The sequence below is a fragment of the Corylus avellana genome, chromosome 11 (assembly GCF_965113065.1).
Source record: "Corylus avellana chromosome 11, dhCorAvel1.hap1.2, whole genome shotgun sequence".
Lineage (NCBI taxonomy): Eukaryota > Viridiplantae > Streptophyta > Magnoliopsida > Fagales > Betulaceae > Corylus > Corylus avellana.
In genome coordinates, this window is record NC_142500.1 from 8525731 (window position 1) to 8597819 (window position 72089).

Genomic DNA, 72089 nt, shown 5'->3' on the forward strand with positions numbered 1-72089 from the left:
TATTATACTGACGTGGCAAAACGATACGTTTCGACCAATTTAACGGCAATTAAAAAAATTTGATGGTATGGATTTTTGTGGCATTTCGATTGACCCAGGAATAAATTATCGAAAAAAAAAACTTAGGGACAAAATTTTTTTGGCGTGATTACCCAAAGTGTTTTGATATAACTTCCCTATTTTTTATTATAAAAAAATAAAAAAAATTATAAAGATTCAGGCTTGGGCATTTTTTCAAATTTCGTTAAATCGTGGCAACTCCTGAATCTTTACAATTTTTTTTAAGGGGGTATTTTGGTCATTTCGATACCCATCTCTTAGGATTTAGCGAAAAATCTAACCGAGGGTGACATTGAAAAAAAATTGAAAGTTCGATATATAAATTGAGAGTTTTTGAACTTCAGAGGGTAATTGAAAAAATAATAAAAGCTTAAGAGATTAATTAAAGTTTTTCCAATATATATATATAAACCTAAAAAAAAAAATGAAGGAGTTGTTGAGCCACCCCTTCGGCCAAACGGAGGTGGCCGAACAACCCCTAGAGCCCATCCATTGAATTAGTGATTCTGTAACATAAGAGGGAGGTGACTAAACAACCCCTAGAGCCAATCCATTGAATTAGCGATTCTGTAACATAAGAGGAATGCATGAACAACGTGTCCATTGAAGACGAATGGGACATGGCAAAATCAGTGAAACCTCTCTTATGTGCAAATGTTAAGCCGCTGGCACAGAGGGGCAAGCGATGATAACTCTGGAAGAGGAACATCACCCTCCAAGAATTGTACAACTTGGTGCATGCTTGGCCTAGCTGCAGGGTCCGGATGAGAGCAGAGAAACCCCAAATTTCAAAACTAAATCTAGTTCCTCTACTACATAATCAATACCCAACCAAGCAAAATGGCCATGGGTGGTTTGGCCAGCCCCAGCTGACAAGAGGGAGTGGTCCAACTACCTCTTATTTTTTCTTCTTTTATATATATATAAACCTGTTCGGATGTTTTTTTTAACTCCATATTTTCAAACCTTGAAAAAACTAATTGTCAAAACCTGAAACTACTTGGACTAATTTAACATTTATCCCTAAATTTCTTATGCCCAAGGATTCAAACAAAGTAAAAGATAAAAGAAAACAAAAAGAGAGGAACTAGTTCAAAATACATATAATTCGTAGAAAAGTAAACTCATCCAAGGATTCAAAGAAAAATTAAAAAAGACAGGTAAAAATGAAAGGGCAGTGGATATTTGAGGTTTGGTGTTGCTTGTATTTCCATTTCTTGGTGTGGCTTCCTTCTCATAAAATTTGGACTTTAGTGTACTTTTTAACCCGAAAATAGACCCATTGGCTGTGCGTTCAGCCTCTCTCTCTCTCTCTCTCGAGACACATTTTTTCACCACCACGACGCCTCGAGGCAGCGAAAGAGGAACGGACCCCAAAGAAGAAAAAAAGAAAAGAAAAGAATAACAGGGAAAAGAGAACAATTCAAAAACTCGAAAAGAAGAAAGGACTCGGAGGATCTCCGCCCATCTCCACCGTCCGGCTCCGATCCTCCCACCTCATGCCCCACCCTATCCTATCAGATCCTCCAATCTAATCCTAATCTCCATTTCCAATTTCCCAAACTTTCCCGATATGAACGACTTTCAGGGCCTCTTTGCCGCCGATTTGGGCTTCAAACCGCAGGGCAAATCTGCCCCAATGGCGGCCTCCAATTCGTCCTCTTCCTCTAATCTGGGATCATCGCGCCCTCGCTCCTCCAATTCCTTTGACGATCACGATTCACTGTTTTCCTCCACGGGCCCACACCCCAAATCCCAAGATTTCGGAGCCGGATTCGGCGATCTCTTCGTTTCGGGGCGGAACCCGGCCAAATCGGAGAGCACCGCGACGACGTCGTTCGATTTCGATACCTTTCGCGATTCAGGTGCGGGGAAGGCTTCTGCGCCTCCGGTCTACGACAAGCCCCTGTACGACGACGACATTTTTGACGGCGTCCCGGGGCTGAAGAGCTCGTCGACGAGGGCTAAGTACGACGACGTTTTCGTGTCTTCTTCGTCTCCGCCGGAGGGGAGTGATGCGTTTGACGATCTTCTTGGGGGGTTTGGAAAGGCGGAGCGTGAGTCAAAGGGTTCGGGCGAAAAGGGATCGGAGAGAGAGGAGAAGGGTGTGCCGGATTTGGACGATTTGTTACCCGGTTTTGGTGCTTCTAGTGCCCCTAGTCAAAGGTAATTTTGCCTAATTATGTTTAGTAAACCTGAATTTTAAACAGTCTAGGTATTAGAATTTTGAGTTTGATTCATAATCCATTTAGCTCTTTGTGGATGAGTTGTGCTAAATTTGGTTTTGATGTTTAGTTGGATTCACATTTTGTGGTAGCGATAATTTTGGTTTGTACCTTGTTAGCTGAGTTTATTGCATAACACGTTTGCTGAACTTGAATTTTGAACACGAAGTTTCTCCAAAAAAGAGAGCTTCCTAACTCTACGGTACTTTCCAATCCTCTTATTCCATACTCCATAGGATCTCTCGCATGATCCTGTACAAGACAGGAGATGCTGAACTCGAATTTTGAGCTATTTAGGTAATGACTAAGCATGAAATTTGTTTTTTTTGATTAATACCTGCTTAACCGTTTGTGGTTGTTAAAATGAAGGTTTTATTAATTTTTAGATTGATGTTTTGTTAATTATATAAGTTTATTTCATAACTGAATTTGGTGCATTTCGATTTTGAACAAAATGCCATTTAATACTTTGTGGTTAAAGTGCTTGTTATATTGCTTATGGTGTACAATTGGATTGACCTTTTGTACTGATGGATAATTGAGTCCAGACTCGAGTCCTCGTGGAGTGAGGTTAGATTGTAAGTAGTATCTGGTTTGGATTCGGATTTGTGGGTCAATGTCGGATTTGATTTTATTTGGCGGGATGGGAAAATCGGGAAAACACATTTTTAAGTAGTAAGAAAAAGAAATAAGGTGGGGGCTTTTTTTTTTGTTTTTTGAACAGACAACATTTTTATTGATGAAACATCAATCAAACAGGGGCAAATTGCTCACTAGTTACAATACCATAGATACGGTTTGGAATTTGATCAACCCAAACTCTATTTGTTACACACAGAATAACCTCTTTAGCTTAATAGTGAGTGGTTGAGTTCAAATCCCTCTTAACATGTTCAATCCTCCAAGATCTCAGTTGGCGCAATTCTTCATAATCCCATCACCTATGTGGCCAATTTTGCTCCGATTTTTACCTGCCCCTTTAACCACATTTACACTCTGTAGATCATCCCCCTCCAAAATTCTATCATAAAAGCCCATCTCCCTGCTGAAATCTGTTGCATGCCAAGCTGCCAAAGCTTTTGCTACACCAAGATCGACGAATATATTCCTTGTAGTACTATGTGCAGCCAAAACAACTCCCTCATTATCTTGCATTACAATACCAATCCCAATACGCCCATGAGTCTTCTCTACAACTACATCCCGATTAACTTTATTCATACCAATGGGGGGTTTCTTCCAAAGTGTTGGAGATTCTTCATGGATAGGACTCCTTGTATCCAGCTCTTGTATGTTAATCCTCCTAAAATCATCCAGAGACTTACTTCGTTCTCAGAAAGCTTGATTAGGATGAGTGAACTTACCTCCATGCACCACAATGTTCCTACGAAACCAAATTTTGCGTGTCACCACCGTCATAAGCTCAAGATCTCTTATATCACATCACCCCATCAAATTTTCAATCACATTAACAAAGGTTAGCCCCTTGTCAGTACATTTTTGGAGCCTTTTTTGGGACCACAACCACAGACATCTTGTGCTGATGGGCAACTCCATAGAATGTGTATTTCACTGTCTCTTCCTCTCTCTCACAGATAGGGTAGTGGCTATCAGGAACTATATCTCGTCGTAGTAAATTCATTTTCTTTTTTTTTGATAAGTAATAATGATATATAAAAAGAGCGCAGAGGGGCGCAACCCACATACACGGGAAGTACAAACAGAGAGCGCCTAGGAGGGAGAGAAATGAAAAAGAAAATCAGAGAAACTAATCACTAAAGGAGCTAGCCAAGCGGCCTCTACTAGTGTGGTCTCTCGCGTTTGCCTGTGCTGCCGTATTACTGCCTCTCCATCCCTGTCCGTTGCCTGGCCTTCTGCTAGGAGAAGTCGCTCTTTGCCACGACCCATATTGGTTCTTAGCTCCCTCTCCAAGGCTCCTCCGCCCTCGACTCTGCAAACAACCCGTCACTCCATGTCGAATGATACCACATTGGAAGCAGAAGTTTGGGGTCTTCTCATATTGAAATGCAATCCAAACCAATTTATCCTTGATTTTCAGCATTCATCCCCTAGCAAGAGGTTTTGACACATCTAATTTTATTTTGACCCTCAAGAATTCCCCCCAACCCACTCAATCATCAGTCACATCTACTTCTTTAACAAATCCAAACTGAAGATCCAATTTTGAAGCTAGCATCGGTGCTCATACAAGCCAAAGGAAGATTGTACATTCGAACCCAAAAAGCAGCCCTTTCGAACTCAATCTGTTTAAGCGGGGTGAGACCGTTAAAATCTTCCATCAAAAAAAGATGCCCATAAAAAATCTAGGGTCTACCCTCTAAAACCCTTGATTTGTCTAGTTCATATTCAAAGTAGATAATGCAAAGATTTTCACCCAAAACCCCAAGGGGTTGGCTCAATAGTTGTACAGTTTGGGACTTTGAGTATGCTCCTCAAGGTCTTAGGTTCGAAACCCACCGAGTGTAAACTACTTCTTTGGACCATTGGACTGGGGGTTCACCCTTGAATTAACAGAGGTGCACTTGTGGAAAACTCCTTGCCATGGGCCTGTGCACCCCCGGGATTAGTCGGAACGAAGTTCCGGATACCTGGTGCCAAATAAGAAAAAAAGATTTTCACCCAACACCTTGAAAGTGGTCGTGCCAATAGTTTCCATCCCCTTCTCAAATTATATTTGATGACTTCGTTGCTCACTACCCTATTCGTGATGAGCTTCTCCACGAGACACAGTTTCCCTATTGCCACTATAGCGGCCAGTGCATCTTCCTCAATCTCAACTCCCACACTTTCCTCCTCAAATAAAGAGAATTTCCCCCATAATTTCGTGAGGTCCTCTGCCATATTCCCCATATAGTTTTTTTTTTTGATAAGTAAATTGTATATATAAAAAAAAAAGGTGCAAAACGCCTCTAAGTACACAAGAAAGTATACATAGGTAGCCCAATTTAAACCCAAAAAACAAAACCCCAAAGAAACCCAACCCAATTAGTATCCACAACCAAACGATAAACCAAAGAAAGAACCCAAAAAACCCAAAGACTGAAGCCTACAAACCCACCACTGGCCCTTAAAAAATACCAAGCCCCTAATGCACCTCTGGAGGAAAGGAAAATGCATTTTTGGTCCCAACACAACCCCAACGACGATGGCACTGCTTCGGAGAAAGTCTCTCTCTAGCCTCATAGTTGATGGAGAATTCTAAATTCTTGAGTTCTCGCTTCCCTTTTACCTTAGAGGTAAAGGGCTCTCTCTCCTCTTCAATATTCGAAAAGAGGTTCAAAAGACTTTTCTCATCACCTCCTTCACCATTAGACAGTCCCACATTGGAGGCGAAATTCACTGCATCTACAACCACCTCCGAATAGTTCCCCACCCCCTTCTTGGAAGGTTCCACTACAATCTCGGCGAACAGCTCCTTGTTCTTTTGCAACTGCTTAGCAAGCTTCTCCTTCACCCTCCGGGTATACCCTATTTGAGATTTGGAAACGGAGGAATAAATCGGAGCTCCACTCTCCGACATTCGAGGAAAAGGTTCGCTTATTCTCAAACCCAGCTCAGCCGCATGCTTTTCTAAAATAGCATAGGTCTGTGAATCTTCGACTACAACCTTAGAGCCCTTTACCGACGAAGAAGCCTCCTTCATCCCAGGCAGAGAGGAAGAAGAAACATTTCTAGACCCTAAAAACCCCCGACGTAGCAACCCTTTCGCCGGAGCAATCTTAACAGGTTCAACCTTCTTCGTCGGAACAGCACCAGCTTCCACCGGCGGAGCAGAGACCACCACCGAAGACAGAGGAGAGACAGGGGTACTCACCAGAGTCAACAACCAGTTCTGGGTTTTTTCCGGCAACAGAGCAGCCTTCGTCGGAGATATAGGGACTGTCGCTGTTTTGTGAGACACAGACCCCGACACACAACCTTGTTGAGTTAACTCCGGATGCACCTCCGCCAACGACAGCCGCACCATCGCAAGCTCGGAATCATCGCTGCAAACCCCGGCGAGACCACTGGCGACCGGCGCAAATGCCTCAGATTCTCACGCCTCCCTACGATCGGCCGGAAAACAAAATCTCTCGGTGAGGCAGACCCGCACTGTTGAGACTTCGACAAACACTTAACATGACGCTTCATACCCTTGCGCCAACATGACTTGAAATACCCAGCGTGTTTGGGCTTATGGAAAGACCCAAACTCGAGGCCTTCTAAGCTTTTTAAGAAAGCAGAGAAAACCCATCGATTTTTCCTAAAAGGTAATACACCCAGCCCAACTAATAGTCCTTTAACTAACCCAGCTAGGACCCGGCCCAAAACAGAACGTAAAAGACCTAGCATCATCTCATACTTCTTCTTCTTCTTCGTATGATCAGCCGCTGGGATGGAACCTACCACAGGATTAGCAGGATCCGGCGACTCCAACTCCAAACAATCCACCATCACCAGCGACTCATACTCACCGTACCCGGGCTCAAAATATTCCTTCACCGGGAAAAGATCAATGAGTTGCGAAGATCTAACCCTCCTCCCAACGGAAGACTCCTCAAAACCAGACGCCAGTCGAAGAACCTCCGCAAAAGAGCGCCCAGGGTGACATCCAAAGATGGAATCTCCCAAACCAAGCTTGAGCTGCGTCCCCAGAACAGGGAGCCCAGGGGCTGGTGGACCCAACATCCTCCGCAACTCATTTGCAAACCGACGCATTTCCCTTCACACCACGGCCCGCAGGTAGCCAAATGATTCCTTTACGACCTCCCTCAGCAAAGACGGCCACCTCCAGGAAACTACCTGCCTTATTAACACCCCCATGCACCATCAAAGCCTTATCGCCCTCGCAATATGACTTGGCAATATCAACCTTCAACAGAGATTGACTCGCCTCCTCGACCGTATCCACCAACCATGAAGCACAAGGTTGACTCACGAAAATTACCCCTACGAACCCTTTTCTCTTTTCCTCCAATCGAAAATCAGGACACCCTTCCTTCGCTGACAGGCAAAAGGATTTTGCTTCTATGGAGAAGCGCCTTTCCATTGCGGCTCACCAGAGCCTAGCGCACAGCGCCTAACAGCGCTGCCGCTAGGGCAGAAAACTATCTTACTAACCTAAAAAATGTAGAGGGAGAGAGAGAGAGCAGAGAGAGAGAGAGAGCCACTCAATTTCCTCCACCTTAAATGTGCACTATATTCCCCATATAATGCACATTTAAGATGCATGAATAAGTAAAACAGAAAAAAAGGAAAATCCTTCACAGCCTCATACAGGCTAGAAGATTCTCCTCCTCTAGGTTTCAGCCGCAAACCCTAGAGAGAAGATCCTTTTCTGGTACTGGCTAGGCGGTGGCTTTTATTTTACTGAAGTTGAGGTAAATAAATAGGAGATAAATGGGTTGGAAATCATGAAAGTTACTGCATATGTCTATAAATTTGGGCTTCTAGGTAAGTATATTTCTGTGTTTGTGGGGGTGCTACATGTTTATACCTTATGACTTCGGAGGAAATTTTATTTCTTAAGATGATTCAACATAGGGAAATGCTAGGGCTATCAAGTCTTTTACCAATAGATGAGTACCAAAATGATGTGGAGCTTATTTATTTGTGAGGATCAAAATAATTAATCAAGAGAAATGCTATAGGTACTAATGAATAAGCTTCACATCATTTTGGTACCCATCTCTTGGTAAAAAAATTAGTACTCATAGCATTTCTCTTAAGCAATCTTTGTGTAATTACTAAAGCTATGCAAAGATATGAATGCATTTAATGCGCAAAATACCATGCAAAGAAATGCAAAGATATGAACGCATTTTGTTTCGTCTTCCATGTTGACAATGAATTTATCAAAATGACCTCTTGTATAAGAAACTATTGAACACTTTGTGAAGGAAGTGACAGGCTACAGCTTTCAGGTGTAGAATAAATTCCAGTATACTGATATTGGGCATAAACATGTCTTTTCTTTGGCATAAAAGAGCAAGTGTCTTTTATGTGTCTTGTGTGTATCATTCCATGGAATTATTTATGAGATGAATTTGCACATTTACTGGCCTTCTCTTTGGCATTAATGTGCCAGTTGTGTCCCATATCTGTATTCCTGCCAATATTATTAATGAGAAAGGCTGATTGTGTAAAAATGGGATATATGCAGTTTCATTTGTCATTTTTTTTCCAAGGGGTTGGCTTAAGTGGTAAGGGCCTTGATCTTTGTGGCATTTTCATCAGGTTTAAGGTTCAAATCCCTTTAGGTGCAAACAATTCTTTGGGGCCAATCCGTGGGTAAAGTTGGAGTATTATCCGATCTGTGTGGAGGGGCTTTACACAGGTCTGAGGCTCACCTGATAGGGGTGGGTATACGAAGAGACCCTACCTTGAAGGGGTTCCTTGTCATAAAAAAAAAAAAAAAAAAAAAGTATTTAAAAAACAAAGGAATAAAAATTTGTTGAATTGATGGCGTTATACTACTTTTGCGCTATGGTTTTCTTTAGTCTGTTCATCTTGTGTGACGCCATGCCAATATTCATCTATATATTCACTCTGATGTACCAGTATCAATTGATTGATGAATCACCCGTGTTTTTTTCTTTTTTCACAGGCCAACTTCAGAGGCCAGTTGGTCCTCAGCACCAACTATCAATACAGCTAAATCGACTTCCAACGTGATGGAAGACCCCTTCAAAATTTTAGAATCAACTTCGCGTCATGTGGGTTCATCTCCTGAGCAATATTCTGATCCATTGGAAGATATTGGTAAGCTCAGCAGTTCGCGAAGCACAAAAAATGAGGGTTCGCTTCCAGCTAATGGTGGAGTATACGATGATATGGATCCCTTTGATGGCCTTGGGAAATCTGTACCAGCATTTTCATCAGAGAGGAATAGCAGGGGAAAGAACAAGAGCCCTTTAAGGACAGATGTGAACACAAGTTGGAATAGGAGTTCTGCTAGTAAAGAATCAATTGAGAAGACTTCAATTAGAAGTACTGAAATCCACTCACAGAAGAAGTTGCCTGTTGAAATTGATCAGGAGTCTCACCAGAACCCATTCAACATGCCAACATTTTCAACTGATTCCCATAAATCTTTTGGTCAAACAGCTTCTCCCCCTTCCTATATGAATGCTAGTTCTCAGGAGGCAAATGTTCAGGTAGATATGTCTCCTAGATCAGAAGAAAAATCGGATTCATCTGATGATGTATGGCTGACTGTATCAGAGATTCCTCTTTTCACACAACCCACAAGTGCACCACCACCTTCAAGACCCCCTCCTCCAAGACCGGTACAGGTTTCAAATTCAAAGGGCGGGTTAGTTTCCCCTGCTTACACAAATTCAAGAAAGAAGGTGAATGAGTATACTTTCCCAAATTCTGCTCAACACTTTCAGGGTCCTCAGTCAGCTCCTGCTGCAGCGAGGGACTCAGTGGCATCTCCCTTTGATGAATTGGAAGATTTTGCCATGGGTAGGAGTCAAAATAATGTTGATGAAAGTTCAAATGGTCTTTCTAGTGAAGAATTGGGAATGAACTCAGCCGCTGCTGCCATGAAGGAGGCTATGGATAGAGCTGAGGCTAAATTCAGACATGCAAAGGAAGTAAGGGAGAGAGAGAACACAAAAGCTGCTAGAAGTAGAGATGCTGTGCAGCCAGAAAAAGATGAGAGACCTATTCTAGATGAGAGAGCACTAAGAGAAAAACAAGAAAGGTTAGACCGTGAACGATTGCAGAGGGAAAGGGAAGATGAGAAGGAACAAAAAAGACTTGAGAAAGAGAGGGAGAGAGCTAGGGAACTTGAGAGGGAAAGGGAGGAGAAGGAGAAAGAACAAAGGAGAATTGAGAAGGAAAGGGAGAGAGCGAGGGAGATTGAGAGGGAAAGGGAAAAGGCCAGACATGCTGTGGAAAGGGCTACTAGGGAAGCCCGTGAAAGAGCAGCTGCTGATGCTCGCACAAGAGCTGAAAAGGCAGCTGTTGAGAAGGCAAATGCTGAAGCTCGGGATCGTGCTGGAAGGGCTGCTGTCCAGAGGGCCCAAGCTGAAGCTCGTGAAAGGGCAGCAGCAGATGCGAAGGAAAGAGCAGAAAAGGCTGCTACAGAAGCCAGGGAAAGGTCAAATGCGGTAGCAAGGGCTGAAGCTGATGCACGAGCAAGAGCAGAACGAGCTGCTGTAGAAAGGGTTGCTGCAGAGGCTCGGGAAAGGGCTGCGGCTGAGGCTCGGGAAAGGGCAGCATCCGCTAGAATGAATCAGCAAAAGAATGAAAGTGATCTCGAATCTTTCTTTAGCGCTGGTCGAGCTAGCAGTGCACCAAGGCCTAGGGCTAACCCTTCGGTGAGGACCTGAGGTTGAAACATATGGTTACTCTGTACTGCAATTTTGGGTTGTTGATTTTCTGATTGTATGTTTCAGGACCCGCTGTTTGATACCCAATTTCAGAACAGGCAAGAGCCTGAAGTAGCAAGGAAATCTGCTTCGACTTCTTCAAACATTAAGAAAGCTAATTCAACAACAAATATTGTGGACGATCTTTCTTCAATTTTTGGAGGTAGTTTGAGTGCAGCTTTTAGTAATAACACACTAATATTCTTTTCTAGTCCTCTATCTCATGTTGCTACTGGATGATACTATTATTGATATTTATCTTTTGGGGGGGGAAAGCTGCTCCATCATCTGGAGATTTCCAGGAAATTGATGGGGAAAGTGAAGAAAGACGAAGGGCAAGGTTGGAACGCCACCAGAGGGCCCAGGAGCGTGCGGTATGTGATCTGTTTCTATTCATAATTTATACTCTGTTCCCTCGAGTGAAGAATGAGGTTAAAGTACATATTCCACTTGGATTGGTGTGTTTATGATCAGTGCAATTTCTCTGAAGTTTTTGTTATTGACTTTTCTTGTTAGGCCAAAGCATTGGCTGAGAAGAATCAGAGGGACCTTCAAACTCAGAGAGATCAAGCAGAGAGACATGTAAGTACCTGTAGTTTCCATCAATGTTCCATTGCTCAAGTAGAACTGTGTTAACTGACTGGCTAGATTCATTTGTTCTTGGGATGGAAAAATAAACCAATGTCCATTCACCTGCCCTAGATTTCTGGGACAGGTAATACCCATTTAAGAATGGGTATATAGATGGGTTATTACTCATCATGGCTGGAAGTTACATGGGTAATAAATGGGTACCTATTATTTTTAAAAGAGTTGCTTTACCCATCTGTATCAATTCTTTGCTCACTCTTAAATGTCAACCCACTCTTTTCTGAGTTGAATTCATGAATTTAGGAGAAAAAAAGACATAAAACATAATTCTCCTAATCTTAAGATTTCTGGGCAGCCAAACAGAAAATAAAAGATAAAGTAAAGTCTCAGCCATGAGAGTGAGGTGGAAAATTTTAAAATTGATTTTTTTTTTTTTTCACCTAGACCCATTGACCTTTTCATTTCTTGAAAACCCAAAGCAACAGGAAACATCAGAGCAACAATCTATGCTTTGGTTGGTTGCTTAAGAAAATTTAGGGTAAAAATAGAGATTGTTACTATACCACTCCAGTTGGGCCGAGACAATCAGATCTTGCTCACCCTGTTGCGTTTTCTCTTACTCCAAAAGAAAAGGATCCCTTTCTTCTGCCATTAGAAAAGCTCCTCAAGCAGAGATTACACTAGTACTTCTCTGTGATAAAAATAAAAAGAGAAGCCTGAAACGCAATACAAAAACAGAGAGCTGTATGTTTTTTTGTCATGTGAAAAAGGCTTTTGAATTCTAGCTTTCTCTTTCTTTCCTTTTGTGAAAGAGAAAGGGGGAGATGGAGTGAAAACGAAAAAGCAATCAGTGACGGGGATTCCACTGCGGAGGGATATGTACCACGATACAATAACAAATAATTCCTTTTTTTTTTTTTTTTTTTTCAAAGCTAGAAAAAAACTAATAATGAATCTTTGAAATTATATGTTTGCAAGTAAATATGTATGTATGTACATGTATATGTATATATGGGTATTATTCTATAGAACAACCTTTTTATAAATAGCACACCGTAATATTATATATCCATAACAATTCTTCTTCAGATAGCTAACAACATTGAATATTCGAATTAAATAATACAATATAAAGAGAATATTCACTGGGGAGGGAAAAAATGGACGAAACTGGAAATTTTTTTGATAAGTAAGCACAATTCATTAAAAAGTGCAAATACACAGGAAGTATACAAGAAAAACCCTTAGATAGTGGAGGAAAAAAGATTAAAAGAAGAAAAAAAAATGGAAGCTAGAAATGCTTAACTTCATAGAAACTGTCCAGTAATAGAATCTTAAAGAAAAAATCCATAAGTTTCTCAACAATCCAATCACGGTCTTGAAAGGTCCGATCATTTCTCTCCTAGAGACTCCACATAAGGCAAGACATAATCGTCTTCCATATAATACTGTTCTGACTTCCACCAAAAAACCCTTTCCAGCAAGCAAAAAGATCTACCACTTGACGAGGCATAGCCAACGGCAACCCTGCAAGGGTGAAGATGGTATTCCATAGGGCATCAATCATTTCACAATGTAGTAAAAAACTGAAATTTTAGGAAAAAGATCTTTTAGATCTCCCTTTTTTTATTATTATTATTTTTTTAATTTTGTTTACTTTTGTGTTTGTTGCAAGTCCCTAATATCTTGAAGATATTAATACTGTTACTCTCTAGATCATATATGTCTTATTTATAACTTATTATATAATTTTATATATTTATATATATTATGCTATCTTTCCTTAGCAGGTTGTCTTGATTTGTGAATATATTTTTTTTTTTTGATAGGTAAATTTGTATATATCAAAAACCCAAACAGGGCGCAACACGATTACACAGAGAGTATAAAAGAGAGCGGCTAAACACCCAATAAAAACCCTAAGCTCCCAAGGAGCACCCACAAGGAACCCAAAAAGACCCAAAAAGACCCTTACTGTTCTTGATTTGTGAATATATTGCATAAGTTGCATAAGTCTTAAGCTAAAACGAAAATAAAAAGCCTATTTCAAAAACTAGTCCATGATGACCCTTAATGGATTTGCCTATATAAGTGGCAGCTAAAGTTGGTAAAAAAGAGAGCTTGAATACTGCTTGTCAATGATCCAAGTAACAAAATAGGTATAGGAACTACTCTGGGTACTTAAAAAACAAAAGGAGCAACTACTAATTCATCAACTAATTTTTTGATAAGTAATAATCAAGTTTTATTAAAAGCGTAAGGCGCCCCTACGTACATTGGAAGTATTTCAAGCGGAAACACCTAACTAGAAAAAGAAAAAGAAAGAGAAGATTCCGAAGCTCACCCACAAAAGAACCCCAACAGGCCACCCAAAATCCCTCAAGAACAAACACCCAACAGACCCACCCAAATTCCCTAAAAAGAAACACTCAGAGAAGCCCAAAGGCCCTCAGAACCCACACGAATCGTTACAACACAATAATCTTGCCCTTCCCTCCCCAAGATGACGCGCTAACAATGCCGTGATTAATGGAGCTTTCTAAATTTAACAGCTCTCTCTTGCCCTTAGTCGTAGGCTGCGCGACCTTTGTTTCCCAAAGGAAATTTGCTTTCACCTCATTCAGCAATGCCAACTTCCGATCGTCCTCTTCATTGCCATCTAGCCCCCGATCAGGAGGATTGGGGGACAGCTTCATCAATTAATACATTTCCGAAAAGCCAAAAAATAAAGTGATAATATAAATGGGTTAATGGTCGGATAGAGCGGCATATGATTGGGAGTTGGAATTCTTTTCTTCGTTTTTCAATTAGTTGTAATCCATTAATTTGAAACAGGACGGTGCAAAACAAGCTTTGTTGGAACTTCTCAGTGTTGTTTAATGTTAGACCATTCTATAATGACTTAAGGATCTTTTGTCGGCTATCGAAAAGGATCGGTATATTGAAGACGGGGTTTCTGTTTCAAAAACCAAGGGAAAGAGGGAGCTCAAGAATTTGGAATGCTCCATTAATTTTGATGCTAGAGGCAGTGGCTCTAGTCGGGCTTTAGGTAGCACTATTTTGTGGGTTAGGGTTTCTTTGGGGAGCTAGAGGCAGTGGTTCTAGTCGGTTTATAGGGTTTCTTTGGGTTTGAAGTTTCTCTTATGGGGGACTCTTGTGGGTTAACTTTGGTTTTCTTGTGTACTTTTTTTTTTTTTGATAAGTAATGTTGATATAAAACTAAAGCGCAGAGGGGTGCAACCCAATTACACAGGAAGTATAAAGAGAGAGCGCCTAAGAGGGAGAAAAATGAAAAAGAAAGTCAGAAAAACTAATTACTAATGTAGCTAACCAAGCGGCTGTCCAAGTAAAGGGAAAAATGAATAAGTTCCTCTAAAGTCCTAGTGGAATTTTCAAAGCATCTAGCATTCTTTTTGCTCCATAAACACCACATAAGACAAAGATGAATCATCTTCCACACAACCACACTTCGAGAACGCCTTCCTGTCTACCAGCAGTCAAACAAGCCCCTTACCCTGCAAGGCATAACCCAAAGCAACCCGAACCGACTAAAAGTAGTATGCCAAAGAGCACTTGCAATCTCGTAGTGAAGAAGAAGATGATCGACTGACTCTCCGTTCTTCTTACACATACAACACGATTCCATTACCACAATGTTCCTCTTACGCAAATTATCGTGAGTCAGAATTTTACCGAGGGTCGCAATCCACCCGAAAAAAGCCACTCGCAATGGCACCTTAGTACGCCAGATACTCTTCCAAGGAAACACTTCATGGTCGAAGTTGGACAAAGCCTTATAGAACGATTTCACCTCGAACTTACCTTTATTGGATGAGGACCAGCGAATACGATCCACAATACCAAGGGAGATCTTACAAGAGTACAACCGATCAAAGAAAGAAAGGACCATATCCATCTCCCAATCCTGGACGGGCCGCACAAAAATGACATTTCACTCGACAACCCCATTCCTCCAAGTAAAGTTATTCTTCACCAAAGCTTCTTTGTATCTAGCAATACTGAACAGGGAAAGGAAGGCAAGCTTCAAAGATTGTTCCCCACACCAAATATCATGCCAGAAACGAACTTTCGAACCCACTCCCACCTCAAACCGAATAGCTTTGGCAAAAAAGTTCCAACCTTGTTGGCTATGCTTCCATAAATCCACACCATGAGAACCCGAAACCTCCTTTGTACAGAACCCACCATCCTGATCTTCATACTTGGCTTTAATAATCTTGTACCAAATAACCTCACTCTCATTCGCATATCTCCAATGCCATTTTCCCAAGAGAGCTTGGTTAAACTTATGCATCTTCCGAATGCCAAGACCACTGGAACGCAAGGGACAGCAGGCTTGATTCCAGCTTACAAAATGCTACTTAGGCTCATCTCCCATCCCTCCCCACAAGAAATCTCTTTGGACTTTCTCAAGTCTTTTTGCTACACAGGAATAGGAAGCAGAGATAAAAAGTAAGTCGGAAGATTAGACAAAAAAAAATTTCTTAAGGGTGTCTTATGCTTTTTTTATAAATTTTTATTACTCATCAAAAAAAAGTCTTAATCCACCATCACAAAAATCCCTCCCCTTGGAGGTGTATACGGCATAGCAAGGCCCCTTTGAGAGTGGCCTTCTATGCTTGGTTGGCCGCTTTAGGTAAGGTCCTCACTTTGGACAAATTAAGAAAGCGAAAAATCATTGTTGTAGATGGTGTTGCATGTGTAAAAAGAGTGGGGAAACCGTTGATCATCTTGTACTCCATTGCGAGATAGCTAGTGTCTTATGGTACTCTATTTTTGGGTTATTCGGTTTAGTGTAGGTCGTGCCTCATTGGATGAGAGATCTCCTTGATTGTTGGAGAAGGCTGTTTGGTAATTCTTGAAGCTATGTGGAAGATGATTCTGCTCTGTTTGATGTGGTGCATTTGGAGACTTGAAGATAGTGAGAGGATGGGGCTAGAGCTAATGGCCTTTTTCCATACCCTTTTTCAGTGATTGATTTCATATTTCTAGTTTTGATGACCTTTTTTATTTTTTATTTTTATCTCTTTTATTTTTTTCTGGTTAGATGCTTCTCTTGTATAATTCCTTTGTACTTGGGTGCATCCTTTGGTTGAATTCCATTTACTTTAAAAAAAAATGGTTGGATAGGGATCCACCCTAAATAAATTTTTATTTTATTTTATAAGTAATCAAAATATCATTAAAAGCGCAGAACACAATCCAGGTACACATGAATTATACAAGAGAAAAGCCTAGGATTTTGATTAGAGATTTCCTTGTGATGGTCTGTGACGGGGCCTCCCTACAACTCATGAATTAAGAATTCTTGCAACAACAAGGTCTACTCGAGATGAATTAGGAGTTAATGAAACCTTTCACAGGAATTAAAACTACTCACCAAAAGAGCTAAAAACGTAGCTGTTCAAGTATAAAGAGAATAAAAAAGGACTTGAGCTCTTCTAACGTCATCTCTTGGTCCTCGAAGTTTTGATCGTTTCTTTCCTTCCAGCGGCACCACAAAAGGCAATAGGGCATCTTCCATACAACAACACTTTGAGAGTGACCACCTATTACCAACAGGCAAACAAATCAACAACCCGACTAGGCATAACTTAGGACAACCCAAAGCGATTGAAGAAGGCATAATGTAGAAGAAGATGATCTACATACTCCCCATCCTTCTTGCACATGTTGCATCTATTGACCACAATGACATGCCACTTCCTCAGACTGTCCGTGGTAAGGATCTTTCTTAGGGCCATACCAAGTGAAAGAGGCCACTTTCAACGCGAAAAAGCCAATCTTCCTAGGAAGAGGGATAGCATCATTACATGCAAGGACCCTGTAAAATGAGCTGACATCGAACTTCCCTTTGTGTGAAGGGGCCTACCTTGTCTTCCCCTTCCCATTTTGCTCTATAGGAATACAACAAAGTAAAGAATGAAGCTTAGACATTCACCTACGCTTGCATTGCTCTGAAGAGAACCACTAGATAGGTCAAAGTGAAATGCAATAGAAGTATCCTTCACACAAGCAATGCTATATAAATATAGGAAAGCTTCCTTACGGGCCATTTCTCTACACCACATATTATCCCAGAATCTGATTTTAGAGCTATCTCCCAACTCAAATATGGTATGAGTAGAAAACATCCTTTCACCCCTCCTAATATTCTTCCAAAGCCCTACTCCATGCGGCTTATGGGGATCAATAGAACACCACCCACCCCAAGCATTGCTAAATTTTTGATAACAACTCTCCACTATTCCTCTCTCTCATGCACATAGCACCACAACCATTTCCTTAAAAAAGCACGATTGAACATCCTCAAGTTCTGAATCTCTAACCCTCCCTAAAAAATTGGAGAGAAAATCTTGGACCAACTCACCGGTTGATATTTGAACTTTTTACCTATCCCACTTCATAAGAAATCTTGATGGAGCTTCTCTATGCAATTTGCCAGACCAACAGGATGGGGGAAAAGAGATAAGAAGTACTTGGGTAAGTTGGAAAGAGTGATCTTTATTAGGGTGACCCTTCCATCCTTAGACAAATACATTCTTTTCCAACTAGCCAACTAACGCTCAATCTTTTCAACCACACCATTTCAAGTAGGCTTCGTCTTGGTCTATGCAATTTGCCAGACCAGTAGGAAGGGGGAAAAGGGAAAAGTGACAAGAAGTACTTAGGTAAGTTGGAAAGAGTGCTCTTTATCAGGGTGACCCTTTCACCCTTAGACAAATACATCATTTTCCAACTAGCCAACTGACGCTCAATCTTTTCAACCACACCAATCCAAGTAGGCTTGGTCTTGTAAGAGGCCCCCAGCAGAAGAACAAGATACTTCAAAGGCAAAGAGGAAACCCCATAACCCAAGATGCCAGCCAGCCTGTGTACATTATCCACAATACCCACAAGAACTAATTTTGACTTAGCTAGGTTAACCTTTAAACCGATACAACTTCAAAACATAAAAATAAAGCTCTAATAGAGAAGGCAGTTAGGATTGGGCCCCACAAAAAACCAAGGTATTGTCCGCGAACAACTGGTGTGATATTTTTGCTACACTAGATCCACTCTAAATAAATGGGTTGAGTATAGGTATTAATCAATTATTAAATTAGTAATAAATGGGTAAATAGATCTTGATGTACCCAACACATTTATGACCCACCTTAACCCAGCTAACCTGCCAGTTTGTGCCTTTTTTTTAAAAAAAAATTATTTATTATTTGTCTTTATCGTTGTTGCGTCTTTATACTAGTTTGGCAAAAAATAGTTGTAAATATTGCTGTATTTTGTTATCTTCATTCAATGTATTTCATATACTTCATATATATATGATAAGCAATTAATACTTCACACACATGCACACACACACACACGTGTCAACGTGTGTACATATATGTATATGTATTTATGTATGTAAAGAACTTCATTCCTTTCGTGTGTCTTGGATGCTAGGCTATCTAAAACTAACATGAAGTTACTGGAGTCATTACTAATTGTGTGGTTCTGATGTGCATTAATTTCAGAGGATTGCTGAAACCCTGGATATTGAGATCAAGCGTTGGGCTGCAGGGAAGGAGGGGAATTTGCGTGCTTTGCTTTCAACGATGCAATACGTAAATTTTTCTAATCTACATTCAGATATTCTTTTATGCTTCGCATCTGACATATATTTAATGCGTTCTAGTATTTTGGCCTGCATTCTCTTTGTACATTACACATATGTTTGTGTCTGTATTTGTGTGTGTGTGGATCATATAGGTGCAGCACTGTTATGTCTTTTTAAAATTCCTTGGCCATGTTGAAGCCAATGGGCTCTAGTTGAAAAGGTGTCCCCTCTCTTTGTAAGAACAAGAAGGAGGGTGAGGTTGTGGGTTCAAGATCCACCAAGTTTGTTTGGGATAACACGATATTGCTCATCAGCTTGTTGCTGCTTGTATATATTAACAAAGTACTTAGCAGCCTATAGTAGTCATTCTTGAATTTAGGTGTTTGATGCGAGTCAAAATTTGCGATCCACTTAGAAAATGAACTCATCATGTTGAATATAGGGGATTTGATTATTGAATATTCTCTTCCCTGTATTTTACTGAAGACGAGTTTGAGAAAATAAAATAATTCTTTTTCAAAGCTTATATGCCCTTGATTACTTGTACTGATCTGCTGATGGGTACTTGTGGGATCAATGAAACTCATATTGAAATGGAGATGCATTTTTGCCATAGAGAGATTCAGTCCTCGTGAATTGTCATGCTTCTATTTTTTTTATTAGTAATTTCGTATCATTAACTCAATCGGCTGGAGACCACACCTCATGAAGCAAAGGTCACTAGTTCGAATCCCCCTCCCCCTCTTGTGCGGACATGTCAAATATATATATAATAAAAGATAAAGATACAAAATAACTCTTTCTTAATATATTACAATTTTACTTATCAAAAAAAAAAAAAAAATTGTATCATTAATAAAGCGTGAAGGGGTACAACCCTTTTACACAGGGAGTATACAAAGCTGAGCCCCTAATCGGAAGAAGAAAAAAATAAATTCATGAAATTTGCTAGAGTAGGAACATCCAATCGATGGTGAGCCACTATTTTGATAGGGGATTTTTTTTCCACTTTCCTCTTTTCTCTCTCTCTCTCTCTCTGTCATTTTGCAGAGTGAAGGCCCTGAACATTATAACAGCAAGGAAATTGAGGGTGGCTTAAGGCCTTTGATCCAAAGCAAGGAAGATGATTATTTCCAAAATTCTATTTGTGGACATTACCATAATTTTTCAGTGGGGTCACATCTTAAACAACTTAGGTGTTTGAGTATTGTTTCTATTCTTTGAATGTTCCTTTTGTCTAAATATCTGTTGAGGAAAGAGTGAGTTGGTATTGATTAGGGTGGTTCATGGTGTCAGAGAGATTGTTGACACATTGTCTTGTAAGGCCGGTTCTCTCAAGAGACATTTTTGGGCCTGCTTTAGGCTCTATTTTATGAAGCTATTTGATTTAGAATTTTGAGTTTAAGATAATGGAGAGGAGATGGCAGGCTAAAACAAACACTCCAAGGTGTAAGTTATGCTTATATTACCTAAACCAACTTCCCTACTTGTTTCTTGTATCTGTTATTTTTATGCCAGTCTGTTGGTAGTGGACTTAATACACTAAAGAGGACTTTCTTTGTGGGAGCTTGGGCAATGATTTCAAATATGACTTGGTTGGATTAGATGTTTTTTCTCCTATCAAGTCAGCATTTAGGAGTTAGGAAGGTTAGTACTCTTAATCAGACACATTTTGGGAAATGATTGTCGAGGTATGATGTATAAAATGCTTAGTCTTTGAATGCGTTTGGTGGGTTTAAAATATGGGGGTGACACTGTTTTGGTGGGTTGGGCTTTGTTAAGGTGTGTGAGAGTGCCTCCAATGGTTGCTTTCTTTGTTTGGACAGCCTCATTGAGGACAATGTATGGGAGTTAGAAAGGTTAGTACTACTAATCCGATGCATTTTGGGCAATGATGATGGATGTATAAGAAATAAAGCGTTAGTATTTGTAGGCATTATGTGAGTTTAAAGTATGAGGAGTGTCAAATGAAGGATATGATTTAGTTTCTCTCTCCCCCTCTCTCTCTCTACCCCCCATGTGCACAGGGGGGTGTTTATACGCCCTTGCAGCAGGAAGAGGCAATTGTCATTTGAAAGGAAACAACTCTTGTATAGAGTTCCAAACCTGCAGATCCTGGTTTTATCTGTCCCAAATTCTTATATGATGTGTATCCAGTGATCTCAGGTTATAAATGTGGTTGTCTATCAAAATCCATTCACCTTTTGGAGTTTTAATTCTTTTAAAAATCATATTCTATATGGTGAAACCGGAATGACAGAGTCATCCTTGAGCTAATGTGGGAAGACTTACGGCCTTTCTTGGTCCATTGAGCCCAGGGCCTGTACAGTTATGTTCTCCATTCTTTGAAACCTCTATCCCTGGTGAATTGAAGTCTTTGTTACAATGCCATGAGCTAAGCTGGCTGGAAATTTCAGGAGTTGCAATTTTTTATGCTTGGTATATTACATACCAAACTTTCAAATTGTATGGGATCTATGTAATTTTCTTATACTTTTGTTTAAAATTTATGTCGTCGTGATTTTTGGCTTGATTAAATTATGTATGTACATCCTTCCCTTAAAGGGCGTGATGCTGGATAGCTTTGGTAGTTGGTGATCCAAAGGTTATTTGACATCTTGCAAAGGAAAGGTGGTGGGAGAAATGTAAAAATGAGGGGAAAAAGCTGGGTTGTGGATTATGAAAGAGTGCTCAGCTCTAGAGAAATATTAAAGAGAAAAATAAGGGGACTGGAAAGAACAAAAACTGTATAAGGTCCAGTTGATTAATAGGAAGCATAGTGCAGGTCTTTGCTGAAAAGATTGGAGATAGTTTGGTTTTCTTCAAAAACCCTAACGTAGGGATAATTCATTTGGCCCTTGGGAAAGGGAGAAAAGAAAAATAGTCAGGGTGCCAACAGCTTGAAGTGTCTTAATTAAAATAACTTATACAGAAAGACCTACCATGATATAATAACTTAAAGGTACTTCTGCTCAGTTCTGCATGGAAATTATGATCTGTTATTAAGTTCTCAAAATTACCTTACCTGTAAAATTTGTCTTTTCTTTATGTTAGTAATTTATATTGACTGGATTCAATTCTGTTGATGACCAGGTGCTCTGGCCTGAATGTGGTTGGCAGCCAGTTTCTTTAACTGATATGATTACAGCGCCTGCAGTTAAAAAGGTTTATAGGAAGGCTACCTTGTGCATCCACCCTGATAAGGTGCAACAAAAAGGTGCCACTCTTCAACAGAAATATGTTGCGGAGAAGGTGTTTGACCTCCTTAAGGTACTTAATCTCAAATCCATCTAAACAATTTTGTTGCCCTATCTTTTTTAATTAGTCTTTCTGGGGAAAGAGGGAAAAAAAAGTCATGGGGGTTGGCCATGGTCCGTTGACTTTGCAATTGATATATTTACTTAGTAATTTGTGGATACGTTGGCTTTTTGTTGCTAGATGTACATATTTATGCTAGTAAACTGGTCAAACATTGAGTTCATTTATGCATTATGGATGTAAAAGAGAATAAACAACCACAGATTATAGGAGCTGCTGCCTACATAGAATGATGCATATGGCATTATCGCGTATGTTCTTGCATTCACTCGCAATCATTAATGGAACTTCGATGATGTAATTCACACAGATATTCAACTTGTAATTGTACCTTAAGCGAGAAGCGTTTGCAAAAGTTGATGCACCTTTTTGGTCTTATTTTGTTATTGGATAGGTTAATAGTACTTTGGTTACATTTATTGGGCTTGTGCACATGAATAGTTTGGTAATATTGTCACAGGAAGCTTGGAACAAATTCAATTCAGAGGAGCTTTTTTAAATTTTATGAGGTTTTTTCCACTTCAAATTAATTCATTGGGTAACTGCACCAGTTGCTGGAAAGGGAAACGAACGTCTGTTATGGGACTTTCATATTGTTACTGAATTTGATTGAAGTTGAAAATGTATCTACCGCAATCTTAGGCTTCTTTCTATATAGCCACCGAGATGCCCGAGTCGTGTTCTGTTTTTTCTATTGCCCTACTTGATGTTCCTCCAGTGCTTATTGGGGCTCCAAAGATATGTGTATGATATCCAGAATGGCTTGTTGATGTAAAGTAGTATTTTCTGGGAATCATGCCCTTCAATGAGAAGCCAGTCTGTGTTTTTTGTTAGTTATTTTTTTTACTTGTGATATAGTACAATTCATTGATATGTAAGATTGACGTGGCACTGTGCCATTGAGTTGAGAATTTAATTATGATAAGGATCTTCCGTGTGTCGATTTGGTATTATGTTTTTTGTCTGAGCAGAGTACAATACATAGAAGCTTGAAACATTTATATTTTTTCAGTACTTTTATTTATTTATTTTTTTACTTAATTGATGTGTTCATTGATGGAACGTTGGATATGATGCTAGCACTCACTAAGATAGGTGCCTCAGTGGTTGTGTTAATATGTTTCTGCTCTCCGACCTGTCGAACCTCGAGATTTCTCAAAGAAAAACTGTGGGTGGGGATAATTTCTTTTTTTTTTTTTTTTTTAAATTTCTATTCACGGTGGAGGTATCTCGAGTGTTAAAAGAAGTTTTGGATTTGAGTTGATGAACTCTGGTAGCATTTGATAAAAGGTAATGGGTCCTCTTTCGGTTAGATTTGGGATTAGTGTCCTAAAACTAATTTGATATTATTCAAATAATGTTATTTTATTTAGAGAATTATGATATTTAATCTGGGCAATTATAATTCATTAAAAAAAAAAAAAAAAAAAAAAAATTGAATTCATAATCGTTGATGAATTAGGCTATAATATATTAAAGTATTATATGATAGAATCAGAATGACTTGTCCTGGTCTTGGTCATTGAAGTAAAGTTCAAGTTAGTATGTTAGTATATGTGGAATGCATTGAACTTGAACTGGACCACCGTGAGGACATAGTTTTCAAAGTACCTATGTTCTAAATTGTATAAATACTCAATTCTAAGTGAATAGTTGACTCAAATGTGAACAATCAATGAATGAGATTTTACATGGCCAATATCTTGGTATTTTGGGTAATTGATATTGAGGATTGTGTAAATAATTATTCTTATATAGAATTTATAGTCTAGATTAAAGATATAGATATTCCTTAGATATGATTTAATACAATTGATCATCTAAGTCTAAACCTAGTTATTTTAGTAAAGTGGTTAACTAAAATTAATACTTTTGAAGATTTAACAATTATATAATCCTGGAGGGTGATGCATTGCTGGAGGTAAAGGAGGTGTCCAAAATAGAGAAAAGTGGAACCAGGTTTGGGCATATTGTGGTTGACATCAAAGGAATTCTTCGTTCTCTACGTAGATTGCAATGTATTTATGTTAGTAGAGAAGCTAATATAGCAGCCCGTAAACTAGCCAGTTTGGCTAAACAGGGTGTCATAGATAAAGTTTGGATGGTGGAAGCTCTAGAATGTATGTATCTGTAATATTCTTTTGAGGGAGCAATCTACTCTCTCCTTTTGATTGATTTATCAAATACAATTATATTTTTCCCAAAAAGAAAAGAAAAAATTATATAAAAATAGGAGAATACCTTCAATAGGATGTAGTGTAAAACCCATCTTTTACAGCATCCAATAAAAAGGTAACACATCAGCAAAAAAATTCAAATATAATAAGCATGTAAACACTATATTTTATGAGCAAAAGCTATTGGATCCACCCTAAACAATCCATAATCTCGATAACCAATTCCCTAAAAGGATAGTAACATCGTAAGTCTAACGATTTAGTAAGTAAACCTTACAATTAGGTATGACATAAGTTCTATATTATTAGGTAGAATTAAACGTGCAGTTCTTGGTAAACTTTAAAAAGAGATGTTGTTTCCGTTAATATATCTTAAAAATATGGTTCGATTTAATAAAGGGTGGTGTACTCCCATTGGTAATCGCCTAAGTATTTTAATGCATAAAGACTAATGATTTATAGGTCATAACTATCATATATGGTCTACCCGAGATCTTACCCCCTCTCAGTAGGGTTGACGCTGTTCCGAAGAACCTGTAATACAATACCGATGCCCCAAATATTATACGCTACCGTCCATAATTCTAGCAGCCCGACCGAATATTGTACGCTACTAATGATGTAAGTCCTCTAGTGACCGCCCGTTAAGGCTGCGTCATTCACGAAATAGCCATTGGATCTAAGCTGCATATATCACACACACATTTGACCATAAAATCAAGTTTATATAGTAAACCCATAGCCATTATACCGCACGTACCAGTATACCATGTCATACAATGCATCTTATCAATAAGTTATTAAAGTAGTTACCAAGGGATACAAAAATGTATACATGCCCATATCATACGTGTGATCAGTCAACTGACATATCCCACGTTTTTAAGGAAAGTGTTCGCAATTGGTTACTTACCTCGTACGCTCGCTTAAGTTTTTCGACATCGTGAATCCCTGCTATAACGAAACACGACTCATCGTTATAAGCTATACTAGAAAACTTTATGAGGGTCCATATAACGAAAAAGGGTTTTAAGGCCTTGTTGGCACTTATGGAGCTAAGGAACACAAGAATCGACCTTGGGTCGAGCGCTCATTCCCTAGGGCGAGCGTTCGCCTTGGGGCTATGGTTTAGCCAAAAAGTGCTCAAAATGCTCCTAGGCTCCTATCTAAAGCTATGGGTTGGCCCTTACTCTTAACAAAGCAAGTAAAACACAAAAACTCAAGAGGCATTAAAAGCTTTTGAAAACACTTCTTTGCTTATAAGAATAGGTTCGTTTCAAGCACTAAACATATTACAAGTGTTCTTAATGGCAACTTTTGAAAACACTTTTTGAAACAAGTCTTATTAAACAAGAAAATGGAGCAAAGGCTTGCCATAACACTAAAAAGGCTTAAACCATTAAAAGGAGTAATCATAGCTTTAAGAAAATGTTTAGGCTATAGTAAAACAAGAAACTTACAAGAACAAAGTGGTGTAAAGATTACCTCAACAAGTAGGTTTCTTCAAGAATGCTCCCCCCCTTCTCCAAAGTTACCCACAAGGTTACACACACTCAACTGACAAAGTAGCAAGGATTTCCCAAGGTTTCAGAGGCGGATTTAAGGGCTGGGTCTAATGGGGTGTGGAAGTATTTATAGGCGAAGGAAGCTGAGGGTAAAATGGGGATTCTGTCAAAAAGGAATGAGCGCTCGTATGGTCCATGTGCAAGCACTCGTGTACTGTTCTCAACTAGCCAATGATGCTTTTCAGGCATGCGTCTTGGGTATTAACCATCAACAAGCGCTCGTGTGTACTATTCATACGAGCACTCATCTACTATTCACAAAAGGCCAAAAGTTGTTCAGAGTACGGTTTCGCGAGGGTGGTGTGAGGCTCAGACGAGCACTCGGTGTGGTCCCCTGGACGAGCGCTCGTCCAATGAGAGTGGTCTTGGGCTTTTGCTTTCAAAAAGGCCCTAAAGGCTTGGGCCCATCAATAAAGGTTTTAGGATTTCTGTTTTTGGGCCTGCCTTCCAAATCTATTATAGCAATGGCTTGTCAAGGCATCTTTAAAACTTGCAAAACTAGTAACAACAATAAAAATGCAGGAGGGAAAGGTCAAGAGATTACCTTAGAAGATAGCCAATGCACCAAACTCTCTTCATTCTCTCTCCAAGTCACTTCTCACACTAGGGTTAGGGTTTTTCTAAGCTTATGGGAGGTTAAGGGTCGAAGGGTATGATTTATATAGGGGCTTGGGGCGTGCCTTGTTTGGGATTTGGTTAAACTTAACCATATCATCTAGGTCTTCTCAAATTGTTATTTCTTCCAAACTTTGCATTTTTCTCTTTAAAGCTGCAGTTTTTCTTCAACAACTTATAAAACACTAAAAACACAAAACTAAAACAAAACATTAGATAACGACATAGCTAAATGTTAATCAATGTAAATTAAGGGGTCCAAATATGCAATATTTGGCACTTATCAGCTTGCTCTGAAAAGGTGGAGAATGGAAAAATTGTTTTTTAGAGTGTTAGCGAACGTTTGGGTACTATTACACATTGGATAAAAGAGTTCAAGAGTGCGTTCTGGGGCATTGCCCACTAGCTCAAAACTGCTCAACGAACGCTTGTGGTGGTCCCCCAAGCAAACTGTAGTAACCAAAATAATTAACTAAGCTTAGGTAGGTTAGAGGGTTAATTTGGGCTTTGGGTTACACGGAACATCTGCAAGGGCACTTTGGGAATTTTAGACTTTCTGACTGGACGTACGCTCTTGTCGTTAGTAGAGGACATACGCCGGGGGGGGGGGGGGGGGGGGACCACCGTGATAAGTGACAAATATTCCATATTTGGACCCCTTTATTTACATTAGTTATGTCGTTATTTAATGTTTTGTGTTAGTTTTGTGTTTTTAGTATTTTGTAGGTCATTAAAGAAAAACTGCAGCTTTCAAGGAAAAAATGCAAAGTTTGGAAGAAAACATAATTTGAGAAGACCTAGATGATGTGGTTAAGTTTAACCAAATCCAAGAAAATGTTAAATTGGATTAAAGTTCAGATTGGATAAAATTTCGGATTGGATTCAAATTCAAATTCTACACACATCTCAGTATTTTGATCATAATTTTTTGCTCAAATATCGGATTATAGTGATTCAAGTGGCATTAGAAAGGTAACTCAAAATAATACAGTTCATTGGAAATAGGATTTTCCTAATTCGGACAGTTACTATGCCAAAATCGCCCTACACTAAAAGGACACAAATCTGGACGAATCCTATTCCGATTTCAGACTTCTATTTTGACTGGGAGACAGACCTCCGAATTATCTAGGTTTAATAGGGCTTCTAGGACTTCCCTAAGCCTATAAATAGACTTCTTTGCATTCAAGAAAAGATATAGAATTCTAGAGAGCAAAATTCTACAGTTTTTCTCTTTTTAGTTTAGGTTTTCTTTAGATTTATGTTTTATTTTTATGTGGAGCTAAATTCTCAACTAAGGTTGGGGATGGAGCCTCACCAATGAAAAACATCAATACTTTCATGTAAGTCTTTATTTATCTAATTTTATTAGGTTTAATATTTCAATTGTTTTATTTCTTTTCAATGTGTGGAGTGATTCTTGTGATTTGAGGATACACTTGATGATTTAAGATAATTTCACATAATTGATTGCTTGATTTTATTTGCCTAAATAATTGGATATCCCTTGTGATTTGTTTTACGGATACATTTGGTCTTTCAATTAAGATTGGATATCCTTTGTGATTTACTGATACATCTGATGATTTAATTGATATTGGATTCCTCTTGTGATTTGTGCAATGAATGGATATATGAGATGTTTTGATTAATTGTTTGAAGCATAGTAAAACATATCTAAGATTTTAATTGTGAAAACTTCAGATTAATATTGATAAACATGAAAGTATGTTGTTATGATTCGAGGAGTGTGAATTTTCAAACCTTAGTATTTTATTTCTTAGTTTATTTTAATTAGTTTATGTTTGTCTTTTAATTTTTAAAACCAAAATTCAAAACCCTTTTAGAACTAGGTTAGGATTTAATTAGTTTAGATTTAAATTGCTCTTTAGAAAATACAATTCTCTGTGGGTTTGATCTCGCACTTGCAATCCATTAAACTACAAACGATTCGTACACTTGCGAGTATATTAAAATTTGCACAACACACCGTACGTACGCCTGCAAAAAAGTACAAGGACGTACGATGGGGGACCATCGGACGTAAGTTGCTTTTTGAAAAACCTCTGGATAATACCTGGACATACGCTACAGCCTTTGGACCGCTGTATAAATAGTATCGGACGTACGCCCCAATAGTACCGAACGTTCGCTACTATTCAGAATAGTTGGTAGCGTCTTCTGCTTTTTCTCACCTATAAATACCCCTACACCCTCGTCCTTTTCTCTTTCAAACTCACCCCCCCAGGCTCCCAGAAACCCTTGTGAGTGTGCTCTTGTGAGATTGTGTGTTTTGTGGAGAAGGGGAAGTGATTTTGTGAAGGCTTGGCTTCAAGGAGGTTACCTTCTGAGCCATATTGGTTGTTAGGTCGTTATTACTTTTTTAATGCCTTCTAGATTAGCTTAATCATTGGTTTGAAACTTTAGCTAAGTTATGCCTTTGATCTTGTTTAAAGTTGAGTTTAGAATTTCGTTATGATCAAACGTGTTTTCGTATGCATGGAGACCTTATTTTAAGATAGGAAGCCTTAGAAAGCCTTTTGGTAACCTTAGAAACTGGTTTGCGAGGATAAGAGGATGCATGGACAAAATGATGTTCCACATGAAAACCTTCTGGGCGGGCGTACGGCCTCGAGCCCGGACATAAGGTCAGAAGCATTCTAGGGAACACTATTTTGGCCAGCCGTCTAATAGCTCCTGTTTTCATGTTTTAGGGTTATTTTAAGTTAGACTTTGGACTAATAGAAGGTTTTCCACAGATTTGGAGAACCCGGAACGTTTGGAGGAATATTCAGAGACTTTGTTCGACATAGGTGAGTTTTAACTCACATAATGCTTGCCATTTATTTTCATACATTGCACGTCTATTTTGTGTATCAAAACATGCATATTAGCAACTCTCACAATATACACTTTATTGCACATGAACTATAACTTTTTGTGAAAAAACATTGTGCTGAACATGTTAATGAAAGTGAGACTTGTAAAAAGGGTATGCATGTAAAATACGGATAAGATTAATTGCATCGTATGATATGGTACACCAGTACGTGCAGTGTTGTGCAAATTTTAATATACTCGCAAGTGCACAAATCGGTTGCAATATAATGTTTTGCAAATGCGAGGTCGAACCCACAGGGAATTGTGTTTTTGAAAATGCAATTTATATCTAAACTAATTAAATCCGAATCTAGTTTCAAAAAGGGTTTTGATTTTGATTTTAAAAATTAAAAGTCAAACATAAACTAATTAAAATAAACTAAGAGATAAAATACTAAGGTTTAGGAATTCACATTCACCGAATTATAACATACTTTCATGTTTATCAATATTAATCTCAAGTTCTCGCAATTAAAATCTTAGATATGTTTTACTATGCTTCAAACAACTAATCAAAACCATCTCATGTATCCATTCATTGCACAAATCACAAGAGGAATCCAATATCAATTAAATCATCAGATGTATCCGTAAATCATAAAAGATATCCAATCTTAATTGAAACACCAAATGTATCCGTATAACAAATCACAAGGGATATCCAATTATTTAGGCAAATAAAATCAAGCAATCAATTATGTAAAATTATCTTAAATCATCAAGAGTAATCTTGAATTACAAAAGATATCCAAGAATCACTTCACACATTGAAAAGAAATAAAACAATTAAAATATTAAACCCAATAAAATCAGATAAATAAAGACTTACATGAAAGTATTGATGTTCTTCATCGGTGAGGCTTCATCCCCAACCTTAGTTGGGAGTTTAGCTCCACATAAAAATAAAACCTAAATTTAAAGAAAACCTAAACTGAAAAGAGAAAAACTGTAGAATTTTGCTCTCTAGAATTCTATATTTTTTCTTGAATGAAAATAAGTCTATTTATAGGCTTAGGGAAGTCTTAGAAGCCCTATTAAACCTAGATAATTCGGAGGTCTGTCTCCCAGTCAAAAGAGAAGTCTGAAATCGGAATAAAATTCATCCAAATTTGTGCCCTTTTATTGCGGGACGATTGTGGCATAGTAACCTTCCAAATTAGGAAAATTATATTTCACAATAAACTATAGTATTTTGAGTTATCTTTCCAAAGCCGCTTGCATCACTTCAATCCAATATTTAAAGGAAAAGTTATGGTCAAAATACTGAGACATGTGCAAAATCTAAATTTGAATCAAATCCAAAATTTTATCTAATCTGAACTTTAATCTAATTTGATCTTTAATCCGATTTAACCTTTTATTGGATCTGGTTAAACTTAACTACATCATCTAGGTCTTCTCAAAGTATGCTTTCTTCCAAACTTTGCATTTTTTCCTTTAAAATTGTAGTTTTTCTTCAATGACCTACAAACTACTAAAAACACAAAACTAATACAAAACATTAAATAGGGATACAACTAAATGATTAACTGATGTAAATAAAGGGGTCCAAATATGGAATATTTGGCACTTATCATGCGGGATAACGACTATGAGCTTACTATACATGTTAACTTTATGATCAAACGTGTGTGTTATATGGGCCTTGGATCCAATAGTTGTTTCGTGACCGGCGCAGCCTTAATGGGCGGTCACTACAGGACGAACATCATTAGTGGTGTGGGCCACCCGAGGTCGGACTCGGTCTTGCCGCTAATGGGATGTACGGTAGCGTACAATATCTGAGGCACGGGTGTTGTATTACAGGTCCTTGGGGACAGCGCCAACCTTGCAGAGAAAGGGTAATATCTCGAGTAGACCATACTGTTGAACTATCACTGTTACTATATATCATATATCTATATCAAACTTATGGAAAACTGTCATGATGGAACTATTATATACTTTATAAAATAGAGTTCATCACTAAACTGGCATGGGTATTACCTGCATTAACATTCACTAAGTCTTTAGACTTACCCTCCTTTATTTTATGTTTTTCCCCCTCCATTACGAATAATTGCGCAGTTTAGCTAGCATAGACAAGGATGCCTACGGACCGTACATGGGTGATTGTGCAGGACCTAATCTGAGTCATTTTTGAAGAAATGGACTCAATTGGGTTGAAATTCATATGGGATGACGGAGGAACTACCCGGGCAAACATGATCGAGATTATTATCTCTTTAGCATTGCTTAAACTTAAGATTTGATCTGTTGATCTTTTGTAAGACAATTATGTTATGGGATGTAACCTTTTATTTTGATGATAGTCTGATGACCGATACATTTGGCTACTACTTTTATATTATGATGAATTATGTTTACTCTGGTGTATGAATGCGTGATTGCTTCATTATTACTCTCTATTCCTATAGTTTAAAAAGTCTTCCTTTGAGGTTTCTCGCTTATAAAAGGTTGTGATTCTTGAGACTTGTCCCGTGAGGGATAGGGCTGGGAGACAAACCATGGGGTCAATTACCTATTAATTGATTTGCCCATCGGGGTCATTACACAAACACTCGCACTTAGGTTAAGAGCGAACGTTCGTTGAACGTTCGTGTTGTAGCATCCCCAGCCCGTTAAGGCTGAGTTTGCCACTTTTCTTCTTTTACAACAAAAGTTCTTGCAAAGATCTATAAGGTCTATCAGAGTACTTGATTTTAAAGGATACGATAAATGTATAAAACATTATTCAAGAGATTTTATTACAAGCGAAATTAGAAAATATTAAACTTTAGTTGCGGAATATCATATTATTACAATAATTGATATGAAAAGACTTTGAAAGTTAATAATTATTCCCGCCCCCATTCCGGCCTTCTATTCCAGCGTCCTTTCTACCTGAAAACAAGAAATAAAACTGAATGAGCCCAAAGGGTGCCCAGCAAGTAAAATCCACAACCATAAATAGTTTTGCTCCTTGTTCTCAGTTTTGATAATTGTTTTTACAAATAAATATACATCCAACCATAATAATAATACATGTATGTACGGTTGCATCTTCCGTAGCATATACGTACTATTACATCTATTATTAGATCATCGTCATAAATCATCTTTATGAATCATCATCATAATGTATCGCTATAAATCTTCATTGTAAATCATCATAGTATATCATCATTGAAAATCATTATAGTATATCATCGTTGAAATTATATTATCATTTTCTCATATTAGGGCCCATATACACTATTACCCCTGTGTACGAGGGTTGCAGGTCCTTGTGACCATGGCACTGAACTGTGGCCTCAGCCATGCCCGACCGTTAATTAACTCTTTTCTTGGTGCACTCAACGGTCATGTTGATGGAATACCACTTTCTGGCATAGCCTTCGTCAGTGGTTTCGCCTCCATCCGAGTATCGGTACCGAACTCCTCTCATTCTTACTTATCTTGGGGCCAAAAATACTCTCCTCCATACATGTGCCCTCATTTCATAAACATTTATCTTATCTCTTTTATTTTTCTTTGTACTTCTTTTGATGCATCTTAGGGCAACATGTAGGAGGGTTTATCATCATTTTTCTTTCTTATAATCATCATCATTTCTCAACTTTCTTTTCTCAAAATGGAAACCTAATATAAACTTGTTATACTTAGAAAGCGTTTAAAGAAATAGAAACTTTCTAGATAATTCTTTTAGGAATGCTTCATGTATGCAACATATATCAATGACAGGTAAATAAAATAATCATTTACAGTTTGATACAAAAATAAATAAATAGCATGACATGAAGTAATTTTAGAAGGGGTAGTGAATTTACTTACTTCTAGACTGAAGCTAAAAAGTGGTCTGAATGATCTAGTTGCTCCAATCTGACTAACACTACTAGTATATCTTTCAAACTAATTTCTCAAGTCCGTTCTCTCTCGTGTTCTTTCTTTCTTGCAACGCTTTGTCTCGCCCTTTCTCTCTCTGTTTCGTGTAAACACTTTCAGAAAGAAGAAAGACCGAGTAGAAAACGAAAGAAGGAAGAATATGTGGAAGAGAGGATATGAGTGGTGAAAATTGTGAAGGGGAAGAGCTCTATTTATAGGAAAAAAAAACAAATACTATTCCGCCTTTCATTTACAATTCTACCCTTTATTTACTATTTCACCTACCAAATACTATTATACCTACCATTTACTATTTTACTTACCATTTACTATTCTTCTTACCCTATACTATTCTACCTACCAATCTCTAATTACCATTCATACAATATCATAAATTCTTCAAGAATTAACATCATTGCCTAATATGAATATTAATATAATCATAGCATCAAATTAATATCTCTAAAATAAGACTTTCAAAATCTGAGGTGCTACACGTGTGGTCGCCTAGCGAACGTTCGGTCGAAGAGGGGAGTTCTAGGTCTTTGGTTTGGAAACCTCAAGGGGTTGGGCTACTCATATGGGGTTGAGCCATTTTGGTTTATAAAACCTTGTTTATGAAAACATTGGCCGTTTTGTAGTAAATCATTAACCTGTTAAAACAGGTGTTTTTGTCGGATAGTACATGCAATGCATTGAACATACCACGGGAATTGCCATTCCTTATAAACACGGTAAAAAAGAAATGATTGTAACTCTCAGACTTCTTATGATATTAATTTCTAAATCTTAAGAGGATTGTGAACTCAAATGTCAAGTGAAGTTTACTTCGGTGCATTTAGTAGTGGGATCTTTACTGTGGTCAAAATTATTGGTACGTTAGGTGATCACATGTAGCATTGTGGGAACACATTTTCTCAAGAATGATCAGTTAAAGTCCTTTATTTAAAAATATTTAAATAAAAAAAAATCTCTTTAAGATAGATTTAATAGAGTAATTATTCTCAGCCTCTAATGAGGGCTTTTTGGTAAAGAGTTGCAAAAATATTAAAAGAGCTGCAAAAATATTTATCCATAGTTAAAAGAGTTTCGCATGTTTGAGAATAGTTATGTGATTAAATTGGGTACTTAAAGATAAAAAGGTAGATAATAAAAGTGGCAGAATAATTGTCTTAGTTCTCTACAAAATATTTCATGAAGGAATTAAAAGTCAATATTAAGAAGTGTCTAAGAAATCAATTGTATTAATAAAAAATAAATATTAGAGTGGAATTACATTTATTTGTGGACACTATAAGAAATCATCTATCAAAAAGCCAACATTAACAAGTGCAATTCAGTTTTTTGTCGTCTTTTGGTATCCGTAGTGTTCCATTAGTCGCGAAAAGAAAATGACGTCGTTTACTGTAAAAAGTTCATGAATTGCCGTCTTAAAAAGGTAAACAACGTAAATATTTTACGTCGTTTACTGTCCAAGGACGTGAATTAACTACGTCGTTTATTTTAAATGATGTAGTTTACTTCCATGAATTTTCAATGTCTAAGAGCACTAGAAACAATTTCACTTTGATTTTCCCTAAATACAAAATCCCAACACATTCTCCAAAGAAATGCAAAAAGATGAAAGAGGAGAAAAGAAATGTAAATGTTTATATTAAAATAATGTATGGAGAAGCTCTTTTGTTTTCCTACACATTGGGTAGCACTGTAGCATTCTCAATGTTTAAGGAAGCTGCTGTAGCTAACTTTTTGTGGTCTTCTTTTTCTTTTCTTTTTTGAGATTTTTCCTAGATATAGAGAATGTAATGAACTATAGGGTGTAGATCTGTTGCTGATGTTTCTGATAAGAACTAAGATATATCAGAAGAAATGGAGATCTTATTATGAATTTGACATACATAATTACATAGAAAGTACTTCCTCTCTTCGATTTTAATTTGTAACCAAACCTTTAAAAGATTAACATGAAAAAAAAAAAAAAAAAAAAACCACACAATCGAACACCAACAACTTGATGTTGTTTCATTTACATGGAACTGCAATATGATGTCTTTGTCTTTTTGTTCAATGGTGAGTGAATCCAAAAGACAACCCAAGAGTGAATCAATAGCTGGTCTTGAAGGGCTTGTAGGCCTTCAGGTCAAGCATAACACCGGCAATCGAACCGGCAGCCGCTGCAATTGATATTACAAGGCAAGCAAGGCTCAGCATCTGCAGGCATATCCACCGAGTGCTCCATTTTGGTATCTTCTTCTGTGCAATATACATCTCCACCGGAAAATACACTGTCAAAGGCCAAAACCCAAGGGCCCCAAGAATTCCCACAACATCATTGAAGAAGGGAAGCAGCATCGATATAATGGTGGTTAAGATCACGAACATGGTTCTCCAAACCAGACGGAAGAGGTTTAGGTTAATCCGGCGAAAACCTGGGATCGGAATTGCAATTTCCTTGGTGATGAATCCGCTTTCCGGCCATCTTTGTGAAGCCCTTTGCTCAACGAAGGCAAAGATTGGTTGGCAGTAAACTTGGTATGCTCCCACAAGGTGGATTACTATGGCGGCATTAGCAATATCAAGAAGCCAAAATGGGTTGTAGAAACCGAAGCCTGTGAGGAGATTACCGGGAGCAAGATCGCCGAAAGCTGCGTACCCCATGCACCCACAAAGCATGTAAAATAACGTCGTTACAGTAACGCTAAGCATGGTCGCCTTCTTCATTGTCTTTGCTTCTGATGGCGGGGATTTTATTGTGTCCTGCCAAATAGATGGATTAATTAGTATTGTCCAACTTTTCAACTTCAATTTTTTTGGAAAATTTCTTTTCTTCCCATAATTTTTAAGCACTTTTACAATCGTACCCTTAAAACGTTGTAATGTTTGGTCACTAAGTTTGAAAAATTTGCAATATCACCCTTCATGTTTTAAACTAGTACCCTTCATGTTTTAAAGTTCGAAAAATTTTAAGCATGTAAAATTTCATTTCTTTTCTTCTGGTAATTTTTAAGCATTTTTGCAATCGTACCCTTAAAATAATGTCGCTAATTTTCGTGACATTGCATTAATGTTGATAGGTATCTTGACGCATGACCAAGATGTGAGTTTCATGTTTTTTCTCTTTTGTTTCTTTTTTAGAAATGCTACACTTTTCAAATCTTTAAAAACTAGTTCTCAAATAATGTGTAACCATCTTATAAGTTTGTGACACATTTCTTAAAAAATAATAAATTTAATGTGATGATGACAAATCATTTGAGAATTAACTAACTTTTTAAGAAAAATTTTGAGAAATGTAGCACTTATCTTTTTTTTTTTAAAAAAAAAAAATTAATTAATTAGATAGTTAAGGTACTTTTGTATTTCTACAAGTTTTAAAAGGGTATAAGAGATGTTTCACCTGGCCTATACTGTTTGATTTAACCCTAAATTTTAACAGTAAGAGTGAAATTGCAAATTTTTCAAACACGATAGCCTGATATTATAACTTTTAAAACTTTAAAAGAGTATGATTGCAAAAGTGCTTAATTAATAAACATCAAGGGGTAAGTGAATTTTTGGCTAATTTTTTTGGATTTTATTTTTACTAAATCTAACTATATATTAATGAAGTGAAAAAAGTAAACCTGAATTTCAATAAGGATGACAGAAAATGAGTAAGCAAAGGCTATGTCGCCTAGAGCCTGGAAACTCCTCCATATCTTTTGGGTTTGGGTCACTGTACTTCCAATGCTTATTCCGGTGAGACTCCCTCTAAAACTTCCAGTGGCTGCTCATCAATGGATCGGAAAAAAGCTCAACTCAGTTTGATATATTTATTAATCAACCAATTAAGTTCAATAATATAATTCATCCAAAAATATATATATATAATTTGAACCTGCAACTTTGGCAATTCCCAGTCCAAGACCAATTGACGAGTAGGTAAAAGACATGACAGCGGCCACTATTGACAGCCACCATATTTGATCGAAGTCTGGGATTTGAGAAAACAAAATTTCCGTCACACCAAACATGATCATGTACGGATAGCTGGACATGTGACATGGGTTCTTCCCGCCACTCTCATGAAAACAATTCGACCGTTTGATCGCCCTGCATGGCCCCCGATCATCATTGCCATGTTGTAATTACAAAGCAGGATATATATAATAATTTTTTATTTTTTATAAATAAAAGAGTGGGGGGATGATAATTATGCTCACATCATGCTTATAGATGCTGCTATGGTGTATCCAATGGCTATTCCAAAAAGATTGAGATACTGAATGAACCCACATGCCTTGACCTTAGCTCCGCCTGATAAATTACATCATTAAAAGTTAATTTTCTAACCGCATATGATAGCAAAAAAAACGAAGAATTGAAGATTGAAAAAAGAATTCATGAATAAAAAAAATAACAAATATGGAAGAGAAAGACCTTAACGGTCTCAAATAAGCAAACAAAAAAATGAGGTTAAATACCTAGCTTATTCACTCCTGTAGTTTAATTTATTTATTTTTTGACCTTTAGGGTTTACTTTTTATCACAAAAGATCCATCTGGTTTGCCTAAAGACGGAGATAGTCGCTCTGTCAAAATTATGTCCAAAATTTGATGGAATGTCACGTCAACACCAATCATGATTTGACATGTGTCCATATAATTAATTAATTAATTATATGGACATGTGTTAAACCATGATTGGTGCTGACATGGTGTTCCGTCAAATTTTGAACAGAATTTTGATGGAGGGACCATCCACCTTTAGACAAACTAGAAGGACCTCATGTGATAAAAAGTAAACCCTATGAGTCAAAAAAAAAAAAAAAAGTTAATTTATAGGAGTAAATAAGGTATTTAACCCAAAAAATAACTTTACAAGACCCGATCTTTATTAAAAAAAAAAAAAATTAAAACACACGTGCATTTAAAATAAAAATTCTATTGATTTTCTCCTGCATCGATCAAATATCTGAAATTTATACCAAGAATGGAGCGGACGGCCTCCATGTAAGTGTAGTTCCTCTTGCCGGAGACGGGGTCACCCGCGCGGTAACAATCTGCTAGCAAAGAAGAAGTGTAGTAACTGACGAAGGAGAACATGAACATGACAGCAGGGCCGGCAATCCAACCCAGCTGAGCAATGGCCCAGGCTAAGGATAGCACCCCAGATCCAATCACTGCCGTTATTATGTGAGCACTTGCAGTCCATACACTCCCTGTTATATATATATATATATACAATACACATAAACAAGTAGGGTAAGCCAACAAAGATGAATATTTTATAGAATAAAAAGGTAGGAACAGTATGAATTACTTCCTCGAATTGCTAGCAATTAGGACAGGTAACACGAGAGATGCCATATTATAAAATCCACTTATTCAAATAATTTTTTAACTTATTCGGATCAGTGGATCTCGTATAAGGCCTTTTTCATTACCTGTCTAAATTGCTAATAATTAGAACAGGTAATTGCTATAAATTCTTATTCAGAGTGCAGAAATGATATATCTTACCGGTTCGTTTGAGACGGTTATCGTCGTCAAAGCATTTTGAACCCTTCTGAGGAAGCACATCTATGGAAATGTCAAAGACTTGATGGTGGTGGTGGTGGTTCTTTGTGGCAGCATTCTCACCCATCTTAATTTGGTTGAGAGAAAAACAGAGAAGATATTCGTGAGAAATAATAGCTTGGAAAATGGTGTTGTTATGCTTTTTTCTGTCGAAAGGAGAGATCAATATGAATGTGTATAAATTAAGTTGGGCATGCCTTGCATTCAAAAACCTAACCAAAAGAGAGACTGTAGTTTATTTGTATGCACCACCTAGCCCCAAACCCTCAAGCTGTCAACCAGAAGAGAGAGAGAAAATTGTTTGGAAGAAGAAAGAGCATGATTGAGATAGGAATGGAGGGAAATGAGGAGGGAAGGAAGGTATTTATAGTGGTTTTCCTGATTTTTTTTTTTTTTTTTTTTTTTTTAAAAAAAAAAGGTTAAGCGAAGCCACGTGATCCCCATTACCATATGACTGGGCAGTCAATGGCCAACCCAAATGACACTTTTTCAAACACCCCCATCAAACCCATGGAAGAACATATACTTCGTACATACAAGGGTCAACTCTCTCTCTCTCTCTCTGAACATACTTTATACATTCTTGGGCCAACTCTCTTTCTCTCTCCCTGCTTTGTTATGATGATCTGTGAATAAAAAATAAAGTGATTGATTGCCAAGAAAAAAAAAAAAAATGATATCATATGGGCATGATATTTCCTTGTGATTAACAAAATTGAATGAAAAAAAAAAAAGGAGCACCACATGCAAACCGGAATTCATGTCGTTAATTATGAAATCATGCATGCTAGTGAAAGAGTGTGATTTTGCTTTCCTTAAAGTCTATGAAATACAGTTCTTTTTTTTTTTTTTTTTTGGAATAATGTAAGCATCAAATTGATGAAATAGTTAAATTGGAATAAATATTCAAATAAATCTTGTCTCAACATTACCAATCAAGATTGAAAATAAAAATGAAAAAAGAAAAAAGAAGAAGCAGCCAAAAGGGTGGGAATATTGCAACAGAAGACGTAGAACAATATCAATCATCCTATTGGCCACTGATAGTGTTAATTTGATACTTAACTAAATCAAGATTGATGTCATAAACCACATAGTATGTCAATGTCATATAGTATATATATATGTGTGTGTGTGTGTGTGTGTGTAGCATGATGAAGAGTGTCTCACCTGAAGTTTTTTCAAGCCTCCTATACCTCAAATTATATATATGTACAAATAAAGGAGGATTTTATTAAAACTAAAAGAAAAGGATCGAGATGGGTTGAGGAACTTATTGCATGCTGCAATATCTTTTGTTTGGTGTTTGAAGCTTATATATAGTAAGAAAGCCAAAGGGGGTTAATTAGAAAGCACTTAAAAACACTTGTATTTTTATTTATATATATCAATCGTGGGCTACTTTTGTATTAATGCTTTCTCGCGTGTATTGCCTCCCCTCCATCCTTATTGAAAGACAAGAATCTATGCTTCTTCCTTCTCCGCCGTCCCTTTGATCAATGTGCATGCCTTTGTGTTTGATTGGATGTAGATGCAAGTGCAAGAATATAAATATATCTATATGATCATCATGCCTTTGTTTATGTGAAGGATGTGAGTTTGGTCCCCCTTTGCTTGTTATGGTAAATCGGGGACCCCCAAATTATTAGTGGACACAAATTAACGAGCACATCATGACCTAAAACATTTTGTTAGATCGAGCCTTTAACTATTTAATTTGAAAACTAATTGATTTTCAGTGAAGAAACCAAAACCTTTTATGACATTCAAAATTACACCCGACAATGCATGTTCTAAAAGCCATCAATGTAGTAGAACTGTTGCATGCACCTCAACACATTTCTATCAAATGAAATTATTCTCTTGTGGTTTTAAATAAATGAATACAGAAATGAAGGAATGAATAAATTAGGAAGAAATGGTTTCACTAGTAGTGGTTCAAGGCCTCAAAGCGTCTATATACCTTTAATTTCTTTAAAAAAATCCAAACAATGTGACGACCGTTGAGTATTCTATGGAGGAAAAGAAATTTGATTTCTGTCGAAACAGCATCTGATGCCCTAAGACTCGGGAAAAAGATAGCAATTGGAGAACCAAAATGCTTCTGAATTTGAAGTTTGAATTCTCCACTTCAATTAACTAATTAATTTCAAGTATCTACTCATTAAACTTGGTTTAATGGTGTTGAGTGGTGGATCAATTATACGAAATGTCATGGGTTAAATAATTTGTAATTAGGGTTAGATCAGTGCTATGCCACACTCACAACTTATTTCGTGTAGGTGATAAAGGTGACATCTTTGAAGGATTTATGTTAAAGTTGGGTTATTTAAGCCCTAAAAGTATTCTAGATCTATTAAGTAATTATCTTTGGGACCTTTGTGTTGGGGAGAAAAAGGGTTATAGAGTTTTTACCAAGATTAAATTAACTAATAGACATATTTGAATACCACTTTAGTCCAAAAGCATAAGCTAATTGACTTAGGCCCACTTAAGTATATTAACTACTTTTTTTCTTTATATTTTCTTAATGTGGGACTTAACACTCACAGGTGCACACACAACAATTTAAACACTTCAAGAATGAATGAATTTTGGTAAAGTTGAGAACTTCGACAAGAAAATGGCCCCCTATTGATTATGTGCAAGTAGTGATCAGTCAGTGCCCAGAGAATGATCAATGGTCCCTGATTGTGATCAACTGGTGAAGGCCAAAAAACAAGAAGCTTGACTTTTTCAGAAGAATGAGTAATAATAGAGAATGAATTTGCAGAAACAAGGAGCTTGACTTTCAGAAAGTCCAAACTTAGATTTTAGCACATAAGGTAAGTGATCGCCTATGAGAACCCAAAAACAATTTATCTTTGAGTATGAATATTTTCATTTATATAAATTGTGCAGCTTTAATGTACATGATTTCACTTGGAGATATGTTATGAGCCCTAACATAAGATATGTACATGATTTTTTTTATGAATTGTAGAGAGAAAGAGGTAGCACTTTAAGTTAAATATCGATTAATTAATTTGAGAGCGTTACAGGTGACACTCCTGATAAATTAAATATGAGTTAAGTAGACTAACAACAATTAGGATCCGGTTAAGAGAGAGAGGTTCATTAATGCACAAATAATCCAAATTAAACATTGATCATACTATCAAATCAAATAATTATATTTTATTTATTTGAAAAGTAAGTTTTTTGACAAAAGGATGTTCCCAGCAAGAAATTATTTCTTAAGTGGAAGCCAAAAATGCAATTAAGTTTTCCATGACTCCCTTTTTGTTAGAATTAATAGATATTCTATCTTGACGGAGACAATGCATGATTCTAGTTAAGTGAACTTAAAAGAGCTACCATTGAAAGTGGGGTTTTAAAGTTTTGACCACAAATTTCAGTGGAGTGGGGATGATCAGGTGGACCCAGCTGCACCAGATCACATGCTGTCTGTCCATCTGTCATACTGGGTGGATAGGGGGCTAGCGCCAATAGTGTGTTTCGGTATGGGTGGCTCGAGGTCCTCGAGTGCTCTCATTGGTGGGTATTCATTCTTCTTTGTTTTATTTTATTTGTTTGTTCTTTAATTTGTCGGTCGGGGCTGGGTCCGGCACTATTATTAGTTTAATTCGTGAGTTATGATTAGTGTTAGTAGATTCCTCAAGTTTATGATGTTGTGGAATTGCAAGTGCATGAAATTTGATATTGGGTTTAAATGAAATCTGATTTTTTAGTTTGTGAATACTCTCACTAACTACAAGAAATTCATTCTTTAGCGGCGACATTTTCGTTCCGGTATTTATTTCACGACGACTCCGATCAAAAAAGTCGACACTACTATTATAAAAGGATCTGGCTTGTGTGCTAAAGACTAATAGCGTTAACTATTAGATTTTTAGGGGCGACATTTGTAAGAGTATTGTTATTTAGTAGGCCCTCGTACAATTATCATATAATTAAATGACATGGTAGTATAAAAAATAAATAAATAAAAAACCATTGCTGATTCATTATATGACAATTGCACAAGAGTAATGTTATAAGTCTTACTAGAGTACTCTTAAAGTCATCCAAAATGTGATGTGTCTTTTAAAATCACTAATAGATCAAAAGTCAATAGATCACATCTCAAATTCAACGATGATTTTAAAAGTCACATTACATTTGGATAACTTTAAAAAGACTTATAGTATTATTATTCACAATACAGGGGTCTACTAAATATAACTCCCTAGTTATATATTGACGCGCTTTATATAACATGGTTTTAAAAGATAAATAATTCGCGTCAATTTTTTTTTTTTAATTTTTTTTCGATCTCATCATACAAATTCAATATATCAACAATTAGATTTATGGACTCATGTGAACCCCACACAAATTCAATGGTAGATTCATCCATTCACTATGCAAATGGTTAAAAATGAAATGAATTTTATCATTTCCCGTTTTAAAAAGCAACATCACTCAAATAAATTAAAAAAAAAAAGATATGCATACTCCTTTTAAACTATCATCTCATTGTTAATGTTTCTTTTAAACTATTGATTGAGTCAATGTCTCCCTCTAAATTATAAAAAATTGTCGATATCTCCTCCATGGCTAGTAAAAAAGCAAAAATGACTTTTAATTTTTTTAATAAGACAAAAATACATTTATAAATTAAAACAAAACAAAACAAAATAAAACAAAAAATATATATTATTATTAAAAATATAAAAAATTAAATTAAATAAATAATACAAAAAATAAATATAAATATAAATAAATAAATAAAAGGGAGTTCGCCAAATGCCGGTTTGGGTGGAGAATGTACCACGCCTATCTAGGGGTTGAGTGCTGGATTATATAAATAAGAAAAATAAAAATACAATAATAGCTATGATGATTACTCTTTTTCCCCTCTACATATGAATAGAAAATAATAATAATAATAATAAATAAATAAATAGCGATGAAGGTAATGAGGAAACCACAATGTTACTAGGCAAAGCATGCTGCGGATTAAAACCCAGGAAGCAGGTTTTTCTCATTGTGCTTTGAGAGCAAAATATGAATGCAAATGGTTGTGATTCTTTGATGTGTATGATCACTCTATGAATATTGCAGAGATCAGAACGCTTTGGTGATCACAGCATTGGGGATAACTGTTGGGTACACTTGCAGGCTGCAGAGGCAATTTTAAAAAATGAGGGGCGGTCGAACCATGACCAAATTGCCATGGAGCGGTTTAGACACCCCTTGGAGCCTCGTCCTTTTTTTTTTTTTTTTTTTTTTTTTTTTTAAATGACGGGTATTTTGTCATGAAGGAATATCAATAAATTTTGTAGTTTAGAGGAGACGTTAATTCAATCAATAGTTAAGAAGAGACATTGACAAATAAGTGATAATTTAGAAGGAGTATTGTAATTTGAGAGAGACATCGGCAATTTGTTGCCTTACCATGAGCAATTGTATAATTACTCTACATTTTACATATATGACTCAAGTATATAATGTCTACGTACATTGCCCTTTAAAGATTTATACATATACTTTCTATTACTTCTAGACAGTTAAGGGTGGGCATCGACTCCGACTATGTTTGAAATTTCCCTTTTAGTTTTTGTCTCTGTCAGAATCAAAATTGTTAAAAAACTTTTAACATCACCTCGGAAAAGCTCTATATCTCAAACGCAATTTCAAACAAGCTCTAAATCAATAATGACTAAAAAGGTTGAGCCTAGAGAAAGGAAAAAAATTATGCGGTAGTTATAAACTTGACATGGGAATGAGTTCGGTGTGGTCGTTAGCATGGTACTCTGGTGTTTATGGGTTTTGCGCTGGAGGTTTTCAAGCTATATGACGGTTAACTAGAGCAAAAACTTTGCTTAACATTTCTATAAGTTCTCCACAACTTGATATGTTCAGTCCTTTCTCACTAACCACTTTCATGACTGATCTAAATAGTATGTCATTACATTATCTTTAATATGATAGTGATAATGTTATGGTGATCTCTAAATCTAGTTGTAGACCATTTTGTGGTGTTCTCTTGACACCGTCAGGGTATGTCCTACTGGTGGCTTCGATTTGGCCTCTTTTAGTGTCAATTTTGTTGATATGGGGGTTTGGGAAAGGGTTAAGAGACCTTTTGAGGTTTGTGTTCCTCCTTGTGCCTCTTGGTTGTATCGTATTTGATACACCACCAAAAACCGTCTTAATTGATGGTCAATTTTCTTGGCTTTTGTGCTAAGAATACATAGAGTTGGACCATTCATTTGGCACATGTCCTTTTAATTTATGCTTTTCTACAATAATTTGGTTGTATTGGGGCTTATTGTTGGGTTGTTCAGCCCGTTTTATGTTTTATGTTTTGTTGTTTTTGGTCTTTTTCCCCTTTCTCATGTTGTAATTCATATAAATACAAAATAAATAAATAAATAAATAACAAAGGTAATGTTGTGGTCGGTAATGGTCATGATCATATGAAAAATCTCGTACACACTCTTTATATGAAATAAAAATTGAAAGTCTTGCGTTCATTTGTTGGAAGGAATTTTCCCAAAAAACCATTTCAATCCTTTCTCTTTCAAAATGGCATCATATGGGATTGCACTTGCCGATTTCATATCATTTTGTTTTTGGTACAAGCGTTTATCTCATGAACCAGCTAATGACTTTTCATTCCACTTGATATTTGCAGGATATGTAACACTTTGGCCTCCTTGATTGCAAGTTTTTCCACAATATGAAATTAATTATGAATCATTAGAGTTCTTGATCATATATAGTAAATGGATAACAAGCTTGTTGCTTGCTTTCGAGATTAAGATGAAAGTATTTATAATAAGGAAACAAATCTAACCAAAAGTTGTCAAAACGTGTTCAAGATATTGTTGAAACATCCAAATATATCCCTTGCTTTCCTCTAACACACAATAGACACACACATAAGCTCCCCAAATCCATGTGAGTTGTCGAATAGTTGCTCACTTTTGCATACCTTTTGTTCTATTCTCGTCAAGCACAAGAACTAAAAATATTATCTTGAATTGGAACTTTTGGGACGACCATATTGTACTGTCTATCCTTTAATGAATCCAATGCTCAAATCCACTTAGCAGCCGAGTTTTGATAATTCCAAGACCAAAAGGTTATATGATTTATTTTTGTGAAACACTGATTTATTGAGGTTGTGGCAATGTTCTGGTGCAATGGGATTTAGCTGAAGCATTCTTCCATGTTCCAATAAATTTATACTTTTAATCAATTATTTTCTTGCACCAAAAAAAAAAAAAAAAAAAAAAAACATATTATATATCACTAGATTGTATAGTCTTGTTCCACAACAAACATTTTTTTCTTGCAACTCGAACCGAAGAGACCCAAATGAAAGAAAATAGGAATGACAGAATATAATGGATCGTAGTTGTCTACTCATTCATTGCAAGTTTGAATTGGTAAAACCCAAAAGCATACAGAAGAGTAGTTTCCATTTTACTTCATATGTGCAATGTTCAACTGAGGAAATTAAGGGGTCCATAGGGACAAGTAGAGGAACGAAAAGTTTGATGCCTACAAAGAAAAATATGCAATATCATTATCACTAGAGAATTGATTTGGCTGTTCGCAAGAGAATCATCAATTCAAGAGAATTGAATTGATATTGATCACAAGAGAAGCGTAAATTATTACAGAAATGTTAACACACTCCTAAGTGCACTTCTTGATGTGACAATGAAAATCATCATTAGATCCAAGTACTAATGATGATCATCCAAAATGTAATGGTAATTTTATTGCCACATAATGTGCGTTTGAGAGCATGGAAGTAAGAGTGTTTGTAGCACTTTCTCGAATTATTTCACACAAAAAAGTTACAATGCAACATATTAGAGTTTCAAGGTTTCTCATGAAAATAGAGAAAATTTGAAAGAGAACCACAGAGAGACAGGCAGAGAAAGGAGATGGCTCAAAACTAGGTAAACTATCGAAAAAGCAACATCTACAAATACAGCTTAACAAGCGATGGTAAAGGAGGCTTGTCTGACATAATCAAAAAACTTTCGTTTTCTCTGCAGAAACAAATTTTAAAGAGCCCTCTGATTCGGACTTTCAAGTACCAAGAAAAATATGGAGCAAGTAATATCACCAAAGATACTACAGAAACTTTGGGTCAAACCAGGGGATCCAATTGCTTTTTCCAACCTCAATCCACCAACAAAAATAATAGAGTGGTAACAAAGGAAGGAAATTGCCCTACAATTGGGTAATAGTCCCCATCCTCTTCAGTTATCATAGTAAAACATAAACATTGCATCTTCAAACTTGTCGAACCGGGCCTTTTTTGTTTTTCTCTCTTCCTTCTCATTTTTCAGGTTCCCATAGAGAATAGTAACAACAGTCAACCCCACAATCTTCTGTAATGTGTATCATGTAACTGAAGTTGCACCTCTAAACATAGTTTTGAGTTTTCAGATTTCCCCACATCGACTCAAAATGATGGAAATAAATCTGTTTGTAATTGATAACGATGTCCTACCAGCAACATTGTAGATTTTTTAATCGCGCAAGGAAAAAGTCCTGAACATGAAGGTTCTTACAAAATTTTTATGGTCCAGTCATCTCCAATCCGGACACCAGGCTTGCGGATAGTTAGAACGGCCGAGCCACGTCCCCATTGAAGCCAAAGTGGCCCCAGTTCAATGTCAACCTTTTGATTTGTTGCCTCAATCAGAGCGCTCTTTGGACCAGGAGCATGTCCTAGCAGAACAATCCTCTCAACAACAGATTCTGAAGAAAATCGGGATTTACCGGGGGAAGTGATTGCTAGATTTATAGAAGTCAGTTTGCCATCTGCGAACACAAAGCGGCGATGAATGTAGGCGCCGTGCTCAAATTCAAAGCTTTTGCCATCATCAACATAGAGTTCACCTTCAGCTGCTTGGGAGCTATTAAGAGCTATCACCTGAAGTAGACGCAAGAAATTAGCAAAAGCATTCCCGTATGATATTAGTGAAGCTAAAAAGCTTGAAATTAAAAAAAAAAAATTAAAATAAATAAATAAAGGTAGTTAGCAATAACAATTGTTGTTAGTAGCAGAAGTCATGCAGAAAAGGCAAATGCTTCATTGAGAAGGGGATTTGAAGCTCCAAGTTCACCATCATTTTTTCTGAATCAAGTGTAACCACTTAACGGTTCAATGATTATTGCAAAAACTCAACAGAAAACCACATTTTATTCAATTTTCCTAGTTTTCAATGCAAAGATTGCATTAACAAGAAGCACCATAATAATTGAACAAATATGCGAAGTGATAGCAAGAACTAGTTCCAAAACCCAATAATTTTTCACAATCTTAATCCATTTTATAAACCATAATTATTGAAGTGATACACTATTGAAACAAAAGTTATAACATTTTAAAGAGCACCTAACATAATAAACTGCTCAGGAACTTGTTTGTCTAGAAAACATTACTTATCAGACAGTTTTTGACATTTTCTTGATTATATGTCAAATATGAGATTATCACCCAATAGATCCCAAGTTCGAGACTTGCTAGGTGCAAACTCCCCCTTGGGGCCACATCCCCTGGTGTAAAAAGCCAGCGATTTACCCAGATCCGTGTAGGGAAACTTCCGAAGGTACAGTGCACAGGTCCGAAGTTTAATCTACAAGGATGGGTTCGAAGGGCCCTGCCTTGTCGAGGTTTTCCACCATAAAAAAAATATATTTATGTCAAATATGAGAGGAAAATTAGCATTCTAAATTTTTTGGGGCCTCTTTGGAGAATTACCACATTCAACCAGTCAAAATATTCAACCCTGCTCGCCTAGTCAGTGAAGTCATTGGTAATGACACCTTTCATATTTCCATGTACATGACAAAGCGTAGGTATGGGGCACTAGATGTGTCCCCCACATGACATCTAAAACCCAATTTCACATAGAATTCTTGCTAACTGAATACATCAATGAAGAGTAAACCTGGACTCTCCCATCATCCATGTAACTGCAGAACATTGATACTTAAAATTCATGTGTTTTGCAATCATATCTTTTCTGAAGTGGAAAGCAGGCACGACTACTTTATTCTCCATTAATAACAAAAATAACGTACCCTTTTATTGTCATAAATGTATCCTCAACACTTAAGATACAATAAACAAACCAAAAGTAAAGATATATACCAATCTCTTAGTATTTGAATGGAAAATATGAATCAGTCACATGCCAGAAAGAATAACATTTTGTTTTCCCAATTTTCTAAGTGACCTGTTAAATTTCAATTAGGCTTCTCATTAACGGAAAAGTTTCCTTACCAAAAGGATAAATATTTAGTTGTGCTATAAATTAAGTAAACTTATATCAGCATGGAGTACATACCAGAGTGTATGGATCGTTCACCATCTGTGTGGAGCTCCGTCGAAATCGGTCTTTCCTTGATATGATGGTTCCAGCCCTTTGGAAGGCAGGAATACTGTCTTCTGAGACACCTAGCTTGTGGGTCCTGCCTCCCTTATATGCAGTTCCAGTTCTCAGGTCATACCAAGATTCTTTACCAGGTAAATACACTGATGCATGTTTAGCTCGCTGAGAAGGTATCCAATAGTTTAGTTTGTCATAGCACAAAATGATAAAGAAAGGAGGCAAATGGGAGAATAATTTTCTAAATAGATATCACACTAAAACATGTGGTCACAGCAGTACCTCGGTATAAATCCCTTGCACTATAATACTGTTTCCAACCATGAAAGCCTCATCATTGCTGAAAGTAGCTTCCTCAGAAGGGAACTCCATCCATAGTGGACGGACAACAGGAACACCACTAGTGTTTGCCTCTCTGAATAATGTATAGAAATATGGCAGCAACATGTAGCGGACATGTATGGCATCTCTTATAAGTTCGGTATTTCGCTCTCTGCAGTGATGTAAAAGATCATGGATTTATCATATAAATAACAATTTTTTTCTTATCTAAAAAACAAAATAGCAGATCTTTAACAATAGACTGGCTGGAACTGAAACTGATGCACACAAGATTAGAATGGCTAGAAGTTGTTATTAAATTAGATGCCTAAATTGAGATATTTGTAGCATATGCAACTGCAAACATTTAAAATTAGGTTTTTAAATGACGTCCAACAAGAGCTATTCAACTCAAAACACTTGGGTCAAAGGGTACCAGACAATAATTAAACACACCTGCTCAATTCAACTTGAGCCTGCATAATAACCCCAAGAGTCCATGAAGATTATTATTCTTGGTATGAAACATTCTAAACTAACACATTACCTAAAAACTTTATCTCCATGCAGTCTTTATATTCATTTACAATTATATTCTCCCAGATAAGAGTAGATCATGTTATCTCATTGAACTGGTGTGATTTTATAAGGTCCGGAAAACCAAATCGAGAGTAAAAAGTGTAGAAATGCAAACAAATGTAAACAAGGCTTATACACTTGTTTATATAACTTTCATGGCAGAATCTTCATGGAACAAACTTTTTTAAAAGATCAAATAACAAAATATAGCATACTAGACAATGCCATCATGGCACAATGGTCAATGCATTAATTGGGTAGGGTTGAGCCATACTTCTCATTCTCACGATTTACCAGCAAAATCTATGTGCTAGTAAGCATGTTTGAAATTGCGTTGGAAAATAGAGCTTTAAGAGTTAAAAAGATCTTTTTAGAAAAGCTTCATTTTTAAACATTTTCCAAAAGTACGTTTTGGCTATTCTTGGGCCTGTTTGGGTGTGCGTTTTGAGGGGCCTAAAAATACAAACACTCAAAAAGTCCGTTTAAAGAAAAAAGTATCCGTTTGGTAAAAAAAAATTGAAAGGCATTTTAAGGATCCAAAAAGCCTAAAAATGGCTAAAACGCACTTTTGGCAAAAGCTTAAAAATGAAACTTTTGACAAAACGTGTTTTTTGACTTAAAAACTCTATTTCTCAAACACAATGACAGACGTGCTCTTAGAGTTAAAAAGCTAAATAAGTACTTTTGAAGTTTTTTACCAAACAAACTAACTTTTTGTTTAGCACAACTTTTTAGGTCCTAAAAATACTTTTTAAGCTCTCTAACAGAATCCCAAACATACCCTAACAGTTATCTGGTTGGCAAATTGAGTTAAAGTCTTGAACAGTATCCTAGCAAAAAAGAAAAGGGAGCTTTTTCTTTTCAAAATTTCTTTATAAGTAAGAGAAAAGTTGAACTTTGCTTAAATAGATGCAGACATCCTACCCAAATAACCATGGTTCACGTCTTTTTGTGTCATGATGGGCATGGGCCCTAAAGAAAGGATAGTAAGCACCTAGTTGATACCAACGAACTAATAATTCAGGCTCAGGATTGCCAAAAAACCCACCAACATCCGCACCTGCAGGAAAGCATATCAATAATCACCATCTGTAAGAAAAATAAAACCTTTTTTTTTTTAATTGGTAAGTAAAACACACAACCAGTGGGTCTCAAATACATGACCTCACCCTTCCCCTTACACTTACAAGCGAGGAGGTGCTATTTGAGCAAGAGCTCATTGGTTTTTCTTTAGACAAATAAATCACACTTACCAGAGAATGATATTCCAGTAATACCAAGTGTCAAAATCATTGGGACTGAAACCCTGAGATGATCCCATTCTGCTGAGTTATCTCCCGTCCAAACTGCTCCATGCCTTTGAGTTCCAGCAAATATTGCTCTTGACAAAACAAAAGGCCTATCCTTCCCATCTCCACGTTTTACAAGCCCATCAGCTGTTGCCATGTGGAAGTAGTAACCATAGGCATTATGTAGCTCCCGGTGCTCCACGCCTCCATAATGCAAAGCATCTCTCGGCATTGTCACCTGGTCATAATAAATAGTTTAGGCATAACCTTCAAAATTTTCTGAGGGAGAAAAATTATCTTAAGCCATCTACTTTCTAAATGTCACCCCTAACTAACATTTAGTGATATTCTTCAAAATCTCTATAAAGATTTTTCTTATCAGTTTGCGTGGTCGTGCTATCTTCCCTCTATTAGTTATTATATCAAATGCCTCCTAGAGACCTTAGAATTATTTTAGATTATCCAGCTTCAACACCAACAAAAGTAGAAAACTTCAATCACTCAATGGGGCATATGATCATTTCCTCCAATAAAAAAGTATATTCCAGTTAGTAATGTAAAATTTTATTGAAAGCGTAAGGCACCCCTAAGTGTGTCATATACGAGCTCCCACAAGCCCAAAACCCAAAAAACAGCAAAAAAGCAAAAAAACCCACAACCCAACACCCACAAGACAACAAATCCCAAAACCCTCAAAAGCTAACAAGCATGAGCCTTGCCTTTCCCACACCTAGATGATGCTCCCTTCGCATCATAGTTAATGGAGCATTCCAAATTCAGAAGCTCCCTCCTACCCTTGACCTTCTAAGGGGTATCCTCTATTACGTCTTCAATCCCCTTATCCCCAAAGCCCAATCTAAAAAAGTATATTCCTGTTAACAGGTAGTTATGACAAAATAGGAAAAAAATGAAATAGGACCAACATTTTTAATGAGTGATACAATTAGCATTTCAAAATGAAAAATTCTTTATTCAATTCTTTTAAACGACATAATAATATCATGATACTTAATTTGGCCCAAAAATATATGGGAATTTGCCATTAGAAACATTTTAATGAAAAATAAATAAATAAATAAAATCTTCCACTCTATTTAAGAACCAAATATGAAAATCATAGATTTTGTCTAATCCCTCAGCATGCAATTCTTCATTATAGGCACTTCCTTTGATTCCTATAGAGGTGCTAGATATATCGGTCACACATAACTGGCTGGTATGGTGAGTTCAATGGGACCCAGCATAGGTGATGGTTTCCACATAATGCACATACCATGTATATATGAGGCTCACTTTCATTGTGAAGCTCATGCGTAAACAAAATCAGTATCTTTTCAGCATACTTAGCATTACTGTTGTTAAAATGCTTAGAATGCTAGGCTACAATATGTTGTACGCTTCTAGAAGGAAACCTCTCCCTAGCAGCTGTCGTTTTCAGAATATTCTCCCTCCACTCATTGTAACTAATTCTCCTACATATGTGGAATGGATTGAGGGCTGCATTCTAAGGAAAAAAAGAAAAAAGAAAACAGCCCTCCTCTATTCTCATTCTCTTACATTTTCTTCCCTCTTAACATGAAATCAGAACTAGGGATTTAATCAGTCCCTCGCTTCAAGTAGATTTCTTTAAAGTCCTTTTTTTCTTTCTTTTTCTTCATCTTTTCTTCCTCTGATTCTCTGCTTCATGTTGCTGTGACCAGTTGCCTTTGGTGATCCCTTTTTGTATTCGGCTATTGTTGCAAGGTGTATGAAAACAACATAGTGTATTGTCATCCTCATCATCATTGTTGTCGTTGGAGATCCTGTGGTGGAACAGCTGAACCAAGTTCATGGTTGTTGTGGTTGTTGATTTCCTGATGAAAAAGGTATTCTCGGGGCGTTGGTTTTGATAGGTTGGTGTTTCACAGTATTTTCTGCCATTTCTCCCCAAATCCACATCTCCTTAATATGTAAAACAAAAAATCCCAGTTAATATGGTTATAAGCCTTTTCTAAGTCCGACTTACATAACACTCTTGGCTCGCCAGATCAGAGACAATTATCTATGCATTCATTAGCAATAAGAATAGGGCAATCTCTAATAAAAGCATTCTAAGTCTTTGAGATGATATTCTCCAAAACATTTTTCAATCTATTAGCCCAACCCTTCGCAATAATCTTATAAACGCTACTTACCAAACTAATAGGGAAAAAATCTTTAACCTCAATAGCTCGTACTTTCTTAGTGTTAGAATAATGTATTAGGGTTTGAGGGCAGTTTAGTCATTGTTGTATTCTTTAAGCTTATATAATAATATGTTTGAGGTTGGCTACGTAAGTGAGTGCGAGCCTCCTCTTTCTCTCTAATCTTTTTCATGCAAACCTCACAAAATGGTATCAGAGCCAAAGGTCCTAGGATCGAACCTTAACTCCGTCAAATTACCCCCTCATTTAAATTAAATATTACACGTATTGGGTCTCACCTATTAAAAGGGGGTTTGAGCCCACACGTGAGGGGGATTGTTAAAATAATGATTAAGTGATTAAATTTATCTCTTCAAATAAAGATAGGGACACATTCAAACTTTAAAGAATTTGCCACGCTCATAGAACTCAAGAAATACCTTCATAACATCTTCTTTGATAACATCCAAACAAGACTGGAAGAAAGCCATAGAAAAACGATTTGGACCTAGAGCCTTATCCTCATTCAAATCCTTCACCACTTCGAAAACCTCCCTTTCCTCGAAAGGTCACTCTACCCAAATTGCCTCCCGATTAATAGAGTGGAAAGGAAGACCATCCAAATCTGCCCGCCAATTTTCATTGTTGGTAAAGAGCTGAGTGAAAAATTGGACCATATGATCCTTAAAATCATTCTGATTAGAAGAAATGTCACCATTGGTAACCAAATTTTCTATTGTGTTACATTTTCTATTAGAGTTAGCCACCCAATAGAAGAACTTGGTATTTTTATTCCCCCCCCCCCCCCCCCCCCCCTTAATCACAACGCCATCGACTTTTGCCTCTAGCTCACCTCCTTCAAAAGAATCATCTTCTCCAACTCAACTATAGCCTCATCCTTCCTCAATTATTCCTCACAAGAAAGTGGTCACTGTTCTTCAATTCCATCCATCCCTTTTAAATCATCAAGAAGAGCGATTTTGTTCTGCTCCACATTACCCAACTCCGTATCATTCCACGTTATTAAGTCAGGATTCAAAGCTTTTAGTTCTTGGGCCAAAATGAAGCTAGGACAGCCATGAAAGCAATAGGAAGACCACCAGTGCCTCACCTTCTCAACGACGCCATCTGTTTTCAAATTTAAAATAACTTTTGCCCCTCTAAAAGTCCCTAGAATCAAGAAGAATGGGGAAGTGACTTGAGAGAACTCTGGAAAATCTACTATGGACAACGTTCAGGAAATGATCCTCCCACTCAGGAAAGATAAGAAATCTGTAGATTCTAGACCATGAAGGCGAATCCCAATTGGTCGACCATATGAAATTCCTACCATGAAGAAGGACATCCATGAGACTACCCAAAGATAAAGTCTGAGAACTCATCCATAGTGAAAGAAAAGCTGGCCTCTCCCAATCACTCACTAAGGATGTCGGTCACATTCAAATTGCTCCCAATGCACCAATGCAAATCCCACCAACTAATCAAACCCACCAACTCCTCCCATGACGATGATGCTCAACATTTGAATTAGGGCCATAGACTAAAACTCGTCACTAACACTTCTAAATTTACATGCCAGTTCTAATTACCCATCTAGATGTTGCTTACCCAACAAACTACGCACAATACTCCTAGACAACTACCTCAATTAGTCTCATGTAACATCACTATGACAACCTTCCACGTCCTACAGAGATATCTAATATGCATGCTTTTATTCACTTAATACAATCCTCACATTCCAAGAAATGATGTTCGACTTCATAAAGGAACAGAAGACACCCGGTTTCTTCCACCGCCAGACTTGGACATAGAACCTTAGAAGCATAATTAATGGAACATTCTAGCCTTTTCAACTCTCCGCACCCTTTAGGAGTCAGCTGAGAAGATCTAGAAGGAGAACCCTAGCTCAGAACATCCTTGTTGCTACTGGCTTCAATAGTTGCAAAAAGGGCCATGATCTACTTTCTAAATTTATCACATGGCATACACAAATAATTGCTAAATCTTTCGATCTTCTTCCTTATCCATCCAACATTTCTTTTCCACAAAAACCTAACTCCTCTGAAACTAGGGGGGACATTAATAGGCATGCCCCAAGGAGAGATGTCCAAGGTCGGTATATCCTTCTCACACTCTGCCCACAACCCTCCAAAACCCTCAAATCCGATGCTAAAAATGCAAAAGTGTCTAATTTGACACACGATGGCAGTATGGAGGACTTCAATGTCACTTTTTAAAATTTGGAGATGTAAATGAAAATGTGGTGGTAGTTCATGGGGCTAAAGCATATTTCCCCCAATTAATTCCAATTTGATTTTCAAATGACCTACTAAAAAGCTGATTATTAACTAAGATCTTATACAATAAATATCTCATACAAAAGACCACTTCAATAGAATCAAAATCATTCCAACCTTATGCTCCATAAATTTATAGATCTCCATTATTTTAAAACGAAAAAATGAAGAACAACGGAGAACCCATGCCCATGTTTGCATCACATGTACATATACTTCATCCAATCTTTCCACCACTCAAAAAAAAATGACAATTGGAATATACATACAAATATATACATATAAATACGTATATATGGAGGGGGGAAGGAAATATTTGAGATTCAGTAATAAAAGAAACACAGCATCAAAAAGCAAGAACCTAATTCCATTTATCCTTCTACCAATGACACGTAAAAAAAATATAATAAGTATTCACGTATGCAACTAATTTTAAATGGAAGTGGACTAGTACGCCCACTATGGAACTGATTAGTTGCATGTACTGTCATACTAAACCCTTAGTATATCCACTATTAAGCATTTCAATAGTGGAGATGACGTATGAATTCAATCCCAAGCATTCCACTCATGCTATCTAGCAAAAGTTTGAATGCTGAGATGCATTCACAAGCCAGCCACCATCTTCGACCATTATTCGTGACAAAGAAATAACCAACCAATAAAAGCATGGAAGAGGAAGAAAGACACAGAAGTTAAGCGAGCAACATACCTCTGGACCATTGAACACAGAGGGCTCATTCATGTCGTTCCAGATGTACAACGAAGGCGTCGAACCAACGTAGTTCTCAATAGAGAACATGTCAGCCCACCATGACCTAATCTCCGGACTTAAGATATCCGGGTATGACGAAGAACCAGGCCAGCACCACCCATCGTAATCGCTCCCACCCGCATCCTTAACATAATACCCCTTCTGGGTGGCCTCCTTGTGCACATGATACGAGTCGTCCCTCTTAATATGAGGATCCACAATTGTAACCATGTGCCTCCCCTTGGCAGCCAACTTCCCCTGCATCTCCTCCGGGTGCGGGAAAAGCGTCCTGTCCCAAGTGAAGTACCTCTTTCCATCCGTGTGCTCGATATCGAGCCACAACACATCGTAGGGGATGTTGAGCTCGTCGAACTTGGAATCCACATGCTCAACATCCTCCTCATCCCTGTAATTCCACCTACATTGGTGATACGCTGTGGCGAACAGCTGTGGCATCGCTGGCGTACCGGTGACACTCGTGTACTGTCTAACGACGTCCTTCGGCCCCGGACCCATGAAGAAGAAGGCGTCCACAATCCCCGCCTCGCTCATCCACAATGTATCGATCCTACTCTTCTCCGACGGCAGCGCAATCTCCGACTCCGCATCAGCCCACCCGGTTGCCATCACGTCAATCTGCATCTCCGCCGCATTCAACCAGAAGAAGCCCGAAGTTCCGCGGGACTTACCATGCGAAATCATGAACGGAATGGAGCCGTAGATGCCGAAGGGCGAGTCGTGAATGTATTCGAACACGTCTAAGTTGAACAGCCTATAGGGTTCGGAGTCCTCCACCCCGGGGCCTCTTGTGGGCTTGAGAGCGTGGCTCGAGGCGTGCTCCGGAATCCCGTATACAAAATCGGCGCTGTAGAACGACACGTCGAAGCTGATCGACTGCGGGCCGTATGGCCTCGTGTCGGTGTGCGTTCGAAACCTTTCTTCCCAATCCTCGCCTTCTCTCTTCGCTCGCAATTGCTCGAAATCAAACAGGCCATGGGAGTTGAGGGAAATCACGCGATTACCATTGCTCTTCTCGCGCACGTAAACCTCGAAAGGATCGTGCCGGACAACCACCTCGTAGCCGTCCGATAAGTACACGATCGAGGAGGGCGCCGCGTCGCCGTCGATCTTCGCGGTCGAAACCCTCTGGAGCCAAAGCTTCTTGCTGGCGAATTCGGGGACGATCACATCGGGGACCTCGAAGCGCTTCTTGGGTGGGCCTAGAGAAGGATCCTCGTCGATCCTGAGGCGTAGGATCCCGTCCTGGTAGGCAGATAGAGCAAGAATCAAAGGCTTGATTTGGTCAGGGTCTTGCTCATTGTCTGGAGTCTTGGGGACGAGCTTGGCGGTGAGGTCTCCGTCGGAGATTGAGACGTCAAGAGCGATGAGGGAGCAGAAGCCGGGCTTGCGGGCACGAGCGCGTTTGCAGAAAGGGGTCTGGTTGCAGTTTCTGAACTCTTCTTTCTTCCAGGAGAGGACTGGCCCGAGGTGTAGACCCAGGACGAGGAGGAGGAAGAGGAAGAGATTGAGAATTTTCATTGGGGGTTTCATGGGCGACTTGGCATGGAGGAAATTAGAACCCTAGAAATGGAGTAAGAGAAGAGGAGGAGGAGGAGGAGAATGGGGGTTTCAGTGGACTGCAACAGTGCAACTGAGCCGTAGAGCGGCTTGCGCGTTTATCAAACTGTTTCTTGACTTTTTAAAAGCCATAAAAATGGTCCTGTGTTTTTACTATTTACGGTTTTACTCCTTCGGTTCATATTTCGATAAAAAAATAATAAGGGTTAAATACTAAATTAGTCCCTTGGGTTTCACAACTTTATTTTTTCTCCCTAGGGTTTCATTTTTATCACAGGAGGTCCATGTGGTTTTGATAAGTGACCAAATTAGTCCATCCGTTAGTTGACCGTTAGCTGAGTGTACGGACTGACACGTGGACCAATCAGACGTCGAGCCACCCCCAAATTGCCAAGGGGATGGCCAAGCCACCCCCTGTTTCGTCCCATTTTTCTTTTTTTTTTAATTTTTTTTTTTTTAAAAAAAAAAAAAATTAATATATGTGCCACGTGTCGACGTCTGATTGGTCCACGTGTCAGTTTAACGATCAACTAACGGATGGACTAATTTGGTCACTTATCAAAACCACAGGGACCTCCTGTGATAAAAATGAAACTCCAAGGGGGAAAAAATAAAGTTGTGAAACCCCAGGGGGTTTTGGAGTATTTAACCCAAATAATAATAATAATAGAATTAATTACCTTTTTAATATTTAAATTTTCACCTTTTTTTTTTTTTTTTTTATTCAGGTTTCAATTCTTATCAATCTATCTTAAGTGCGAGCCACCACGTAAAATACTGTCGCCTGGACATTCTTACAACACCAACACTGCAAGTAAGAAAACTGCGTGTAAGAAAATATTTGAAGGAAAATATTTTTCAAAAACCAAAACTGCATGTAAGAAAATATTTGTAGATCGCATACCTTGCCGATGTGTAACTCAAAACCGATTTTGGATTTGTCTGTGGCAGCCTGAGTTTGCTCTCAAGACCTCTTGAATTTTCTCCTTAATTATGAGTTGTGACTATGGACTCTCTTGTACAAAACACCCTTGTTAAGGTAGAACTTGGAAACCAAGTCTAACCATCAGTCCGCAGGTGGAAAGTAGTGTTAAACTTCAATTATGTCTCTATTTCCTTATGTGAGCTCTTCTAAAATCTCGAGGTAAATCTAGAATTACGATGCAAAAGAATTGCCAAAGGTACACCGTGAAGTTGTATCACGTTTTGAACTTACAACTTTACCAACTTCTCTATTAGATCCTCAACTTTCATGGGGATGAAATGAGCATTCTTCATTAAACAATTCACAACAATCCAAATGGCATACTCTCCTGATGATGTTCTAGGCAACCCTAGTATGAATGCCATTTCATCCTACTTGGGTATGGGTACTGGTATGAGCGTTTCTACTAGTCTTTAGTGTTCTGCATCAACTTGTTGATAGTTCCACCAATAAGATCCTTTCAAATCCTTGTAAATCTTTACGATTCCTAGGTCGACAGTGTATAGAGATCGGTGGGTGTAATACCCCGACAAAACATCCATTTTCAAGGTTAAAGGTTCCTTACTTAAGGTTGATGTTTCCTTAAAACAAAACCTTAAACCAAGAGACCTAAACATTTTTCAAAGAATCCAACTCTTGAGACTTTTTGAAGCAAATACAACCCCAAACCACCTCCTTATTGGCCAAGCGCCCGCTCGGAGACCACACGAGCGCTCGCTCTTGGCCTAGGTACAAGCACTCACTCGGGGACCGCACGAGCGCTCGTTAACCAGTCCTCAACCCATTGGGCAAAACCCAAATATATGCCTGACCCAAATGCCTGAATCTTTTTACCCATTGTGTAAATAGTACCCGAACGCTTGCTCAACAGTACCCGAGCGTTCGCTGCCAGTTATGGAAAGCAATTTTAACCCATTCTCCACTTTTCAAACCCAAAGCACGCCTTCAGCCTCTATATAAACCCTACTATTTGATCCTCAGCTACCTTCAACCTCAAAAAAAACCTAACCCTAATGTGAGGAGAGACTTGGAGAAAGAAGGAAGAGAGTTTGGTGTCTTTGCTATCTTCTAAGGTGGTTTCTTGACCCTTCCTTTATGCATTTTTATTGTAATTACTTCTTTCCTAGTGTTACAAGTTTTAAAAATGCTTTGATACGTTCTTGCACCCATTTTCTTACAAAACCAATAATGATTTCGAAAAGCTTTCAACCCACCCTTGTTTCCCTTAAAGTTGCATGATAGTATGTTTTGTACATGGATGTGTCTATTTGGAGCCGAGGAAAAGATTTACCAACCCATAGCCTTAGATAAAAGCCTAAAACACATTTTGGGAGCTTCTGGCCGAGTCTTAACCCTCTGACCGAACGCTCACCCTAGGGAGCGAGCGCTCGCCCAGAGAGCAAGGCAAACGCCCCTTAGCCCAAAAATGTGATACGAAGGTTTTAGCAGCCCTTTTCGTTAGATAGGACCTCGTAAAGTTCTCTAGTATTGCTTATAACGATGAGTCATGTTTTGTTATAAAAAGAATTCGTGATGTCAGAAGACTCGAGCGAGCACGCAAGGTAAGTAAACATTTACGAACACTTTTCTTAAAAACATGTGATATATCAGCTGACTAAGCACGTATATGATATGAACATGCCTATATTGTGTGTAACTTGATAACTGTTTTACTAACTGATTGATAAGATAAATTTTATGACATAGTACACCAATACTTGTGGTATAATGGTCATGGGCCTACTATATAAATTTGATTCTATGGTCAAACGGTATGGATGTGTTATACGAACCTTGATCCAATGGTTATTTCGTAACTGACATAGCCTTAACGGGCGGGTCACTACAGGACGTACATCATTAGTAGCGTGGGCCACTCGTGGTCGGACTTGATTGGGCAACTAGTGTTATGGATGGTAGCGTATAATGGTTAGGGCACCCGTATTGTATTACAGGTCCCTCGAGACAACGCCAACCCTACTGAAAAGGGTAATATCTCGAGTAAACCATGTTGTGCTAAATACCCACCTAAATTAATAGGCAAATACTTGGTACGTTTTACTCACAACTGCACAAGATCAAACGATAGTATAGCAAGCAAATACAAGATCATTCCCACGAGGATTGGTAAATTATGTTTAGAAGTAATTTCCTATTTAATTAACAGATAAAACTCAATTGTCACTATTGAATCAAAATAAAGAAATAAAATAAAAAATAAACTAAAACTAAAAATGATTAGGGTTTTGATATCCACCACTAATCAAATTAGTTAAGATAACAATATGCTAATGCGCCAATCATACCAGTATATTTAATGTTTGCCAACCTAAGGACATGAATGTATACTCCTTAAGTTATAGATTTTCCTAAGCAACGAATTAGGCATGGGTGTATACTCTAATTATTTTCTTTCAGAAAGGATTTAGCATGGGTGTATACTAAGTTGTTCTTTAAAAAAATATAAATCTGTGGAAATCGATAAACACATGAGGCCTAGGGCATGTGTATATACTCCCGGTTTTCCATGTTGATTAACTCAAGAATCCGGTATGGATTTATTTTGTTACTCTTATTAAACCCAAGACTCGGTTATCCAAATTGATTTAATTAACTAATCCATACCACATGCATATATTGATCAAGCAAACACATATGAGGAATTCAAGATAATAGGAATTAATCAAGTTAAATACACCAAAATATAATTGTAGCAAAAACACCAATATTGAAATCCTAAAAAGATATGATTAGGCTTCAATCTTGCCCCAATTAAAATATAAACTACATAACAAAAATAAAAAGTGGAAGAGAAGAAAAATCCAAACGCCTCTTGATTTAGCCTTCAGTTCCTTTCCAGAGCTTGTGCCTCTTTCTCCACACTTATTCCTAGAAGCTAAAAGGTCTATTTATAGGCTTTAGAAGTCCTTGTTACACTAGTAAACCTAGGAAATTCGTAGGGCTTTATTCCTATTACAAGTGAGAGTTGGAAAACCCTAATATGGAAAGAATTATAGTCTTGCCGCCGCTTGATATGTCACATGCGCACCGGTGCGATCGATCGCAACCCGTGTGCTCTCGATCGCACATCCACGATCGAGACTCTTCTGTTGTATGGACGATCGCACATGGCCGCATTCGGTTGTCTTCTCTGGTAGTGCACTCGATCGCACTGTCAGGGGCTCCAACTTTTCTCAATTTCTCTCTTTGAGCCCAAATCTTCCAAATTTATTTCATTTTCTTCCAAAAGCCTACAAAAGCATGGAAAAACACATAAAAGAACTAAAATAGCATAATTTAACCAAAAATAAAGGATTAACAAATATACGTTAAGGGCTAAAATATGAATATTTTGGCACTTAACAGACCATATATAATAGTTATGACCTATAAAACATTAATTTTTTGCATTAAATACTTAGGCGATTGTCGTCAAGAGTACACCACATTTTATCAACCAAACAATATTTTTAAAGTGTATTAGCGGAGACAATACCTTTTTTAAATGTTTACTAAAACTGTACATTTATTTATGCTTAATAATAACGGGCTCATGTAATACTCTATCGTGGGGTTTACTTATTAAGTCGTTAGACTTACACGATTATTACTCTTGTAGGAAGCCTGTTTCTAGAATCAAGTAGTAATACAATTGCCACTACAAACTTTGCTTAAGAAAGACCTTCATATTATTATCAGGTTTGCTTTAAATTATTGCTAGTTGCTCTGTGTCTTTGTATTGAGGATTATACTTGTACCTGTAATGATAAATAGACTTCTCAGATTTATTTCATCTTCCTATGTATTAATTCTAATAATACTTAGAGGGGCGGTTTCCCATTTAGCTACTAGTTGGTTAAATTAAGGTAATTGCCAGTAACCCTGCCAAATTGGTCAAGGCCAAGTTTGGGGGCATTACAATGGGCTTCACCCATAATCCCATTTCTTAGCCTGCTACCTCCAGAGACACACACTTGATCAAAATAAGTGAGCAACCCATCGTCCATCAAGTGAAACTGTAGTGTCCCGGGTAATTACTAAGTTGTGATTAGCTTAGTAAAAAGATTAGCAAGGGTTCTCGGTCCATTAAGAGCCGTTTTGGAGAAGTTTTGAGGGGGTTTTCAACACTGGCCGAACATTCAGCAGAAAGACCAATGAACCTTCGGGACCAAAACCAAGAAACCGTTGGGTAAACAGTACACCGAATGTTCGAGAGGGGACCACACCAAACGTTCGTTGACCAAACTTTGACCCACTGGGTAATGGCTGAATGTACGCCTGCAACTCTGAAACACTATATACACAGTACACCAAACGTTCGACCATGGACCACTGAACATTCATTATATTCCAGACTATCGTAGTAGCTGATGTTGTCTTTTTGTGTGAAAAAATAATGAAAAATAAAATTACTACTCGCAATTGGATGAATCCTTGTATGATAGAGCTATATAGAGGGTGTTGAAACTTAAGGACTGCACTGGTATTATTATCAAATTGTCAAGATTAAAAGTAACTTAAGTAAAATATGATTGGGTTTTTTTCTTTAATTTATTATTATTATTATTATTTTTATTTTATTGGAAACTAAATGCATAAAAGTAAAAGTAAAAGTAGATTGTGATAAAAGAGAGAATAAGGGTTGATTTCACTACTAATCGCATAACAATGGCCCATCATAAATTACTAAGGAAAATTCATACTATGCATGATATAGGGCTCGTCTCACTCGAGTAGTCAAAAAATTACCATAATTAAGAAATAAGTATAATCCATCTTCGGTTGGGGACCATCTACCTAACATCTAGATATTGTATGGTCCGTCTTTCCTAGGTATGGACTATCAAATATTTTAATAAGTTACACACAATCAATAAATAAGCATAACTCATCTTAGGTTAGTACGAATAGTCTACCTAAATTACACTAAATTAGGGTGTAGACAAATTTGTCTTCCCTAAGCATGGCCTATCAATTTTGACATTTATATATATATATATGATGTTCTATTACAATTCAGTTATTAGATTAACCCTTTTAATTGATTGTTTGATTATTTGTTTGATTAAACGTTGGATATTCGATATGTTTCATCCAACGGATACATCGAATCTTTCGATTGAAATTGGATATCTATTATTTTTCGTAATTCAAACGGATACATTGGATGTTTTCGTCTCAATTGGATATTCGTTGTGATTTGTAATTAGGATGGATTCATTGAATGTTTCAATATATTAATTTTATAAAAACAATAGAACTTGCATAGGGTTTAATTGCTTGCTAGATGTATAAATAAAAACATGAGAATGTATGCTTTAATTTGGTGAGGTGAATTCTAAAACCTTAGTGCTTTTTATCATTTGATTTACTCTGTTTTATTTAATTCATCATTTCGCAAGAAAATTCACATCAAATTTGGAACTATGTTAAAATATAATTGATTTAGATAGAAATTAGCTTTCACGACACAATTTCATGTGGATTCGACCTCGCACATGCATAAACTATATTGTGAACGACTCGTACACTTGCGAATAACATTTAAAACTCACAACAGAAAACATTTTCCTTGAAAATGATTTTTTAGAAAACATTTTTTGGTATTTGGCATGTACGGAAAATTAGACGGGTCCCAGTCAAGTCCTCGACGTCGAAAAATGTATTCAACAAAAAATATTTTTTGATATTACGAAAATGTCCCTATCGAGTCTTGGGTAGGCCCTACTAGGGTTTTGGGCTGATTCCGACAAGGTCCAGATAAGGTCTAGGCGGAGTTTGGGCGGGTCCTGGGTAAGTCGCATTGGGGTCCTTATGGGACTCGATTTGGACACCTTTAAGACTTGGTCAAGACATTTTCATAAGTTAGAGTATAATATGATTTAATGAAATATATATATATATATATATATATATATATATATATATATAATTGTGATTTTTCGTACATGCCAAACACCGTAAAATGTTTTCCAAAAAATCATTTTTTCAGGAAAATATTTTCCGACGAACAAAAAGCATTTTACGTCGAAACAATGAAGCCTTACTTTAATTTGCAGTACTCTTCATGCATATCCATTATTGAAAAATATATTGCATTTTATTAAAATAGTTTTGCCCTTGATCATATGGATATGGTACTTCAAATATATTACATTTTATTAAAAGAATTAAAAGAAAACCAATATTTTATTTTAATTAAAATATCACTTTGCATTATGCGATCAAAATCCATACCCTTTCTCAAAAAACAAACGAATTTTGTATTTCAATTAAAATGTGAGAGATGAAACTTGTTACTTATTAAAGTAGCTTGAAGCTTTTTCCAAAAAAAACTATTTTTAACTTTAAAAGCTGTACTTCCCAACACAATCTGAAAGAAATCCAAAGTCATTTCTACATTCATGCTAGGAAGATTGTGTAGCAAGATCACATGACTCATGCACTACACCTTTTTAGAAAATGATAAATGCAAAACTGGTCCTTGTGGTTGACCTAAATTACAAATCACTGCATTTGGTATAAAAAATAATTTATAAGTCAATGTAGTTGGCCTAAATTACAAATCACTCTATATGGCATAAAAAATAATTTGTAGGCCTCAAGGTATGCAAAAATAACAATTTATTCCTAAAAATCAATTTCTGTTAAGTAACTTAACAAAATCTACCACTTTGCAACATCATACCTAAAAAAAATGCGGCACGTGTTATTATTAATTTTTGACTTTCAAAAGTAACAATTAAGATTTTTCATATCATTTTACAATGCCAGCTAAGATGACACATCAACCTTCACTTCACGTCATAATGCTACAGTAATTAACTTAATCTATTATACCCCCAAAATTTTTATCCCGCGTGTAACCCTCCTTCCTCATCTTCATCTTCCTCAACCATTTTGCAAAATGTGATTGTCAATTTCTCGCAAAATGCTTTCAAATTGGGGCGAGAAAGATGAAAATGAGAGAAGGTTACGCATAGAGTAAAATTTTGCAAATAAAAGAGTTTAGGTTAATTTACTGTAACATTATGACGTGATAAAGTAACTGATTCTGTTAAATTACTTAGTGGAAATTGATTTTATGGAGTAAACTGTTATTTTGGCCTACCCTTAAAACCTATAAATTATTTTTCATACCACAGGGAGTAATTTGTAATTTAAGCCAATTACAGGGTCCTATAAATTGTTATATTACATGAAGTAATTTGTAATTTAGGTCAATCACATGGACCAATTTTGCATTTATCTCTTTTATAAACCCAAAAACCAGTTGTGAAGCACATAGATGACTAAGATTTATTCTAAAAAATTCAGCAACTTTTTATCTTACTTATTCTTAACTGTCCGATCTCAGTATTAAATCCAAACCCGTCAATTCAAAATATCTACATCGTCATTTTTCAACATGTCCACCATACGTAAAAACTCGAAAAACCAAAAATTTTCTCCATCGTTGATTTGTCTGTTTACCCTTTCACAAACGGACTGAGATATTTTAATATTTTAAAATTTGAGCCATCCATTTCATATAATGCTCTAAATATATAGAATTTTATGTGTTACTGACAGGGACGACTAGAGCCTTAGGCAATTTTTTTTTTTTTTTTTTGAAATAATCATCTCATTCTCATTAGGGCCCTCAATTTAATAAGGCCAACAATTAGTAAATATTAATGAAATTTTTTTCAAAAAAAAAAAAAAAATTTGGCCTTAATTACCATCAATATTATTTAATTAAGGCCCCAAATTATGGTAAACAAGTAATTTAGAAAGACATTAACATTGTTTGATTCTATTAAAATTTCAAACTATTCTTAAATCAAGTATTACAATAATTGATAGCATTAAATAAGGAAATCACATAATATATAGGTAAATATCTTATAAATACCTGAGTGAACGTACCAAAACATAAAATTCTCTAAACTTTTTTTTTTTTTTGATTTTTTATTCTATGAGTCAATCAAAAAGGCAAATTAACTTCTACCGTTACATTTTCTCCCAAATGTTTAATGCCCGTCAGTCACAACTAAACACAATGTTTTGCCACGTCAGTATATTAATTTTTTATTAAATTAATTTAAAAATTAAATCTAATATATATATATATATATATATATATATTTGAAGGGGTGGCCGGAAAACCACCCTAACCCCTATGGGGTGGCTACTTCAATTTTTATTTGTTTATTATTTTTTTTAGATTTAATTTTAAAATTAAATTAATAAAAAATTAATATGCTAATGTGGCAAAAAGGTGCGTTTAGGTGGAATTGACTAGTGTTAAACATTTGGGGGAAAATGTAATGATAGGGCTTAATTTGCCTTTTCGATTGACTCAATGAGTAAAAATTCGAAAAAAAAAAAAAAAAAAAAAAGGTTCAGGGAGTTTTTTGTTTTGGCCCATTGACTAAGAGATTTATAAGATATATACTAATATCAAAGTTGTTCTTAAATAAAATTCTCATGTTGAAAGTAGAGATATTTTGGGCATTGTGATGAGCAGCAAGATTTTCATCATAATTTACAATGACAGTTAATCAGCAATAAATTATGATCCCAAGTCCCAATTGGCAATTAGATAGTCATTGCATTAAATATAAGATTTTTTTTTCCTTCTCTCTCGAATGTGAGACTTTTTTTTTTTTTTTTTGAACAACTCTAACGTGATACATTTTTTTTTTGAAAGAATAATGCCATTCTCATTGATTTACGTCAAAAACGGGTTGAACAAATTGCTCCATCGTTATTACATCAACAATACATTTTGGTGACTCATGAAGCCAACGTTGATCCATTAAACATCTTGTTGCTAGTCTAGAAAGAGTATACGCCGCACCATTACCCTCCCTCCGAACAAAAGACCACTACCATTGTTGGAAAGACTATAGCTCATGCTTAATATCCTCAACTATAATGCCCATACTGCTCCAATCTGTCTCTTGTGAATGGACAGCTTTAACCACTAGTTGTGCATCCCCTTCAAAGTGAACCTGATCAAATCCCAGTTCCTTACACAACTTAAACGCCAAGAGAGTTGGCCTTGCTTCAGCCAGTGTCTGATCAAGGTGTCCCACCAAGGTTTTGCTGTACACAACCAGAACCCTTCCCCTATCATCACTCACCAACACCCTAAAGCCCATCCAGCCTCTTTCCTTCAATAGGGACGCATCCCAGTTAGTTTTTATCCATCCGGTACAAGGCAACCTCCACCGCACTTCCTGCACCAAGACACCCAGAAAAATGAGTGGCTCTTCCCCTACCCCATTTGCCACAGCAAATTCCTCCACCGTAGAACTAGCACGTTGAACCAACAAGTTGGGATGAGCCACACACCCGGAAAAATGTGTGGCTCGTCCCCTGCCCCATTTGCCAGAGCAAATTCCTCCACAGTAGAATTGGTACGTTGAATCAACAAGTTGGGATGAGTCATACTACCTCCATGCACCACTTCATTACGACACAACCAAAGTCTTCTTGCAACACCTATATAAACTGCTTTATTTCCTCTTGGTTACATTGCTCGAAAACTTCATTGATAATTTGAAAAAAGTTGGAACTAGAAGTAGAACTCTTCTTCTGTAATTTGGTACAAGCCACACTCCAAGCATCCATAGCAGATGGACACTGCCAAAGGATGTGTAGTACAGTTTTCGGGTCTCTTCCACATAACAGGCACAAAGGATCTTCAGTGACATTCCGCTTATGTAAGTTTCTCCTTGTCGGCAGAATCTCATGACTAGCTCTCAACAATTTTTTTTATTTTTTATTTTTTATTTTTATTATTATTATTATTATTATTTTGCATTGGGGATTTTCAAAGCCCACAAAATACTCCACACCCTACTAATACCCACCGAATTTGAGCTTGCGGCAACATCTTGGGCTTCAATTTCCATCTAAATATAATAGACGCTTCTGACCGAAAACAACCCTATCTTTGTACCTCTCCAAACCCGTATGTCTTCTCTATTAAAACGACTCACTGGCATAGATTGAATTAGATGAGCCTCCTTCTCGTTAAAAATCCTTGCCAACAGTATAGTATCCCACCACTTTGTTTCCTCATTGATAAGTTCACTAACTGTAGCATTAGAATCCAATACTATTGTCGGAGATTGTACCATATACGTCGACGGGCTAGGGATCTACTTCTCTTTCCAAATTCGAATTTTTTTGCCACTTCCCACCCTCCATATCAGCCCCTCTTTCACCAATCCACATGAGCCATGAATGCTCCTCCATGCAAAAGATGGCCTTGTTCTAACAGATGCATCAAGAATGGACCCCCCAAATAATATTTGCCTTCCATAATCTTGGCCAAAAAATTGTCAGGCGTCTTCCAAAGCCTCCAACCCTGTTTTGCCAACAATGCTTTATTAAAATATCGGGGATCCCTAAAGCCCATACCTCTCACTTTTTTTGCTACAGTACCCATTCGATTCCAATTCATCCAACGTACTTTAGAATCATTGTTGAATTGGCTCCACCAAAAATTCTACATAATTTTATTAATCTCCAAACATAAAACTTTCGGAAGAAGAAATACACTCATGCAATAAGTTGGGATTGTTTGGATTACCGCCTTAATGAGAATTTCCTTCCCAACTTGAGAAAGAAATCTCAGTTTCCAGTCCTGTAATCTCTTCCAAATGCGATCCACAATTCCTCTAAAAGCCCCAGTTCACGATTTTCCCACCAACACAGGCAATCCCAAATACGTGTCATAGCATTGCGTGATAGGTATCCCCGATGCCTCCCCAATCCTTTCCTTGTCCGCCAAAGAGGTACTTTTGCTGAAAAAAATCGCTGTCTTGTTACTATTAAGCCCCGTTTGGTTCATGGATTAGACCATTGGATTGGATTAGCTAACACTAGGTATAACTAGTCCTTTGTTTAGTAACACTCTATTCCTGGTAATAGTCTATTTTCATGAGACTACTAATCCCATACACACAGGGTTAGCTAAACCACTAAAAAATGAGTGGCTTAGCTAATTCATTACTGTGGAATTAAAATTAACGTGTAAAAATGCCAAAAAAAACCTTATCCTTCTCACACTTACGAGGTTCTCACGTTCTCCATCTCTCTCCCCCTTTCTTCTCTTCGATCTCTTTTTCTTGGTTATTTCGTTTTCTTTTTGCTTCTTGGATTTTTTTTTTCTTCTGTCTTAGTTTTTTTTTTTTCTTTTCTCAAATTTATTTATTTATTTATTTATTTTCTTTCTTTCTTTTGATTCTCTACAACGTTTCTTTGATTTTGTTTCTCCATCTCTCTGTTTTTTTTTTTTTTTAAATTTGCGTACCGTTTATTTTTCTTGATTCTATTTCTCCATCTCTCTCTGTAACGTTTCTCTTTGATTCTGTTTCTCTGTCTCTTTTTTTTTTTTTTTTTAATTTCTATACCCTTTTTTTTTTCTTGATTGAGTTTGATTGACATTAGAAGTCAAGATTGAGTTTGATTCTATATAGTTGTTTATGTTTCAAAAAAAAAAAAAAAAGTCCTTAATAATATAAATTGTATTTGTATTATAAGGGTATTTTAGGAAATAAGATCACAATACGATTCCATTCACCAACATTTTGCATTGTACCAAACAAAGGAATATGATTAGCTAGTTTATTCCAAAGTTATAACCAAACAAAAGAATATGAATAGCTAATCTATTCTACACTTTTCTATTCCCAGTGGTAACTAATCATTTTCCAATGAATTAGACAATTTGTCAACCCAACAAGGCCTAAGTCTTTGACCGGACGCTTCTTCATATTGTCGTAGAAGGCTTGTCAATGATTCCATTGTGAGATATTGGCCCTTATTCCCTTCGTTGGTTGACTCTAACCTGATACATAGGTTGTTTTTGTCTACAAAATATGAATTTATAATTGGATTCCAACCTTAAAAAAATTAAATGTTAAGAAGATGGAAAGTCTTTAAATATTTTATTCAATTACAAACTCATATTCATAAGTTTAATTATATTTGAGTTCTTCTTTTTTTTTTTTTCTCCAATTTTATTATTTTTCAATAACTAAAGAGGTGTTTGTTAAACACCCTCTCCTTACACGACACTGTTTATACTTTTTGTGAAAAAAATGAGAAAAATGATTGGTATAAAAAAATGAAAAAGTGGTATTAAAAGTGAAATTTTTTTGTTTTGTAGTGATTTTTTTATTTGAATAACATAAAAAACTGAATGATGTGATATAAAAAGTGAAATTGTTTTGATGTTAATTTTGCATTCCAAAAAGTGATAAGAATGATTTTTAAATAAAAATATAATATTTAAATTTAAGAAAAATGTGTCACTTAAATTTCTCGCCTTAGACCACAAAATGTATTGAGCTAGCCTTGGTTGCCGAGGTCATTAATTTTAGTTTTCAGTCTGTCAAATTCACTTGCCTCAATAATACAAATTTCTATATTTTTGTATTTGTTTAAAGCATTAGATGAATGAATGGCTCAAATTTTAGAATAGGAAAATCTAATATTTTAAAAAATATGCGGATCTAAATCCTTCCCAAGCATATCTAAAATTTTCTTCCTCGTCACACATAAATGCAGCCACTCTCACACACTGCTCATTTCACTCTCTCTTCCCCCCATTTTTCTTTTGTTTCATCTTCCATTTCTTATCACCTCTATGAATCTGAGTTACATGGTATGAGCTTAATTTCTCAAGCACCGTAACGGATAAATAAGGGTAGTTTGAGGAAACTTAATTCCTCCCAAATCAATTCAAGGCTGAATATTATTAATATTTGCTTACTTTTATTAACAAATTTGGTCTCTTTGAATAGAGAGTTACAAAACATAATAGATATAAAAGACTAATAGAAATAAATACTATAATA

The 72089-nt window shown here is 37.0% G+C and overlaps 3 protein-coding genes across 4 annotated transcripts; 1 reads left to right on the top strand and 2 right to left on the bottom strand.

Moving 5' to 3' along the window:
- Positions 1-1344: 1344 nt before the first annotated feature.
- On the top strand, positions 1345-23149 carry LOC132165374 (auxilin-related protein 2). The gene is made up of 8 exons (XM_059575907.2): positions 1345-2226; positions 8893-10615; positions 10694-10829; positions 10943-11040; positions 11183-11248; positions 18796-18885; positions 21972-22148; positions 22657-23149. Exons 1-8 carry the CDS (start codon positions 1634-1636, stop codon positions 22693-22695), a joined length of 2922 nt encoding a protein of 973 aa, XP_059431890.2. The 5' UTR covers positions 1345-1633; the 3' UTR covers positions 22696-23149.
- Positions 23150-35298: 12149 nt separating this feature from the next.
- Positions 35299-40122, bottom strand: AAP4 (amino acid permease 4). 2 transcript variants are annotated; one of them, XM_059576810.2, is made up of 7 exons: positions 40026-40122; positions 38799-38922; positions 38264-38497; positions 37500-37593; positions 37175-37389; positions 36921-37063; positions 35299-36054 (listed from the first exon to the last, which is right to left on the bottom strand). In XM_059576810.2, the coding sequence occupies exons 2-7, from the start codon at positions 38920-38922 to the stop codon at positions 35401-35403; spliced, it is 1464 nt and encodes a 487-aa protein (XP_059432793.2). In that variant the 5' UTR covers positions 40026-40122; the 3' UTR covers positions 35299-35400. The 2 variants fall into 2 exon arrangements, with proteins under 2 accessions (XP_059432793.2, XP_059432794.2); XM_059576811.2 differs by lacking the exon at positions 40026-40122 and having other exon boundaries at positions 38799-38998.
- A 6798-nt stretch (positions 40123-46920) lies between these two features.
- On the bottom strand, positions 46921-58338 carry RSW3 (Glycosyl hydrolases family 31 protein). Its single transcript, XM_059575860.2, has 6 exons — positions 56628-58338; positions 51418-51691; positions 51089-51224; positions 49547-49757; positions 49223-49429; positions 46921-47802 (listed from the first exon to the last, which is right to left on the bottom strand). Exons 1-6 carry the CDS (start codon positions 58218-58220, stop codon positions 47434-47436), a joined length of 2790 nt encoding a protein of 929 aa, XP_059431843.2. The 5' UTR covers positions 58221-58338; the 3' UTR covers positions 46921-47433.
- Positions 58339-72089: the final 13751 nt, after the last annotated feature.

What these genes read in the sequence shown, in the direction of transcription:
- LOC132165374 (XM_059575907.2), top strand. Translation starts at nt 1,634, where the DNA reads ATGAACGACTTTCAGGGCCTCTTTGCCGCCGATTTGGGCTTCAAACCG. An exon ending in TCTAGTGCCCCTAGTCAAAG is followed by an intron (nt 2,227 to 8,892) that starts GTAATTTTGCCT and finishes CTTTTTTCACAG; the next exon opens with GCCAACTTCAGAGGCCAGTT. An exon ending in GAGATCAAGCAGAGAGACAT is followed by an intron (nt 11,249 to 18,795) that starts GTAAGTACCTGT and finishes CATTAATTTCAG; the next exon opens with AGGATTGCTGAAACCCTGGA.
- AAP4 (XM_059576810.2), bottom strand. Translation starts at nt 38,922, where the DNA reads ATGGGTGAGAATGCTGCCACAAAGAACCACCACCACCACCATCAAGTC. An exon ending in GGCCGTCCGCTCCATTCTTG is followed by an intron (nt 37,594 to 38,263) that starts GTATAAATTTCA and finishes GTAATTTATCAG; the next exon opens with GCGGAGCTAAGGTCAAGGCA. An exon ending in GCAGCATCTATAAGCATGAT is followed by an intron (nt 37,390 to 37,499) that starts GTGAGCATAATT and finishes GGGGCCATGCAG; the next exon opens with GGCGATCAAACGGTCGAATT.
- RSW3 (XM_059575860.2), bottom strand. Translation starts at nt 58,220, where the DNA reads ATGAAACCCCCAATGAAAATTCTCAATCTCTTCCTCTTCCTCCTCCTC. An exon ending in CTGTGTTCAATGGTCCAGAG is followed by an intron (nt 51,692 to 56,627) that starts GTATGTTGCTCG and finishes TATTATGACCAG; the next exon opens with GTGACAATGCCGAGAGATGC. An exon ending in TACTGGAATATCATTCTCTG is followed by an intron (nt 51,225 to 51,417) that starts GTAAGTGTGATT and finishes GCTTTCCTGCAG; the next exon opens with GTGCGGATGTTGGTGGGTTT.